Here is a 72,089-nt window from a genome sequence, read left to right on the forward strand (position 1 = left end):
CCCTAACCCTAACGCTAACCCTAACCCTCAATCTCACCCTAACACTCACCCTAACCCTTATCCTCACACTAACCCTAAACCTAACCCTAACCCTAACATTAACCCTAACTCTCACCCTAACCCTAACATTACCCTTCACACTACCCCTCAGCCTAACCCTAACCCTAACCCTCAACCTAACCCTAACCCTAACCCTCACCTTTACCCAACCCTTACCCTAACCCTAACCCTAACCAACATCCTCACACTCACCATCACCCTCACCCTCACCCTAACACCCACCCTCACCCTAAACATCACCCTAACCCTAACTCTCACCCTAATCCTAACCCTCACCCTCAACCTCACCCTAAGCCTAACCCTACACCTAAGCCTAATCCTAAACCTAAACCTCACCCTCAACCTCACCCTAAACCTAATCCTCACCCTAACCCCCACCCTAAATCTTACCCTCAGCCTAACCCTACCCCTAATCCTAACTGTAACCCTCACAGTCACCCTAAGCCTAACCCAAATCCTAACCCTCACACTAACCCTCACCCTAAATCTAAAGCTATCCCTAAACCGCACCCTCACTCAAAACCTCATCCTAACCCTTACCCTCACCATACCCCTAACCCTAAACCTAACTCTAATCCTCACCATAATCTTAACCCTAATCCTCAACGTAATCCTAAACCTTACCCTCACCCTAACCCTCATGGTCTCCTTAACCCTCACCCTAACCATGACCATCATGCCCACCCTAAAACTCACCCTCACCCTCACCCTAACCCTACCCTCAACCTCACCCTAACTCTAACCCTCACCCTAAAACTAACTCTAACCCTCATTCTCATACTAAAACTAAACCTCACCTTAACCCTCACCCTAAACCTAACGCTAAACCTAACCCTCACTCTCAATCTAAACCTCACCCTAACCCTTTTCCTCACACTAACCCTAACCCTAACCTTACCCTAACATTAACACTAACACTCACCCTAATCCTAAACCTACCCCTCACCCTACCCCTCAACCTAACCCTAAACCTAACCCTCAACCAAACCGTAACCTAACCCTCACCTTGACCCTAACCCTCGCCATCATCCTCACCCTCACCCTCAACCTAACCATCACTCTAACCGTTACCCTCACCCTAAAACTCACTCTAACTCTAACAGTAACACTAACACTAAACCCCACTCTAACCCTCACTCTATCAACCTAAACCTAACCCTCACTCAAACCCTCAACCTAACACTAATCCTCACCCTCACCCTCACCCTAACCCTCACCCTAAACCTTACCCTCACAAGAACCCTAACCATAACCCCAACCTTTAGACAAAGCCTCTTCCTAAACCTAACCCAAAGACTCAAATAACCCTAACCCTAACCCTAAACCTAACCCTCACTCTAAACCTAACCCTCACCCTAACCCTCAGCCTAACCCTAACCCTAACCCTAAACTTAACCCTAACCCTCACCATCACCCTAACTCTAACTCTAACACTAACCCTGACCCTCACCCTAACCGCAACCCTCACCCTAACCCTAAACCTCACCCTCACCCTAACCCTAACACTCACCTTAAACCTCACCCTTACTCTAATGCAAACCCTAACCCTCACACTCACCCTAAACCTCACCCTAACCCTTACCCTCTACATAACCCTAAACCTAACCCTAATCCTCACACTAAGCCTCACCCTAACACTCACCCTAAACGTAACTCTAAGACTCAACTTTAACCTAAACCTCACGGTCACCTTAACCCTCACCCTAAACCTAACCCTCACCTACACCCTAACCCTCACCCTAACCCTCACCCTCACCCTCACCCAAAATCTAAACATCACCCTAACCCTAAACCTCACCTTAATCCTAACCCTAATCCTCACCCTAACCATAACCCTCACATTAGACCTCACCATCACCCTAATCCTCACACTACCCCAGCCCTAAACCTTTCCTAACTGAAACCCTCACCCTCACCCTAACCTTTACGCTAACACTCACGCTCACCCTAGCACTCACCCTAAAACTAACCCTAACCATAACCCTCACAGTCAACTTCACCCCCACCCTCAGCCTAACCCTAACCCTAACCCAAATCCTATCCCTAACCCTAACCCTCATCCTCACCCTCACCCTAACCCTACCCCTAACCCTAATGCTAACACTAGCTCTCAACCTCATCCTAAACCTAACCATTACCCTCAGCCTCACACTCAACTAAAGCCTCAGCCGAACCCTAACCCTTACCCTAAACCAAAACCTAAACCTCACCCTCACCCTCACCCTAACTCTAAACCTAAATCTAACCAAAACCCTCACCCTAAACCTATCCCTATCCCTACCCACACCCTAACCCTAAGCCTAATCCTAATCCTAACCCTCATCCTCACCCTAACACTTATCCTCACCTTACCCTCACACTCACCCTAACCCTTACCCTCCCCCGAACCTTAACCCTAACCCTCAGCCTAACCCTCATCCTAACCCTAACCCTAACCCTAACCCTCACCCTAACCTTAACCCTAACCCTAACCCTAATCCTCACACTAACCCTAACCCTCAACTTAAACCTAACCGTACACGTCACCATAACCCTAACTTTAACCTAACCCTAACACTAACTCTCACCCTAACCCTAAACCTCAAACTCACCCTCAACCTCACCGTCACCCTAACATTCACTCTCACCCTAACCCTCACCGTAACTCTTACCCTCACCCTAACCCTAACCGTAACCGTAACTCTCACACTAAACCTAATCCTCACCCTAACACTCACCCTAACCCTAACCCTCACCCTAATCCAAAACTTAACCCTAGACCTCAGCCTCACCCTAGCCCTCACCCTAAACCTAAACCTAAAACTTACCATAACCCTAACCCTAAACCTAACTCTCACCCTCACCCTCACCCTCACCATCACCCTCACCCTAACCCTCACCCTCACACTCACCCTCACCCTAACCATAAACATAACCCTAACCCTCACACTAAACCTAACTCTAACCCTCACCCTCACCCTAACCCTAAGACTAACCTTAAACCTAAGCCTAGTCCTAAACCTAACCCTCACCCTCACCCTCAAACTAAACCTAAACCTCACCCTAACACTAACCCTAAACCTCACCCTCAACCTAACCCTTACACTCACTGTCAATCTAACCCTCAACATAAACCTAACACTCACACTAACCCTAACCCTAACCCTAAGCCTCACCCTAACCCAACCCTAACCCTCACCCTAACCCGAAACTTAACCCTAACCCTACACCTCAACATAAACTTCACCCTCACCCTAACCCTAACAGTAAGCATAACCCTAACCCTAACCCTAACCCTAAACCTAATGCTATCCCTAACCATCACCCTAACCCTAACACTCACTCTAACCCTTACCCTGACCCTAACCCTAACCCTAACCCTAAACCTAAACCTCACCCTATCCCTAATTCTAACCCTATCCCTCACCCTAACCCTTACCCTCACCCTCATCCCAACCCTAACCCTAACCCTCACCCTAAACCTAACCCTAACCCTAATGCTATCCTTAACCCTCACTCTCATCCTAAATCTCACTCTAACCGTTACCCTCAACATAAGCCTAACCCTATCCCTAAAAATAAACCGCAACCTAACCCTCACCTTAACACTAAACCTAACCCTAACCGTCACCCAAAAGCTCACCAAAACCCTCACCCTAACACTAAAACTCACTGTCACACTAACCCTCAACCTAAAACTTTCCCTCACCCTAATCCTAACTCTAACCCTAAGCCTAATCCTCACACTAACCCTATCCCTTACCCTAGCACTAACCCTAACCCTCAACCTAACCCTAACCGTAAACTTAATTCTCACCCTAACCCTTAACCTCACCCTCACCCTCACGGTCACCCTCAGCCTAATCCTAAGCCTAAACCTAATCGTAACCCTAAACCTCACACTCACCCTTACCCTAAGTCTAACCCTAACCCTAACCCTGACCCTCACCCTAACCCCAACCCTATCCCTAACCCTCAACCTAACACTAACCTTCACCCTATCCCTTACCCTAACCCTCACCCTAAATCTAATACTAACCCTAATGCTATCCCTAACTCTCACCCTCACCCTAACCCTCACTCTAACTCTTACCCTCACCCTAACCTTCACCCTAAACCTAAACCTAAACCTAACCCTCACGCTAACTCTCACCCTATCCCTCAAACTAACCCTCAACCTAACACTAACCCTCAATCTCACCCTAATCCTCACACTAACCCTTATACTTACAGTAACACTAACCCGAACCCTAACCCGCACATTAACGCTAACCTAAACCCTAAACCTAAACCTACCCTTCACCCTACCCCTCACCCTAATCCTAACACTAACCCTCACCCTAACCCTAACCCTGACATTCACCCTAACCCTCACCCTCACCCTCAGACTACCCCTAACCCTAATCCTAAACCTGACCCTCAACCTAACCCTAAACCTCACCCTCACCAACACCCGCACCCTCAGCCTAACCCTAACCCTAACCCTAATGCTAAACCTAACCCTCACACTCCTCTTCACCCTAACTCTAACCCTAACCCTAAGGCTGACTTTCACCCTAACACCAACCCTATCACGAAACCTCAACCTAAACCTAACCCTCACCCTAACCCTAACCCTAAACCTCATCCGAACCCTAACCCTAACCCTAATGCTAAACCTAAACACCACCCTTACCCTAACCCTCACTCTAACCCTTACCCTCACCCTAACCCTCATCCTAAACCTAACCCTAACACTAACACTAAACCACAACCTAACCCTAAACCTAAACCTAACACTCTCCTTATTGCCCACCCTAACCCTCAAACTAACCCTCACCTGTACCCTCACACTAACCTTCACAATAAACCTTACCCTAACCCTAACCCTAACTCTAACCCTCACCCTGAACCTAACCCTAACCTGAAACCTAACCCTAACCCTAACTCTCACCCTAACTCTAACGCTGTCCCTAAACCTCACCCTCACCCTAAACTTCATTGTAACCCTTACTCTCACCATAAGCCTAACCCTAACCCCAACCCTAATCCTACCGCAACCCTAACCCTCAGCCTCACTCTAACCCTCACCGTCACCTTAACTCCCACCCTAACCCTAACTGTCACCTACAACCTAAAACTCACCCTCACCCGAACCCTCACCCTCACCATGACCTTACCCTAAACCTCACCCTAAACCTAAACCTCACCCTAAACCTAACTCTAATACTCACTTTCATACTAATCCAAACCCTCAACTTAACCCTCACCCTAACTCTCACCCTAAACCTAACGCTAAAACTAATCCTCACCTAACCCTTATCCTCACACTAAACCTAACCCTAACACTCACATTAAACCTAACCCTCACCCTAACCCTAATCCTACCCCTCACCCTAGCCCTAACACTAACCCTAAACCTAACCCTCACCCTAACCATAACCCTAAATCTCACCTTCACCCTAACCCTCACCGTCACCCTACCCTCACCCTAACCCTAACTCTCACCTACACCCTCACTCTCACCATCACCCTCACCCTCACCCTAACACTCACCCTCACCCAAAACATCACCCTAACCCTAACCCTCACCCTAACCCTAACCCTAATCCTCACCCTAACCCTGAACCTCACCTTAAACCTCACCCTCACCCAAATACTCACCCTAACCCTAACCCTAAGCCTTTCCTAACCAAAACCCTCACCCTCACCCTAACCCTAACCCTATCACTTACCCTAACCCTAACCCTAATCCTAATGCTATCATTAAACTTCACCCAAATCCTATCCCACACTGATAACTTTACCCTAACAGTCACCATCACCCTACCCCTACCCCTCAGCCTAACCCTCACCTGAACCGTAACCCTAACCCTAATACAAACCCTAACCCTCACCCTCACCCTCACCATAAAACTAAACATAAACCTAAACCTAACCCTCACCCTAACCCTAACCCTAATCCTAAACCTAATCTTCACCCTCACCCTCACCATAACACCTACACTCATCCAAAACCTAAACCTAAACCTAGCCCTCACCCTAACACTTACCCTGACCCTCTTCCTAACCCTAATCCTCAATCTCACCCTAAACTGCACCCTAAGTCATACCCTCACACTAACTCTAATGTAACACCTACTCTAACTCTCACCTTAACCCCAAACCTATCCCTAACCCTCATCCTAACCCTAACCCTCACACTAACAATAACCCTAACTCTCACCCTCACCCTCACCCTAACCCTAAACCTCACCCTGACCCTCACCCAAAACCTAACGCTAACCCTAACCCTCAACCTCACCCTAAACCTCACCCTAACACTTACCCTCAATATATTCCTAACCCTAACCCTAACCGTAATCCTCACACTAATCCTAACGCTAACCCTCACCCTAACACTCACCCTAACCATAATCCTCATCCTCACCCTAACACTTACTGTCACCTCAACTCTCACCCTAACCCTAACGATCACCCACACCCTAACCCTCAACTTCACCCGAACCATCACCCGAACCCTCAAACTAACCCTAACCCTAACCCTAACACTCAACCAACCCTAACCCTCACCCTAATCCTAACTCTAACCCTCACCCTCACCCTAACCCTAACCCTAACCCTCACCATAACCCTCACACTAATCTTAACGCTAACTCAAACCCTCACTCTCACCCTGAACCTCACCCTAACCCTTATCCTCACACTAACCCTGCTCCTCACCCTATCCCTCAACTTAACCCTAACCCTAACCCTCACCTTAACCCTAACCCTAATCCTCACCCTCACCATAAACCTCACCCTAATGCTCACCGTCACCTTAACCCTCACCCTAACCCTAACCCTCACACTAACCCAAACCCTCACCCTCACAGGATCCTTCACCCTAAGCCTAACCCTAACCCTAACCCTCACCCTAAGCCTCACCTTAAACCTCACCCTCACAGTAATCCTCACCCTATCCCTAACCCTAATCCTTTCTTAACCAAAACCCTCACCCTCACCCTAACCCTCACCCTACCACTCACACTGACACTCACCCTCACTCTAAACCTAACCCTTAGCCTAACCCTCATTTGAACCCTCACCCACACTCTCAGCCTAACCCTAATGCTAACCCTAATCCTAACCCAAACCCTCACCCTCAACATAACCCTTACCCTAACACTCACCCTAACCCTAACCCTAACCCTAATGCTAACCCTAAACCTCACCCTCACCCTAACCCCAACCATAACACTAACCCTCAACCTAACCCTAAACCTAACCCTAATGCTAACCCTAACCCACACCCTCACACTAAACCTCACCCTAACACTTAACCTCAACCTCACCCTCACCCTCATCCTAACAGTAACCCTAACCCTAACCCTCACCCTAACTCTCACACTAACCCTAACCCTAAACCTACACCTCAGCCTAACCCTCACCCTAAACGTAACCCTAACCCTAACCCTCACCCTAACTCTTACACTAACCCTAAACCTAACCCTACACCTCAGCCTAACCCTCACCCTAAACGTAACCCTAAACATAATCCTCACCCTATCCCTAACCCTAACCCTAAACCTCACCCTAACCTTCACACTCACCCTCACAATAATGCTAACCCTAACCCTCAACCTTACCCTAACCCTCGCCCTATCCCTTACCCTGACCATAACCCTATATCTCAACCTCACACTAACCCTCATGCTAAACCTTAAGCTGACCCTAAACCTCACCCTAACTTTCACCCTAACCCTCACGCTAACCCTAAGCCTCACTCTCACCCTAACCCTCACCCTAACCCTTATACTCACACTAACCCTAATACTAACCCTAACCCTAACCCTCACACTAAGCCTAACCCTCACCCTAACCCTCACCCTACCACTCACCCTAACCCTCACCTTAAGGCTAACTCTAAAGCTCACCCTAACCCTAACGCTATCCCTATCCCCATCCATCACCCTAAACCTCACCCTAATCCAAACCCTATCCTTAATCCTGAAGCTAATGCTACCCCTAACCCGAACCCTCACCCTTACCCTAACACTTACAGACACCCTAACTCTCACTCTTACCATCATCCTCGCACGAACCCTCACCCTCAACCTAAACCTCACACTCACCCTAATCCTAACAATAATCCAAACCATCACACTAACCCTAACCCTCACCATCACCCTCCGCCTCACCCTAAGCCTAACCCTAGCACTAACCCTAATCCTATACCTGAACCTCACACTCACCCTCACCCTAACCCTAACAATAATCCTAACCCTCACCCTCACATTTGCCCTTACCCTAAGCCTAACCTTAACCATAACCATAAACCTCACCCTCACCCTAACCCTAACTCTAACCTAACCATCACCCTAACCCGCACAATAACACTCACGAGAATCCTAACCCACACTCAACCTAACCCTCACTCTAATACTTACTGTCACCCTAATCCTAACCCTAAAGCTCACACTAAACGTAACCCTCACCGCAATTCTAACCCTAAACCTAACGCTAATCCTAAACCTAACCCTCACACTCACCCTCACCCTAACCCTAACCCGAACTCTCACCTTGACCCTAACCCTCACCCTCAACCTAAACATCACACTAAGCCTAACCCTCACCCTGAACCTAACCCTAACCCTAACCTAAACCTAACCCTCATCCTAACCCTAACCTTAACCCTCACCTTCACCCTAGCTCTCATCCTAACCTTAATCCTAACAATAAAATAAACCTAACCCTAAAGCTCACGCTAACCCTAACGCTAACACTCACCCTCACCCTAACCCTAACCTTAACACTAACCCTCACCTGCACCCTCACCCTAAGCCTTATCCTAAGCATCAACCTCACCCTAACCCTCACCCTAACCCTTACCCTCATCCTAACCGTAACCTTAACCTTCACCCTCACCCTAACCCTAACCCTAACAATAACCCTAACCCTCACCGTAAACCTAACCCTCACCCAAACCCTAACCCTCACCCTCACCCTAACCCTGACCCTAACTGTAACCCTCACCTTCACCGTCACCCTCAACCAAACCTTCACCCTCATCCTCACCCTAACCCTCACCCTCACCGTAAACATGACCCTAAACCTAACCATCACCCTAACCCTAACCCTAACCCTAACCCTCACCCTAAACTTATCCTAACCCTAACAATAATTCTAACCCTCACCCTCAACCTTAACCTCACCCTAACCCTTATCCTCACACTAACCCTAACCCTAATCCTAACACTAACCCTCACACTAACCCTAACCCTCCCGCTAGCCCTAACAATACCCCTCACCCTAACCTTCACCCTAAACCTAACACTCACCCTAAACCCAACCCTAACCCTCACCCTTACACTAACCCTCACCGTCACCCTAACACTCAGCCAAATCCTAACCTTAACCCACACCCTAACCCTAACACTCACACTAACCCTGAAGCTCAACCTAATTCTCACCCTAAAAATAACGCTAACCCTTATCTAAAATAAACCCGCACCCTCACCTTCACCCTATCCCTCACCCTCCCCTTAAACCTAAGCCTCAACCTAACCCTCTCCCAATCCCTAACGCTAACCCTAACCCTCACCCTCACCCGAACCCTCAACCTAACCCTATCCCAACACCTCAAAATAACTCTCACTATAACCTTAACCCTGATCCTAACTCTCACTCTCACCCTAACCCTGAACCTAACTGTAACCCTCATCCTCACCGTCACCCTCAACCTAACCTTCACCCTCATCCTCACCCTAACCCTCACATTCACCGTAAACATCACCCTAAACCTACCCATCACCCTAACCCTAACCCTAACCCTAACCCTCACCCTAAACTTACCCTAACCCTAACAATAATTCTAACCCTCACCTTCAACCTTAACCTCACCCTAACCCTTATCCTCACACTAACCCTAACCCTAATCCTAACAATAACCCTCACACTAACCCTAACCCTTCCGCTAGCCCTAACAATACCCCTCACCCTAACCCTCACCCTCACCCTAACACTCACCCTAAACCCAACCCTAACCCTCACCCTTACACTAACCCTCACCGTTACCCTAACAGTCAACCAAATCCTAACCTTAAACCACACCCTAACCCTAACACTCACACTAACCTTAAACCTCAACCTAATCCTCACCCTAAAAATAACGCTAACCCTTATGTAAAATAAACCCTCACCCTCACCTTCACCCTATCCCTCACACTCACCTTAAACCTAAGCCTCAACCTAACCCTCTTCCTATCCCTAACGCTAACCCAAACCATCACACTCACCCTAACCCTCAACCTAACCCTATCCCTACACCTCACAATAACTCTCACCATAACCTTAACCCTAACCCTAACCCTCACCCTAACCCTAAACCTTAACGTAACCCTCAAGCACACCATAAACCTCACCTCACCCCAACCCTCACCCTAACCCTCAATCTAACCCTAACCCTCACCCTGACCCTCACCCTAAACCTAACCCTAATCCTAACCCTCACCCTAACCCTTACCCTAAACCTAACCCTCACCCTAAACCTAACACTCACCCTAACCAGAACACTCACACTAACACTAACCCTAACACTCACCCTCACCCTAACCCTCACCCTAAACTTAACCCTAACCCTAATCTTAACACTAACCCTCACCGTTACCCTAAACCTAACCCTAAGCCTAACACTCACCCTAACCCTCCTCCTAACCCTAACACTAACCCTATCCCTCATCGTCATCCTAAACCTCACCCTAACCCTTACCCTCACCATAACCCTAACCCTAAAACTTAACCTAATCCTCACCCTAACCCTAACCCTCGCCTACACCCTAACCCTCAACATCACACGAACCCTCATCTTCACCCTAACACTCACACTAACCATAACCATAAAGCTAATCCTAAAACTAACCCTCAACCTCACCCTCACACTAACCCAACCCTAAACCTAACCATCACCCTCAACCTCACCCTAACACTCACCCTTACCATAAACATAACGCTAAAACTAACCGTCACCCTAAACCTAACCCTAACCCTCACCCTACACCTCACCCTCACCCTAAACCTAACCCTAACCCTTATCCTCACACTAACCCTAATACTCACCCTATAAGTAACCCTAACCCTAATGCTCACCCTAACCCTCACCCTCACCCGAACTCTAATGCTAACCCTAACTCTCACCCTCACCCTAACCCTCACCGTATCCCTTACACTCACCCTACCCCTCACCCTCACCCTAACCCTCACCATTACCCTTACCCTCACACTAACCCAATCCCTAACCCTAACCCTAACCTTAACCATAACCCTAACCTGCAAAATAACCTAATCCTAACCCTAATGCTCACCCTAAACTTCACCCTCATGCTCACCCTAATCCTTACTCTAACCCTAATCTTAACACTAACCCTCACCCTCACCCTAACACTAACCCTAACAATAACCCAAACCCTAACACTCACCCTAACCCTCATCCTAACCCTAACGCTAACCCTAACCCTCATCTTCACCCTAAACTTCACCCTAAACCTTCCCCTCACCATAACCTTAACCCTAACCCTTACCCTAATCCTCACCCTAACCCTAACCCTCGGTACACCCAACCCTTACCATCATCCGAAACCCCATCCTCACCCTAACACTCACACTAACCATAACCATAACGCTAACCCTAAACCTAACACTCACCTTCACCCTCACCCTAACACTCACCCTTACTATAAACATCACCGTAACACTAACCCCCAAACTAAACCTAACCCTAACCCTCACCCTAAACATAACTCTCACCCTATGACTCACCCTATCCCTAACGCTTACTCTAAACCTCACCCTCACCCTAAAACCTAACCCTAACCCTTAGCCTCACACTAACCCTAAAGCTCACCCTATCCCTCAGCCTAACCCTAACGCTCACCCTAACCTTCACCCTCACCCTAACTCTAATGATAACCCTAACTCTCACCCTCACCTTAACCCTCACCCTAACACTTACACTCACCCTAATGCTAACCCTCACACTCAACCTCAACCTCACCCTAACCCTTACCCTCACCCTAACCCCCAAACTAAACCTAATCCTAACCCTGACATTCTACCTAAACCTCACACTCACCCTAACCCTAACCCTAACCCTCAGCTTAAACCTAACCCTCACCCTCACCCTAACCCTCACCCTTACCCTTACCCTCACACTAACCCTATCCTTAACACTAACCCTAAACCTATCACTCACCAGAACACTCACCCTCACCCTAACCCTCACACTTACACTAAACATCACTGTAACCCTAACACTCACCCTAACCCTAACCCTAACCCTCACCCTCACACTCACCCTAACCCTCACCCTCACAATCACCCTAATCCTAACCCTAACCCTAACCTTAACCCACACCCTCAACCTAATCCTCACCAAATCCCTAACCCTAACCCTTACCTAACCGAAAACCTCACCCTCAACCTCACCCTCACCCTAACCCTCAACCTCACCCTAGCCCTCACCTTAACATTAACCCTCACCATAACCCTCACCCTCACCCTAACCCTAACCTTAAACCATCCTAACCCTAACCCTAAACCTAATGCTAACCCTAAATCTCACACCCTAACCCTCACCATAACCGTTACCATCATGCTAACCCTAACCTTAACCCTAACACTCACAATAAATCTAACCTTCACCCTAACGCTAACGCTAACCCTCAGCCTAACCCTCAGCCTAAACCTAACCTTAACCATAATCCTAAACCTATCCTTAAACTTAACCCAAACACTCACCCTAACCCTCTCCCTAACCCTCAACCTAACCCTCACCCTCACCCTAACCCTCACCCTCACACTTACCCATACCCTAAACCTCAACCTAACCCTACCCCTACCCCTCTCCCTAACCCTCCCCCAACCCTAACAATAACCCTAATCCTAACCCACCCCTAAACCTAACCCTAACCCGAACCTTCACCCTCAACCGAACCCTCATCTTCACCCTAACCCGCACCCTCACCCAGAACATCACCCAAACCCAAGCACTCACCCTAACCCTCACACTAACCCTAAACATCATTCTCATCCTAACACTCACCCTAACCCATATCCTCACCCTAACACTAACCCTACACCTAACCATAACCTTCACACTAACCGTAACCCTTACCCTAACCCTAACATTAACCCTAACCCTCACACTGTCCTTCAACCTCAGCCCAACCCAATCCCTAACCCTGTTCCTAAACCTAACCCTCACCCTCACCCTCACCCTAAACCTAGCACTAACCCTAAACCTCACCCTCACCCTCACCCTAACCCTAACCCTCATCCTCACCCTAAACATCACCCTAACCCTCACCTTCACCCTAACCCTGACCCTAACCTAACCGAAACCCGCACCCTCACCCACACCCTAATTCTCATCTTCACCCTAGCCCTCACCCTAACCCTAACCCTAACCCTCACCCTCAAACTCCACTTGCCCCCTAAAGCTAACTCTAATCCGAACCCTATACCTCAACCCCACCCTCACCCTAAACCTAATGCTAACACTAAGGCTAACCCTCACACTCACCCTCACCCTAACCCTAATCCTAACAATAACCCTAACCGTAAGCCTAAAATTCACCCTAACCCTAATATTAACCCTAACCCTCAAGCTAACCCTCAGCATCATACTAACCCTCACACTAACCCTAACCCTCCACCTAACCCTAACCCTAACACTCACACTTACTTTCACCCTCACACTCAGCCTAACACTAACCCTAACCTTAATCCTAACCCTAACCCTCACCCTCACCCTAACCCTAACGGTAACCCTCACCCTCAACCTGACCCTCACCCGAACCCTCAATGAAACCCTCACGATCACCCTCCCCCTCACACTAACCCTCAACCTCACACTAAACATCAACCTAGCCCTAACGATCACCCTAAACCTTACCCTCACCCTCACCGAAACCTTAACCCTAACCCTCACCCTAACGCTAACCCTAACCCTTCCCCTCACCCTATCCCTCACCCTAACCCTTAGCCTCACACTAACCCAAACCCTAACCTAATCCTCACCCTAACCCCATCCCGACACCTCACCCTAAATCTTCCCCTAAAACTAACCCTAACCCTAACCCTCACCCTAACCCTAACCCTAAACCTAAACGTCACCCTCACCCTAAACCTCAACGTCACCCTAACCCTCACCCTAAACCTAACCCGCAAGCACACCCTAACCCTCACATTTACCCGAACCCTAACCCTTACTCGAACACTCACCCTCACCCTAACACTAACCCTCACAATAAACATAACCCTAACCCTATCTCTCACCCTAACACTAACACTAACACTCACCCTAACCCTAACCCTCAACCTAACCCTTAACCTAAACCTAACGCTCATCCTAAACCTAACCCTCACCCTAACACTTACCCTCACACTAAAACTAAACCTAACACTCACCCTCACCCTCACCCTCAACCTCAGCCTCTCCCTAATCCTAACCCTCAACCTCACCCTAACCCTAAACGTAATGCTAACCCTAAACCTCACCCTCACACTAACCCTCAACCTAACACTTACCCTCACCCTAACCCTAACGCTAACCCTCACACTAAACCTAACACTCACTCTAATCCTAGCCCTAAACCTCACACTATAACTTACCCTCACCCTAACCCTATCCAAACCCACAGTCTAACCCTCACCCTAAAAATAAACCTAACCCTAATCCTCACCCTATCTCTAACCTTAACCATAACCTTCAGCCTAACACACCCTCACCCTAGCCCTAATGCCAAACCTAACCCTCACCCTAACCCTAAACCTAACCTCAGCTTAACCCTCACCCTAATACTCACCCTAACCCTCACCCTAACCCTAACCCTCACGCTCACACTAACTCTCAACCTAAACTTTACCCTCAACCTAACCCAAACCCTAACCCTAAAACTAACACTCACTCTAACTCTAACAATAACCCTCAGCCTAAAACTTATCCTAAGCCTAATCCTAACCCTAACCCTAACCCACACCATAACCCTAACCCTAACCCTCAAATTAACCCTAACACTAATCCTCAGCCTAACCCTCATCCTAACCATAATACTAACCCTAACCCTCACCCTCACCCTAACCCTAACACTATCCCAAACCCTGAACCTAACCCTAACCCTCACACTCACCCTAACCCTCACCCTAACCCTTATCCTAAACCTAACCCTAACTCTCAATCGAACACTCACCCTCACCCTAACCCACACCCTAAAGCCAAAAATCACCCTAACACTAACTCTCACCCTAACCCTAACCTGAACCCTCACCCTAAACCTACCCTCACCGTAACCCTAACCCTCACACTAAAACTAACCCTAACCCTCACCCTCACACTCACCCTCAACCTATCCCTAACACTAACACTCATCCTAACACTAACCCTCACCCTCACACTCACCCTCATCCTAACCCTAACCCTAACCCACACCCTCAGCCTAATCCTCGCCCTAAACCTAACCCTAACCCTTACCTAACCGAAAATCTCACGCTCACCCTCACCCTAACCCTAACCCTCACCCTCACACTAGCCCTCACACTAACCCTAACCCTAACCCTCACCCTCACCCTCAACCTATCCCTAATCCTAACCCTAAGCCTCATCCTAACTCAAAACCTAAACCTAATGCTAACCCTAAAACTCACACTCAACCTAACCCTCACACTAGCCCTTACCGTCACCCTAAACCTAGCCCTAACCCTCAAAATAAACCTAACCTCAAGCTAACTCTAACGCTACCCCTCAGCCTAAACCTCACCCTCAACCTAACCTTAACCCTAATCCTCCCTCTATCCTAACCGTAACCCAAACCCTCACCCGAACCCACACCCTCACCCTAACTCTAACCCCAACACTAGCCCTAACCCTCAACCTCACCCTAATCCTAAACCTCAACCTCAAACTTACCCTCACCCTAACACTTACCCATACCCTAACCCTTACCCTAACCCTAACGCTAACCCTCACTTAACCTTAACCCTAAACCTAAACCTCACCCTCACCCTAACCCTCACCCTGACCTTTACCCTCAAACTAAACCTAACCTTAACCCTTACCCTAACCTTCAAACTAACCCAAAACCTAAACCTCATCCTAAACCTAATCCTAACCCTAACCCTCACCCTCACCCTGCCCTAACCCTAACTCTCACCCTAACCCTAACCCACACCCTCACCCTCCCCATCACCATCAGCCTAATCCTAATCCTAACCCTAATGCTAAACCTCACCCTCACCCTCACCCTAACTCTAATGCTAAACCTAACCCTAAAACTCACCCAACACCTCACCCTAACCCTAACCTATCCCTAAACCTCAACCTAACCCTAACCCTCACCCTATACCTCACCCTCAACCTAACCCTAAACCAAACCCTAACCCTCACCCTAAACCTCACCCTAACCCTAAAACTAACGCTAACCCTCATCCTCATACTAAACCTCACCCTAACTCTTACTCTCACCATAACCCCAACCCTAACTGTAATCCTCACCTTAACACTAACCCTCAACCATACCCTAACTCTCAACCTCACCCGAACCATCGCCCTCACCCTGACATTCTCCCAATCCCAAACATTAACTCTAATCCTAAACCTAACCCTCATGCTCAAACTCACCCTAAACCTAACCCTAACCTTAACCCTCACCCTCACCCTCACCCTAACCGTCACACTCAACCTAAAATTCACCCTAAACTTAACCCTAACCCTCTCCCTAACCCTAACCCTCAACCTAACCCTAACCCTCACTCTCACACTAAACCTAAACCTAACGATGACCCTCACACTAACTAATCCTAACGCACACACTATCCCTCACTGTCACCTTCACCCTCACCATCACCCGAACCCTCATCCTCTCCCTAACACTCAACCTCACCCTAAACATAACCCAAACCCTAACCCTCACCCTAATCCTAACCCAAACCCTAACCCTCACCCTAACCCTCACCCTAACCCTTACCCTCACCCTATCCCTAATCGTAACCCTAAACATAATCCTCACACTAACCAGAACCCTCACTCTAACCCAAATCCAAAACCTAACCCTAAACTTCACCGTCACCCTGACCCTCACCCTCTGCCTAACCCTAACCCTAACATTATTCCTAATTTTAAATCTCACCCTCAACCTCACCCTAAACCTAACCCTAAACCACAGCCTCACCCTGACCCTCACGCTAACACTCAACCTCACCCTCACACTAACCATCAACATCACCCTAAACATCACCCTAACCCTAAGCCTCAACCTAACCCTAACCCTAACCCTTACCGTAAAGATAACCCTCACCCTAACCCTCACCCTAACCACAACGCTAACCCAAAACCTCACCCTCACCCTAACCCTCACCCTAAACCTTATCCTCACACTAACCCTAAGCCTCACCCTAACCCTATCCCGGCACCTCACCCTAACTCTCCACCTAACCCTATACCTAACCCTAACCCTTACCCTAACCCTAACCCTCACCCTAAACGTAACCCTCATCCTAACACTATCCCTCACATTAAACTTAACCCTAACACTCACCCTAACCCTCAACCTCACACTCACCCTAATACTAACCCTAGGCCTAACCATAATCCTTACTCTAATCCTAATAGTAACCCTCACCCTCAAACTAACCCTAACACTAACCCTCACCCTCACCCTAAACCTAACACTCACATTCACCCTAACCCTCACCCTAACCCTTACACTCAACCTAACCCTATCCTTAACTCTAAACCTAAACCTAACTCTCACGGGAAAACTGAAATTCACCCTAACCCTCAACCTCACACCAAAAATCACCCTAAACCTAACCCTCACACTCACCTTAACCCTAACAATAACCCTTACCCTAACCCTAAACCTCACAGTAACCCTCACCCTCACCCTCACCCTAATCCTAACCCTAATTCTCATCCTAACACTAACTGTAACCTAATGCTAACCCTAAACCTCACCCTCACACTAACCGTCAACCTAACCCTTACCCTAACCCTAACCCTAACCCTCACCCTCAACCTAACCCTCATCAGAACCCTAATGCTAACACTCACCCTAACTTTAACTCTCACCCTGACCTTTACCCTCACCCTAAACCTTATCCTAACACTAAAACTTACCAAAACACTAACCCTAAACCTAACCCTAACCCTCAGCCGAACCCTCATCATAACCCTAATCCTAATCCTAACCCACAACATCACCATGCCCTATCCGTAACCCTAACCCTAAAAGTAAACCACACTCTCACCCTCCACATCACCCTCAGCCTTACCCTAATCCTAACCCTAATCCTAACACTGACCCTCACACTAAACCTTACTCTAATGCTAAACCTAACCCTAACACTCACACACACCCTCACCCTAAACTTAACCCTATCCCTATCCCTCACCCTAACCCTAAACCTCACCCTATAGCTAACCCTCAACCTAACCCTAAACCAAACCCTAACACTCACCCTAACACTCACCCTAACCCTAACACTAACCCTAACCCTCATCTTCACCCCAAAACTCACCCTAATCCTTACTCTCACCATAACCCTAACCTTAACCCTAACCTTCACCCACACCCTCTCAACCTCACCCTCACCCTCACACTCACCCTAACACGCTCCATAACCCTAACCCTAACCCTAATCCTAAACCTAACCCTCACCCTCAATCTCACCCTAAACCTAAACCTAACCCTAACCCTCACCCTCAGCCTCACCCTAACCCTCACACTCACCCTAAAACTCACCCTAAACCTAACCCTACCCCTCTCACTAACCCTAACCCTAACCCTCAACCTAACCCTAACCCTACCCCTAACCCTCTCCCTCACACTAAACCTAAACCTGATGCTAACCCTCACCCTAAACCTAAACCTCACCCGCACCCTAACCCTCACCCTCAACCGAACCCTAAAACTCACCCGTACCCTCATCCTCACCCTAACCCTCAATCTTACCCTAAACATCACCCAAACCCTATCCCTCACCCTAACCCTCACCTTAACCCTTACCCTCACCCTATCCCTAATCGTAACCCTAACCAAAACCCTCACACTAACCCTAACCCTCACTCTAACTCTAATCCTAACCCTAACCCTAACCTTCACCCTCACCGTCACCCTCACCCTCAGCCTAACCCTAACCCTAACACTATAACTAACTCTAACTCTCACCCTCACCCTCACACTAAACCTAATGCTAACCCACACCCTGACCCCTACCCTCACCCTAACCCTCACTCTCGCCCTCACACTAACCATCAACCTCACCCTAAACATCACCCTAACCCTAACCCTCACCCTAAGCTTAACCCTAACCCTCACCAGAACGCTAACCCTCATCCTAACCCTCACTCTAAAGCTTATACTCACACTAACCCTATACCTAAGCCTAACACTCATACTAACGATAACCCTAAACCAAACCCTATAATGACACCTCACCCTAATTCTCACCCTAACTCTAACCCTAACCCTAAATCCTATCTCTAAACTTAACCCATACCCTCAACCTAACCCGCACCGTCACCCTAACCTGCACCATAAACCTAACCTTCAACCACACCTAATCCCTCACCGTCACCCGAACCTAACCCTCATAAGAACACTCACCCTCACCCTAACCCTCAACCTCACAAGAAATATCACCCTAACCCTAACTATCACCCTAACCCTTATCCTAACCCTAAACCTAATACTAACCTTCAAACTAACACAAACCATAACGCTTTCCCTAAACCTAACCATCAAACTAACACTAACCCTCACCTTAACCCTTACCCTAACCCTAATCCTAACCCTCACAGTCACCCTCACCCTAACCATAACACTCATCCTAACCCTAAGGGTCAACGTAATGCTAAACCTAAACCTCACCATCACCCTAACCCTCACGCTAACCCTTACCCTCAACCTAACCCTAACCCTAACCCTCAAACTAAACCTAAAACTCACCCTAAACGTAACCCTAACCCTCAAACTAAACCTAAACCTCACCCTAACCCTAACATTACCCCTCAGACTAACCCTAACCCTAAACCTAACCCTAACCCTAATCCTCACTATATCCCTAACCTTAACCCTAACTCTCACCCAAAACCTCAACCTCACCCTAACCTTCATGCTATCCCTAACCCTCACCCTAACCCTTACCCTCACCCTAACCCTAAACCTCACCCTCACCCTAACACTCACCCTAACCTTTACCTACAACCTAACCCTCACCCTAAGCCTAAACCTAAACCTAAACCTCACCCTAACCCTAAACATAACTCTAACCCTAACCCTCACACTTACCCTCATCCTAACCCTAAACCTCAACCTAACTTTTACCCTCAACCTAACCCCAACCCTAACCCTAAACCTAACACTCACACTAACCCTAACTCTAATCCTAAGCGTAACCCTTATTCTAAACCTAAACCTAACCCTAACCTTCAAACTAACACAAACCCTAATCCTAATGCTAACCCTCACACTAACCGTAACCCTAACCCTCAGCCTAACCCTCACCCTAACCCTAACCCTAACCCTCAACCTAATGCTAACCCTACTCCTAACCCTCACCCTCCCACTAAAACTAACTCTAATACTAACCCTCACCCTAAACCTAATCCTCACCCATACCCTAGCCCTCTCCCTCACACTCACTGTCACCGTTACCCTAACCCTGACCCTCAACCTCACCCTCACCCTAACCCTCACACTAGCCCTAAGCCTCACCCTAACCCTAACACTCACCCTCGCCCTCACACTCAGCCTAACCCTTAACCAAACCCTAATCCTAAACCTAACCCTCAACCTCACCGTCGCCCTAACCCTAAAAATAACCCTCACCATCACCCTCACCCTCACCCTAAACCTAAACCTAGCCCTAAACCTACCCCTCACCCTAAACTTCACCCTAACGCTAACCCTCTCCCACACCCTGAACCTCACCCTAATCTGAACCCTAACCCTCACTCTAGCCCTCAACCTCACACTAAACGTCAGCCTCACCCTCACCCTAACCTTAACCCTAACCCTCAACCTAACTCTAAACCTTACCATCAGCTTAACCGACACCCTAAACCTAAACCTCACCCAAAATATAACCCTCTACCTCACCCAAACCCTAACCCTCACCTGAACCCTTACCCTCACCCTAACCCTCAGGCTCACACTAAACATCACCCTAACCCTAATCCTAACCCTCACTCTAAACCTAGCCCTAACACTAACACTAACCCTAACCCAAACCCTTACCTAACCGAAAACCTCACCCTCACACTCACACTCAACCTAACCCTCACCCTCACCGTAGCCCTCAGCCTAAACCTAAAACTCACCCTAACCCTAACCCTAACCCTCACCCTAACCCTAAACCTAACACTCACCCTCAACCTCACCCTAGCTATAACCCTAACCGTAAACCTAACCCTCAACCTAACCCTCACCCTCACGCTAACCCTAACCCTAACACAAACTCTCACATTCATCCTAACGCTAACCCTAACCCTCAAACTCACCTCACCCTCAACCTCATCCTAAACCTTACCCTAACCATAAACGCAACCCTAACCCTCACCCTCACCCTAACCCAAAACCTAACCCCAACATTCACCGTCACTCTCACTATCACACTCAGTCTCACCCTAAACCTCACACTCAACCTCACCCTCACCCTAACCCTCACTGTCACGGTAAACATCACCCTAAATCTAACCTTCAACAGAAACCTAACCCTTACACTAATCCTAACCCTAAACCTAACCCTAACCCTAACCCTAACCCTCACCCTCACTCTAACCCTAACACTAAACTTAACCCTCATTCTAACCTTAACACTTACCCTAACCCTAACCCTAACCCTCACACTAACCCGCACCCTAAACTTATCCTCACACTAACCCTAACCCTAACGCTCAACCTCAACCTCACCCTAACGCTAACCTTAAACCTAACCCTCACCCTAACCCTAACCCTTACACTAACCCTAACCATAATCCTCACACTAACTCTCACCCTAACCGTAACCATGCTAACCCTCACCTTCACCCTCACCTTCAACCTAAACCTAACCCTGAACCAAACCCTCAACCTAACCCTAAACCTTACCATTATCCTAACCCTACCCCTCACCCTAAACCTCACCCTCAACCTAACCCTAACCCTAACCCTAAACCTAACCCTAACCCTAATCTTCACCCTAACACTAACCCTATCCCTCATGCTATACCAAACCCTAACCCTCACCCGAAACCTAACCCTAACCGTAACCCTCACCCTAACCTTAAACCTAACCCTCACAATAACACTAAACCTTACCCTAAACCTAACCCTAACCCTAACCCTAACCCTTACCCTCACCCTCACCCTAACCATAATCCTAACCCTAACCCTCACCCTCAACCTCACCCTCACCGTCATTCTCACCCTCAAACTCACCTTCACCCTAACCCTCAAACTAAACCGAACCCTCACGCTAACGCCAACCCTAACCCCCACCCTCAGCCTAACCCTAAACCTAACCCTAATCCTAACCCTAATCCTCATCCTCACTCTTAACATAACCCTCAACCTCACCATCACCCTCACACTCACCCTAACCCTCACACTAAACCTCACCCTCACCCTAATATTCAACTTCACCCTAAACATAACCCTAAACCTAACCCTCGACCTAACCCTAACCTTTACCCTAACCCTAACCCTAACCCTCACCCTAACCTTTAACTTCAGACTAACCCTTACTCTAAACCTAACCCTAACCCTCACACTAACCCTAACCCTCAACCTAACCCTAACCCTACACCTTACCCTAACCCTCACCCTAACCCTAAACCTCACCCTTAACCTCACCCTAACCCTAACACTAAACCTAAACCTAACCCTCATCATCACCCTCACCATCAGCCTAACCCACATCCTAAACCTAAACATAACCCAAAACATAACCCTCTACCTCACCCGAAACCTCACCCTCACCTGAACCCTCACCCTCATGCTAACCCTCATTGTCATTCTAACCCTCACCCTAAACTAAACCCTAACTCACATTCTAACCCTCAACCTCACCGGAACCCTCACCCTCACCTGAACCCTCAACCTCACCCTAACCCTCAGCCTCACCCTAACCCTAACCCTCAACCTAAACCTCACCTTAACCCTAATCCTCACCGTAACCATAAACCTAACCCTTAACTAAGGGAAACACTCACCCTCTCCCTCACACTCACCCTAACCCTCACCATCACCATAGCCCCCACACTCAACCTAAACCTCACACTAACCCTCACCCTCACCCTAAACCTCACCCTAACCCTAACCCTAACGATAACTTTTACCCTTACCCTAACCCTAACCCTAAACCTAAATCTCAACCTAACCCTAACCCTTAATCTAACCCTCAAACTCACCCTAATCCTAACCTTAACCAAAACTCTCACCCTAACCCTTAACCTAACCATAATCCTAAGCCTCACCCTAACCCTCACCTTAACCCTAACACTAACACTAAAACTCACCCTAAACCTAATTCCAACTGTAAACCTCACCCTCACCCTAACCCTCACCCTAACCCTTATCCTCACACTAACCCTCACCCTAAACCTAACCTTCACCCTCACCATCAACCTAACCCTAACCCTAACCCTAATCCTAAAACTAACTCTAACACTTACCCTAACCCTAACCCTAAGACTCACACTAACCCTCACCCTAACCCTAAACCTAATCCTAAACATCACCCTCCCCCTCACCCTTAACCTTACCCTAAACCTAACCCTCACTCTTAACCTAACCCTAACCCTAACCCTCACACTAGTCGTCACCCTAACCCTAACTCTTATCCTAAACCTAACAGTAAACCTCACCCTAACCCTAACTGTAACACTCACCCTAAAGCTAACCCTTACCCTAACCTTAACACTAACCCGAAGCCTAACCCTCAACCTCACCCTCACCCTAAACTTAACCATAACTCTCAAACTCACCCTGACCCTAAGCCGAACCCTATCCCACACCCTCACTGTCACCCTCACCCTAAACCGGACCGTCAACCTCACCTTCACCATAACCCTCAAACTAACCCTAACCCCCACCCTCACCCTAACCCTAAAACTAACCCTAATCCTCACCCTAACCCTCACCCTCACCCTGAACCGAACCCTCACCATCACTCTCACACTCACACTCAAACTCAGCCTCACCCTAACCCTCAACCTCACCGTAAACATTAACCTAACCCTAACTCTCACCCTCACCCTAACCCTAACCCTAACCCTCACCCTAATCCTAACAATAAACCTTATCCTCACGTTCACCATAAAACTCACCCTAAGCTTTTATCCTCATACTAACCCTAACTCTAACCCTAACGCTAACCGTCACACTATCCCTAACCTTCTCCCTAACCCTAATCCTACCCCTCAACCTCACTGTCACCCTAAACCTAACCCTAACCCTTACCCTCACCCTAACCCTCACCCTAACCCTAACCCTAAACTTAAACCTAACCCTCACCCTAACCCTAACCCTAACCCTCACCCTCACCCCCACTCTAACCCTAACACTAAACTTAATCCTCACTCTAAACTTAACACTTACCCTAACCCTAACACTAACCCTCACACTAACCCGCACCCTAACCCTTATCCTCACACTAACCCTAACCCTAACGCTCAACCTCAACCTCACCCTAACCCTAACTTTAAACCTTAGCCTCACCCAAACCCTAACCCTTACACTAACTCTAACCATAACCCTCACACTAACTCTCACTCATAACCATAACCCTAACCCTAACCCACAACTTCACCCTCACCCTCAACCTAAACCTTACCCTGAACGAAACCCTCACCCTCACCCTAACCCTAACCCTAACCCTAACGTTCACCCTCAACCTCATCATCACCCTCAGCCTTACCATAACCCTAACCCAAATCGTAACCCTTAACCACACACTCACCCTCACAATCACCCTAAACCTCACCCTCACCATAGCCCTCACCCTGAACCTAAAGCTTACCCTAAACCTAACCCTAAACCTCACTCTTACCCTAACCCTAAACCTAACCCTTACCCTAACCCTAACAATAACCCTAACCCTAACTCTAATCCTAATTCTAACCCTCATCCTAACCCTAACCCTCTACCTAAAACTCACCCTAACCCAAATCCTAACCCTATTCCTCACCCTCACTGTCACCGTCACCCAAACCCTGACCCTCAACCTCACCCTCACCCTAACCCTCACACTAACCCTAGCCCTCACCCTAAACCTTACATTAACCCTCACCCTCCCCCTCACACTCAGCCTAACATTAACCAAACCCTTATCCTAACCCCAACCCTCACACTCACCCTAACCCTAATCCTAAAAATAACCCTCATCATCACCCTCACTCTCACTCTCACCCTAACCCTCACCCTCAACCTTACACACCCTCACACTCACCATCACCCTAAACTTCACCCTAACTCTAACACTCACCCTAACACTAAACCTAACCCTAACCCTCACCCTCACCCTAACCTTAACACTAAACCTCACTCTAAACCTAATCCTAAACCTAATCATCAACTTAACCCTAACACTAACCCTCACCCTAAACCTAACTCTTACCCTAAATCTAACCCTAACCCTAACCCTCATCCTAACCCTAACTCTAACCCTCACCCTAAAACTAACGCTTACCTTAACCCTAAACATAACCCTTACCCTTACCCTAACCCTAAACCTAACCCTAAACCTCAACCTCACCCTCACCATAAAAGTAACCCTAACTCTCACACTCACCCTAACACTAATCTTAACCCTAACCCACACCCTCACTGTCACCCTCACCCTAACCCTCACCGTCAACCTCACCTTCACCCTAACCCTCAAACTAACCCTAACCCTCACCCTAAACCTAAGCCTAACCCTCACCCTAACCCTAACCCTAACCCTCACCGTCACCCTCACCCTAAACCTAACCCTAATCCTCACCCTAACCCTCACCTCACCCTAAACCTAACCCTCACACTCACCCTCACCCTCACCCTAACCCTCACCCTCAACTGCACCCTCACCTTAAACCTCACCCTCACCGTTAACATCACCCTAAACCTCACCCTCAACCTAAACCTAACCCTAACCCTAACCCTCACCCTAACCCTAACGAAAACCTTACCCTCACGCTCACACTATAACTCACCATAAGTTTTATCCTCATACTAAACCTAACTCTAACCCTAACTCTAACCGTCACACTAACCCTAACCCTCTCCCTAAACCTAAACCTAACCCTCAACGTAAACCTAAACCTAACCCTCACCCTAACCATACCCCTAACCCTCACCCTCACCATAACCCTCACTGTCACCCTAACACTCACCATAAAGCTAACCCTAAACCACAACCTAACACTCACCCTCAACCTCACCTGAACAGTCACCCGAACCGTAAACCTCAGACTCACCCTAAACATCATCCTAACCCTAACCATCAATCTAACCCTACCCTAACCATCACCCTAACCCTAACACTCAAACTAACCCTCACCCTCAACCTAATCCTCACCCTAAACATAACCCTAACCCTTACCTAACTGAAACCCTCACCCTCACCCTCACACTAACCGTAACACTCACCATCACCGTAGCCCTCACCCTAAACCTAAATGTCACACTAACCCTCACCCTCACCTTCACCCTAACCCTAACCCTAAACCTAACCCTCACTCTAACCCTCACCGTAACCCTAACCTTAACCATAACCATAACCCTCACCTTAACTCTAACCCTTACCCTAATCCTAACCCTAATCCTAAATCTCACAGTATCCCTAAACCTAACCCAAACCTTCAACCTCAACCTAACCCTCACCTTAACCCTAACCCTAAAACTAATCCTCACCCTAAACCTAACACTAACCCTAACCCTCAACCACACCCTAACCCTCAACCTAAGCCTTATCCTCACACTAACCCTCACCCTAACCCTAACCCTCACCCTAATCATCACCCTAACCCTAACCCTAAACATCACCTGCACCATCAACCTAACCCTAACCCTAACCCAAAACATCACCCTAACCCTAACACTTACCCTAACCCCAACCCTAACACTCACACTAACCCTCACCCAAACCCTAACCCGAACCCTAACCATAACCCTAACCATAACCCTCACCCTAACTCTAAACCTTAACCTAACCCTAACACTAACCCTAAATCTCAACCTATCCCTAACCCTAACCCAAACCCTCAACCTCACCCTAGCCCTCACCTTAACCCTAACCCTAACACTAATCCTCACCCTAAACCTAACACTAACCCTAACACTCAAGCACACCCTAACCCTCACCCTAACCCTTATCCTCACACTAACCCTAACCCTAACCCTAACCCTAATCTTCACCCTCAATCACCGTCACACTCAGCCTAACCTTAACCCTAAACCTAATCCTAAACCTAACCCTCAACCTCACCCTAACCCTAACCCTAAACCTAAACCTATCCTTCACCCTCAGTCTCACCATCATCCTCAGCCTTACCATAACCCTAGCCCAAATCGTAACCCTTACCCTCACCCTCACCTTCACACTCACCCTAAACCTCACTCTCACCATCTCCCTCAACCTAAACCTAAACCTCACCCAAAACCTAACCCTAAACCTCACTCTTAACCTAACCCTAACCCTAACCCTAACCCTAACAATAAACCTAACCCTAAAACTAATCCTAACCCTCACCCTAACCCTAACCCTAACCTTAAACCTAAAACTCACTGTAACCCTAATCCTAACACTAACCCTCACCCTCATTGTCATCGTCACCATCACCCTAACCCTGATCCTCAACTTCACCCTCACCCTAACCCTCACACTAAACCTAACCCTCACCCTAAACCTAACCCTAACCCTCACATTCACCCTAACCCTAACAATAATGCTCACCATCACCCTCACCCTAACGCTCACCGTAACCCTAACCATCACCCTACCCCTCACCCTAAACTTCAAACTAACCCTAACCCACTCCCACAACCTAAACCTCACGCTAACCTGAACCCTAACCCTCACCCTAGCCCTCACCCTCACCCTAAACATCACCCTCACACTCACCCTAATCCTAACCATAACCCTAACGCTAAACCTAACTGTAACCCAAACCCTCACCCTCACTGTCAGCTTAACCCTCACCCTAAAACTAACCCTAACTCACAACCTAACCCGAACCCTAAACCTTACCCGAACCCTCACCTAACCCTCAGACTCACACTAAACATCACCCTAACTCTTACCCTCACTCTAAACCTAACCCTAACCCTAACACTAACCATAACCCAAACCATCACTTACCAAAAACCTAACCCTCACCCTCACACTCACCTTAACCCTCACCCTCACCATAGCCCTTACCCTAAACCTAAACCTCAACATAACCCTAACCCTAACCCTAAACCTAACCCTCACTCTAAACCTCACCCTAACAGTAACCCTAACTGTAATCCTAATCCTAACACTAACCCTCACCCTCACCCACACCCTCACCCTCATCCTATCTCTTACACTAACCGTAACCCTAACCCTAACCCTCAATTTCACTGTAACCCTAACCCGAACCCGAACATTCACCATCACCGTCACCTTCACCCTCACCCTCACCCTAACCCTCACCGTCACCCTAAGCATCACCGTAACCCTAACCCTCAACCTAACCCTAACCCTTACACTAACCCTAACCCTAACCCTCTCCCTAACCCTAACCCTAACCCTAATGCTAACCCTAACACTCAGCCTCACCCTAAAGCTCCCCCTATCCCTTATCCTCACTCTATACCTAACCCTCACCCTCACCCTCACCCTAACCCTAACCCTAATCTTAACCCTCACTCTAACCTTAACACTTACTCTAACCCTAAACCTAACTCTCACACTAACCCTCACCCTAACCCTTATCCTCACACTAATCCTAAGCCTCACACTTACTCTAACCCTAAACCTCACCCTCACCCTAACCCTAACCTGAAAGCTAACCCTCACCATAACCATATCCCTTACACTAACTCTAACCCTAACCCTCACACTAACCATCACCTTAAACCTAAACCTAACCCTAATCCTCACCTTCAACCTCACCCTCACCCTAACCGTAACTTGAACCTTAACCTCACCCTAACCCTAAACCTTACCCTAACCAAAACCCTACCCCGAAACTTAACCCTCACCCTCACCCTAACCCTAACCCCAACATTCACTGTCACCCTCACCCTCACCCTAACCCTCACATTCGCCCTAAACATCACCCTAAACCTAACCCTCAACCTAACCCTAACACTTACACTAACCCTAACCCTAAACCTAACCCTCATACTAACCCTAACCCTCAACCTAAACCTCACACTAACCCTAACCCTAATCCTTACCTAACTGAAAACCTCACCCTCACACTCACACTCACCATAACCCACACCCTCACCATGGCCCTCACCCTAAACCTAAACCTCAACCTAACCCTACCCCTAACCCTCACCCTCACCCTAACTCTAGCCCTAACACTAACCCTAACCCTCACCCTAACCCTAAACCTTACCCTAAACCTAAACCTAACTCTCACTGTCACCCTAACCCTCAACGTAAACCTAACCCTAAACCACACCCTAACCCTCACACTCACCCGAACCGTCACCCTCACCCTAACCCTCAGCCTCACACTAAACATCATCTTAAACCTAACCCTCAACCTAACCCTAACCCTAAAACTAACCCTCACCCTCAACCTAAACCTCACCCTAACCCTAACCCTAATACTTACCTAACTGAAAACCTCACCCTCACTCTCACACTCACCCTAACCCACACACTCACCGTAGCCCTCATCCTAAACATAAACCTCACCCTAACCCTAACACTAAACCTCAATCTCACCCTCACCCTAACCCTATCCCTAACCCTCACCCTAACCCTCACCCTCACCCTAACCATAACCGTAAACTTAACCCTCAGGTAAATCGTCAAACTAAACCTAAAGGTAACCCTAACCCTCACCCTCACACTAAACCTCAACCTAACCCTTACCCTCAACTTGACCCTAATCCTAATCCTAACCCTCACAATAATCCTAACCCTCACACTAAGCCTAACCCTACCTCTCGCCTAACCCTCACCCTCACCCTAAACCTAACCCTAACCCTAACCCCAACCCTCACCCTAACTCTAACCCTAACCCTCACCCAAACCCTCACCCTCAAACTAACACTCACAATCAACTTAATCCTCACCCTAACATTAACCCTAAATCTTTCCTAACCGAAACCCTCACTTTCACCCTCATTCTCACCCTAACCCTCACACTCACCCTAGACCTCACCTTAACCCTAACCCTATCCCCAACCTTAATCTTCACCCTCACCCTCACCATCACACTCAGCCTAACTGTAACCCTAATCCTAGTCCTAAACCTAAACCTCAACCGCACCCTCAACCTCAACCTAACCCTAACCCTAACCTTCACGCTCACCCTAACCGTGACCCTCAGCCTTGCCATAACCCTAAACAAATCGTAACACTTACCCTCACCCTCACACTCACACTCACCTTAAACCTCACCCTCACCATATCTCTCAACCTGAACCTAAACCTCACCCTAACCCTAAACCTAAACCTCACTCTTACCCTAACCCTAACCCTAACCCTAACACTAAAACTCACCCAAAACCTAATCCTAACCCTAACCCTCACACTCACTGTCACCGTCACCCTAACCCTGACCCTCAACCTCACCCTCACCCTAACCCTCACACTAACCCAGCCCTCACCCTACCCCAAACCTAACCCTCAACCTCACCCTCACACTCAGCCTAACACTTAACCAAACACTAATCCTAACCCTAACCCTCACACTAAACCTAACCCTAATCCTAACAATAACACTCACCATCATGCTCACCCACACACTCACCCTAAACCTCACCCTCAACCTCACCCTTACCCTAACCCTCACAGCCACCCTAAACTTCACCCTAACCCTAACCCTCACCCTAACCCTCATTCTAACCCTAACCCTAACCCTCACCCTAACCTTAACCCTCACCCTCACCCTCAGCCTCAAACTCAGCTTAACCCTAAACCTAACGCTAACCCTCACCCCCTCACTCACACTAACACTAACCATAACACTAATGTTAATCCTCACCCTCACCCTCAACCTTACCCTAACCCTCACCCTAACAATAACTGTAACCATAACCCTAAACCTAATCATACGGCTAACCCTAACACTAACCCTAATCCTAACCCTATAACTGACCTTAAACCTAAACCTAACCCTAACCCTCACCCTAAAACTAACCCTCACCCTAACCCTACCCCTAACCCTCACCCTTAACCTAACCGTCACCCTAACCCTAAAGCTAAACCTAACCCTCACCATCAACCTAACACTAACCCTAAACCTTATTCTCACACTAACCCTAAACCTAACCCTAACCCTAAACCTCACACTAACGCTAACCCTCAACCTAACACTAACCCTAGCCCTCACACTAACCCTGACCCTAACCCTAACCCTAATCCTAACCCTCACCCTAACCCTAACCCTAACACTAACCCTCTCCGTCACCTGAACCCTCACCCGAAACCTCACCTTAAACATCACCCTAACATTAACCCTCACCCTAAACCTAACCCTCACCCTAAGCCTAACACTCAACCTAACCCTCAAACTCAACCCAATCCTCAATGTAACCCAAACCATAACACTTTCCTACCCGAAATGCTCACCCTCATCCTCACCCTAACCGTCACCCTCACCCTAGCCCTCACCCTAAACTTAACCCTCACCCTAATTCTAACACTAACACTCACCTTCACCCTCACCATAAACCTAATCCTAAACCTAATCCTTACCATAACCTTCAAACTAACCTTAACCCAAACACTTACCCTAACCCTCACATTAACCCTAAACCTCACCCTAACCCTCACCCTAACCCTAAACCTAAAGCTCACCCTAACCATCACCATAACCCTCAACCTCACCCTCACCCTAATTCTAACCCAAACCCTAACAATAACTGTAACCCTAACCCTATAACTCACCCTAACCCTAACTCTAACTCTAACCCTAACCCTAATACTAATTCTAAACCTCACTCTCACCCTAAATCTAACCCTAACCCTAACTCTCAACCTAACCCTCACACTAACCATAATCCTCACCCTATCCCTAACCCTAACCCTAACACTCACCCTATCCCTCACTCTCAACCTAACCCTAATGCTAACACTAACCCTCATCCTCAACCTAAACCTAACCCTAACCCTAAACCTCACCTTAACCCTCACCCTCACCCTAACCCTAACCCGAACCCTAACCCTCACATTAACCCTAACCCTAATCCTAACCCTCACCCTCACCCTAACTCTCAACTAACCATTACCCTAACCCTAACACTAACCCTAACCCTCACACTCACACTCACCCAAAACCTCACCCTCACCGTAACTCTCACCCTAAACCTAAACCTCACCCTAACCCTAACCCTAAACCTCACTCTCACCCTAACCCTAACCCTAACCCTAACCCTAATCCTAACCCTAACACTCAACCTCACTGTCACCGTCACCCTAACCCTGACCCTCAACCTTACCCTCACCCTAACCCTCACACTAAACCTAACCCGCTCCCTAAACCTAAGCATAACCTTCACCCTCAGCCTCACACTCAGCCTAAAACTTAACCAAACCGTAATCCTAACCCTAACCCTCATACTCACCCTAACCCTAACCCTAACAACAACCCTTACAATCACCCTCACAGTCACCCTAACCCTCACCCTCAACCTCACCCTCACCCTAACCCTCACCGTCACCCTAAACTTCACCCTTACCCCAACCCTCCCCCTAAACCTAAACCTCACCCTAACCCTAACCCTCACCCTAAACCTCACCTTAACCCTCAACCTAAACCTAACAATAGCCCTCATCCTAAGCCTAAGCCTCACCCTAACCCTCATTCTAACCCTAACCCTAACCGTCACCCTAAACCTAAACCTCACCCTTACCGTCACTCTCAACCTCAGCCTAACCCTAAACCTAACCCTAACCTTAAACCTAACCCTCACCCCCTGACTCACACTAACACTAACCATAACCCTAATGTTAACCCTCACCCTCACCCTCAACCTAACCCTAACCCTCACCCTAACAATAACTGTAACCCTAAACCTAAACCTAATCATAATGCTAACCCTCACACTAAAACTAAACCTAACACTATAAATCACCCTAACCCTAAATCTAACCCTAAACCTCACCCTAAACATAACCCACACCCTAACCCTAAAGCTAACCCTAACCCCCACCCTCAACCTAACCCTAAACCTAAACCTTATTCTCACACTAACCCTAAACCTAACCCTAACCCTAAACCTCACACTAATCCTAACCCTCACCCTAACACTAACCCTAGCCCTCACACTAACCCTGAACCTAAACATCACCCTAACATTAACCCTCACCCTAACCCTAACCCTAACCCTCACCCAAACCCTAACCCTCACCCTCAACCCAATCAACACTGTAACCCAAACCGTAACATTTTCCTAGCCGAAATGCTCACCCTCACCCTCACCGTCACCCTAACCCTCAACCTCACCCTAGCCCTCACCCTAAACTTAATCCTCACCTTAACCCTAACACTAACCTTCACCTTCACTGTCACCCTAAACCTAACCCTAAACCTAATCCTTACCATAACACTCACCCTAACCCTAACCCAAACCCTTACCCTAACCCTCACCCTAACCCTCAATCTCACCCTAACCATCACCCTAGCTATAATCCTCACCCTAACCCTAAACCTCACCCTAACCCTCACCTTAACCCTAACCCTAAAGCTCACACTAACGCTCACTCTCACCCTCACCCTCATCCTTATCCTCACCCTAGCCCTAACCGTCACCCTAACCATAAACCCCATCCTAATCCTCACACTAACCCTAACCCTAAAGCTCACCTTAACCCTCACGATAACCCTCACCCTGACCCTCACCCTAAATCTAACCCAAACCCTAACCCTCACCCTCACCCTCACTCTAACTCTAAACCTAACTCTAATCCTAATTCTAACCCTTACCCTCACCCTAAATCTAACCCTAACCATAACCCTCACCCTAACCTTCACACTAACCCTAATCCTCTCCCTATCCCTAAACCTAACCCTAACCCTCACCCTAACCCTAACCATAACCTTAAACCTTACCCTAAACCTAACCCTCACCCTCACCCTCAACCTAATCCTAACCCTAATCCTAACCCTCACCCTAAACTTAACTCTGACCCTCACCCTCACACTCACACTCACTCTAAGCCTTACCAAACACCTAAGCCTAATCCTAAACCTAACCCTCACATTCACCCTCACTCTAAAACTAAACCTGTCCCTAATCTTAACCATAATCCTAACCCTAACACTAAACTTAACCCTCACCGTCACCGTCACCCTCACCATCACCTTAACACTCACCCTCAACCTCACCCTCCCCCTAAAACTCACCCTCACCCTAAGCAGTACTCTTACCCTAAACCTCACCCTAACCGTAACTATAACCCTCATCCCAAACCTAACACTCACCATAACCCTAACCATAACAATTACCCTCACCCTCACCCTAACCCTAACCCTAACCTTTAACCTCACAATAAACCTAACCCTAACCCTAACCCTCACCCTCACCCTAACCCTCACCCTCACCCTCAACCTAAGCCTAACCCTCACCTTCAACCTAACCCTAACCCTCATCCTCACTTTAACACTCACTGTCACCCTAAGCCTCACCTTAAGCCTAACCCTAACCCACAAACTAACCGTCACACTCACCCCAAACCTCCCCCGAAACCGAACCCTCAATCTAACCCCAACCCTCAGCCTCCACCTAAACATCACCGTAACCCCAGTCCTCACTCTAACCCTAACCCTAACCCTCACCCTATCCCTCAACCTAAACCTCACCCTCAACCTAATCCTCACCCTAACCCTAACCATAACCAATACCTAACCGAAACACTCACTCTCACCCTCACTCTCACCCTAACCCTCACCCTCACCCTAACCCTAACCCCACCCTCACCCTCTCCCTCACAGTAACCCTAACCCTAAACCTTACCCTCACCCTAACACTCACCCTAAACCTAACCCTAACCCTAATCCTCACCCTAAACTTAACGCTAACCCTAAACCTTACCATCACCCTAACCCTCACCCTAACCCTTACCCTCAACCTAACCCTAACCCTCAGTGTCACCCTATCCCTCACGGTCACCCTAACCCTCATCCTTACCCTAAACCTCACCCACACGCTCAACATCACCCGAACCTTAACACTCACCCTAACACTCACCTGTACTCTAAACCTTACTCTAACCCTAAGCCTCACCAAAAAATTAAAGCTAACCCTCACCCTAACACTAACCCTCACACAAACCCTCACCCTCAACCTAATCCGCACCCTAACACTTACCTAACAGAAAACATACCCTCACCCTCACCCTCACCCAAAACTTCACCCTCACCCTAGCACTCACACTAACCCTAACGCTAACGCTACCCCTACACCCCACCCACACTCTCTCCCTCCCCCTCAGACTAACCCTAACCCTGACCCTAACCCTAACGCTAAACCAAACTCTCACCCTAACCCTCACCCTAACCCTATCCCTAACCCCCACCCTCACCCTAAACCTCACCCTAACCCTTAAACTCAACAAAACCCTGACCCTAACCCTAACCGTAATATGCACCCTAACGATAACCCTCACCCAAACCCTAACACTCAAGGTCACCCGAATCCTCAACCGAACCATTACACTCACCCTAAACCTAATCCTAAATCCTAAAACTAATCCTAATTCTAAAACTATCCCTCACCCTAACCTTAACCCAAACCCTAACCCTAACCATCTCCCTCACACTAACATTCACACTCACCCTACATATCACCCTAAACCTAACCCTCACCCTAACCCTGACCCTAACCCAAACCTTACCCCTCACCCTAACCCTCACCCTAACACTAACCATAACCCTAACCCTCACCCTCACCCTAAAGCTCATCGTCACAATAACACTCAATCAAAACCTTACCCTCACACACACCCTAACCCATACCCTCACCCAAACCCTCACTCTCACCCTAAACATCACCCTAACCCTAACCCTCAACCTAACGCCTACCATAACACTCACCGTAACCCTAACCCTCAACCTAACATTCACCCACAACCTAATCCTCACACTAACCTTAACCCTAACACTTACCTAACCAAAACTCTCACCCTCACCCTCAATCTCACCCTCACACTAGCCCTCAAACTAACCATAATGCTCACCCTAACTCTAACTCTAACCTTCAACCTCACCATCACCCTAACCCTCACCCTCACCGTAACCCTCACCCTAAACCTTACCCTCACCCTAACCCTAAAAATAACCCTCACCCTAAATCTCCCCCTAAACCTAATCCTAAGCCTAACACTAACCCTCACCCTAACCCTAACCCTAACCCTCACCCTCACCCTCACCCTCAACCTAACCCTAAACCTAACCCTATCCCTCACCCTAACCCTAACCCTTACCCTAACCCTATACCCACCCCTCACACTAACCCTCACCCTCACCCTAACCCTAACCCTAACCCTCACCCTAAACCTAACCCTAAACATAAACCTCAACCTAACCCTAAACCTAAAACTCACCCTAACCATAATCCTTACCCTAACCCTAACCTAACCCTCACCCTAAAGCTAACCCTAACCCTATCCCTCACCCTCAACATCACCCTAACCCTAACCCTAACCATAACAATAATCCTAACCATAACCCTCACCCTCACAGTCACCCTCACCCTAACCCTAACCCTCAAACTCACCTTCACCCTAACCCTCAAAGAAACACTCACCCTCACCCTAACCGTAACCCAAACCCTCACCCTCACCCTCAACTTCAGCCTAACACTAAACCTAATCCTAATACTAACCCTAACGCTCAAATTCACCCTGAATCTAACCCTCACCGTCACCCTCACCCTCAACCTCACCCTCACCCTAACCCTCACCCTAACACAAACCTTAACCCTAACCCTAACCCTAACCTTCACCCTAAACCTCACCCTAACCTTTATCCTCATACTAACCCTAACACTTACCCAAACCCTAACCCTCACACTAACCGTATACCTAACCCTAAAACTCACCCTAACACAAATCCTAACCCTAATCCTCACCCTACCCCTAACCCTCACACTAACCCTAACCCTAACAATCACCCTAAACCTTAAACTCACCCTAACCATCACCCTAACACTAATGCTAACCCTAACCCTCACCCTCAACCTAACCCTCGACCTAACGCTTATCCTCACACCAACCCTCACCCTAACCCTAACCCTAACACTCACACTAACCCTAACCCTCACCCTAACTCAAACCCTACAGCTCACACTAACCCTCACCCTTAGCCTAACCCTAATCCTAAACTTCACCCTAACTCTTAGCCTAACCCTCACCCTCACCCAAACCCTCACCCTCACCCTAACACTAACCCTCACCCTCAAACTAACTCTAACCCTCACCCTCATACTCACCCTAACCCTCAAATTATCACTCACCCTAAACCTCACCCTAACCCTTATCCTCACACTAACACTAACCTTAAGCCCAACCCTAACATCAACCCTTACACTAACCCTAACCCTCACCTTAACCCTAAGCCTCCCCGTCACCCTAACCCTCACCCTAACCCTAACACTCACCTACACCCTAATCCTCACAATTGCCCTCACCGTAACTCTCACCCTCACCCTAAACATCAACCTAATCCTAACCCTCACCCTAATCCTAACCCTACTCCTCACCCTAACCCTAACCCTCACCTTAAACCTCACCCTCACCCTAATCTTCACCCTAATCATAACCCTAAGCCTTTCCTAACTGAAACCCTCACCCTCACCCTAACCGTCAACCTAACCCGCACCCTCACCCTAGAACTCACCCTAAAACTAACCCTTAACCTCACCCTCATGCTCATCCTCACCCCACCCTCAGCCTAACCCTAACCCTAACCCTAAACTCAACCTCACCCTCACCCTCACCCTCACCCTCATTCTAACCCTAACCCTAATGCTTAAACTAGCCCTCACCCTCACACTAACCATAACCATCAGCCTAACCCTAACCCTAACCCTAACATCAACCTCACCCTCACTCTCACCCTCACCCTCACCCTAACGCTAACCCTAACCCTAATGCTTAAACTTGCCCACCCTCACACTAACAGTAACCCTCAGCCTAACCCATACCCTAATCCTAACCCTACCCCTAACCCTTACCCTCACCCTAAACCTAACCCTCTCTCTCACACTAGCCCTCACCGCCACCATAAAACTCACCCTAACCCTTACCCTCACCCTAACCGTTAACCTAACCCTAACCCTAACCCTAACACTAACACTAACCCTCACCCTAACACTCACCCTGACCCTAAGCCTAACCCTAACCATCATCCTCACCCTAACACTCACCCTTACCTTTACCCTCACATGAACCCTAACTCTAACACTCAGCCTAACCCTCATATGAAACTTAACCCTAACCCTAACCCTCATCTTAACCTTAACCCTAACCCTAAACCTAACCCTCACCCTAACTCTAACACTCACCCTCACCCTCACCCTCACCCTCAGCCTAATCCTAACACTAACTCCAATCCAAACCCTAACCCTCACCCTCACCCTCACCCCAACTCTAAACCTAACCCTAAACAAAAACATCACCCTAACTCTAAACCTATCAATAACCTTCACCCTAACCCTAACCCTAATCCTAAACCTAAACCTCACCCTCACCCTAACCCTTACCCTAACCCTAACTCTAAGCCTAACCCTCAGCCTAACCCTCATCCTAACCCTAACACTAACCCGAACCCTCACACTAAGCTTAACCCTAACCCTAAGCCTATCCCTCACCCAAACCCTAACCTTCACCCTCACCATCAACCTCATCATCACACTATCCCTACCCCTCACCCTCACCCTCACCCTAACCCTAACCATAACTCTAAACCTTACCCTAAACCTAACCCTCACCCTCACCCTCACCATCACCCTCAACCTAAACCTAACCATAACCCTAACCCTCACCCTAAACTTAACTCTGACCCTCACCCTCACCCTCACCCTAAGCCTTACCAAACATTTAATCCTAATCCTAAACCTAACCCTCACCTTCACCCTCACCCTAAACCTAAAGCTGTCCCTAACCTTAACCATAACCCTAACCCTCACCCTCACCCTCACCCTCACCGTCACCCTAAATCTCAGCCGATACCTAACCCTCACCCACACCCTAAACCTAACCCTTAACATAAAACTCACCCTAAGCCTAATCCTAAACATAACGCTAACCATCACCCTCACCCTCACCCTCAGCCTAAACCTAAACCTATCCCTAATCCTAACCCTAACCCTCACCCTCAACCTAACCCTAACCCTAAACCTAATCCTCACCGTCACCATCACCCTCACCCTAACCCTCACCCTCACCCTAAGCAGTACTCGTACCCTAACCCTCACCCTAACCCTAACCATAACCCTCATCCTAACCCTAACCCTCACACTAACCCTCAACCTAACCCTAACCATAACACTTACCCTCACCCTCACCCTAACCCCCACCCTAACCTTTAACCTCACACTAACCCTAACTTTAAAGCTAACCCTAACCCTCACACTAACCCTAACCTCACCCTAACACTAATCCTACCCCTCACCCTAACCCCAAGCCTAAACATAACCCTAACCCAAACCCTCACCCTAACCCTAACCCTCACCTTAAACCTCACCCTCACCCTAATACTCATCCTAATCCTAACCGTAAGCCTTTCTTAAATGAAAACCTCACCTTCACCCTAACCGTCACACTAACCCTCACCCTCACCCTAGCCCTCACCCTAAAACTAACCTTAACCCTCACCCTCACGCTCATCCTCATCCCCACCCTCAGCCTAACCCTAACCCTAACCCTAACCATCACCCTCAACCTAACCCTAACCCTCACCCTCACCCTAACTCTAATCCTCACCCTCAACCTAACCCTAACCCTCACCATCACCCTAACCCTCACTGTCACCCTAACCCTCAACATAACCCTAAATCTAACCCACAAACTAACTGTCACCCTCACCCAAAACCTCACCCTCTCCCGAACCCTCAATCTCACCGCAACCCTCAGCCTCACCCTAAATCTCAACCTAACCCTAACTCTCACTCTAACCCTAACCCTAACCCTCTCCCTAACCCTAACCCTTAACCTAAACCACACCCTCACCCTAAACCTCACCCTAACCCTAACCCTAACCCTTACCTAACCGAAACCCTCACCCTCTCCCTCACTCTCTCCCTAACCCTCACCCTCACCCTATTGCTAACCCTCCCCCTCCCCCTCCCCGTCACAGTAACCCTAACCCTAACCCCAACCCTCACCCTAACCCTCACCCTAATCCTAACCCTAACCCTAACTCTCACCCTAACACTAACGCTAACCCTAACCCTTACCCTCATCCTAACCCTCACCCTAACCCATACCCTCAACCTAACCCTAAACTTAACCCTAACTCTCACAGTCACCCTAACCCTCACCGTCACCCTGACTCTCATCCTTACCCTTAAATTCACCCACACCTGATCGCTCAACATCACCTGAACCCTAACACTCACCCTAACCCTCACCCATACTCTAAACCTCACTCTAACCCTAAGCCTCACCAAAACCGTAACTATAACCCTCACCCTAACACTACCCCTCACACAAACCCTCACCCTCAACCTAATCCTCACTCTAACAATAACCCTAACCCTTACCTATCCGAAACTCTTACCCTCACCCTCACCCTCACCCAAAACTTAACCCTAACCCTAGCCCTCACACTAAACCTAACCCTAACCCTAACCCTAAACCTCACCCACACTCTCCCCCTCCCACTCAGCCTAACCCAACCCTGACCCTAACCCTAACGCTAACCCTCACCCTCACCACAACCCTAACCCTAACCCTAACAATAACCCTAACCCTAACCTTAAACCTAATCCTATTCCTAACCCTCACTCTTACCCTAAACCTAACGCTAAAACTCACCCTAAGACCAATCCTAACCCTAACCCTCACCCTAAACCTAACCCTCACCCTAACCCTAACCTTAACACTAAACCTCACCCTAAACCTAACGCTAACCCTAACCCTCACCCTCAACCCTCACCCTAACCCTTATCCTCACACTAACCCTAACCCTAACCCTAAACCTCACACTAACCGTAACCCTCACCCGAATCCTAACCCTACCCCTCACACTAACCCTGATCCTAACTCTAACCCTAATGCTAACCCTCACCATAAACCTAACCCTCCCCCGAACCCTCACCCTAACCCTCACCCTCACCCTAAACATCACCCTAAACCTAACCCTCACCCTAACCCTAACCCTAAACTTCACCCTAACCCTAACCCTCAATCTAAACCTCACCTTCACCCTAATCCTCACCTTAAACCTAACCCTAACTCTTACCTAACCGTAATCCTCACCCTCACCCTCACCCTCACCTAACCCTCACCCTCACCCTAGCCTGCCACACCTACTCCAGTGGAGTCTGCTTAACATGGGAAACCAGCTTTCAGACCTGAGAATGGGGCTTCAGAGACCCATCTCTGAGTATTCGGATTTCACCGAAGTCTACCTCGGAGAATAGGGCTTCTAAGATGCCTACTCCTGGAAAGGCTGGCCAACCCCTGGGAAAGATGTGTTTCTGCCTTTCTTTTCCTCACTGTATAAGAGTGACTATTAATCTTTTACTTTTTCTACTGCTCTTTGTACTTACTCATTGTCAACGTTCCCTTAGTCAAAGCTCTTTCTTAAGAGTGTTGGCGACTCCAATATATGATGAGTGTCTTAAAAATATGACTAACTCACCAGAGTTAAGTGCTACCCTGGAAGCCCTCTTATGGACGCTAGTAGACAAGTCATAAGCAAATATAAAAATATTGGGGGTTTCAGCAAGTCACTTCAGCAGAAGGAATTGTCTGTAAGAGATTTACAAGAAGCTGTAGGTGCGGCTAGAACAGAAAGAATGTATGGCAATTGCTGAGATAACTACTTGGGAGAAAGAACTTCCTGTTATTCTCTTTCATTTACTAAGAGACTTGCTAGATCTAGGCCTCCATGACCGTAATATTAAAGAAGGAACAGGAAAAATCTTATGGGACAATTAAGGTCTCTATAGATTTTGACAAACGTCGAAACCCATTATATTTCTTAGAGATAAGCCAGAGACCAGCTGGTGACCACCCAAGAATGAAGCCCTGCAGCAAGATTGTGTAAACTTTTGCCCTTTCAGGTGACCAGCTGGTGACCATCCAAGAATGAAGCCCTGTAACAAGATTGTGTAAACTTTTGCCCTTTCCTTAGAGAGACTTTTTGCTATAAAAGTTTGTTATCCTCTACATTAAATCGCACTCAGCATCCACTGGTCTTGTGTGTGAGTTGTCTGTTTGCCATCTCCCCCCCTATTCCAGGTTCCTCCCCTAAGTATACTCCGTCACCTGACAGAACCAGTCCACGGCACTAGCCCTCACCCAAACCTTAACCCTCACTCTAACCCTAACACTAACTCTTACCCTCACCCTAAACCTAAGCTTAACCCTAAACCTCATCCTATCCCTCAACCTAAAACTAACCCTAACCCTAACGCTCAGCCTAACCCTTAACCGAACCTTTAACCATACACTAACCCTAAGTCTAAACCTAACGCTAACCCTCACACTAACACTAACCCTCACCCTCACCCTAACCCTACCCCTCCCTAACCCTCACCCTAACCCTAAACCTAACCCTAACACTAACCCTCACCCTAACACTAACCCTAACCCTCAACCTCAACCTAACACTCAGAGTCACCTTAACCCTCACCCTAACCCTAACCCTCACCCACATTCTAACCCTCACCCTAAACCTAACGATAACCATAACCCTCACCCTCACCCTCAACCTAACCCTAAACCTAAACCTAACCCTCACCCTAACCCTATCCCTTACCCTAAACCTCACCCTAACCCTAACCCTAACACTCACCTCAACCTAACCCTAAACCTAACACTCACCCTAAGGCTAATCCTTCTCTAACTGTAACGCTAACCCTCACCCTAACGATAAACCAAACCCTAACCCTCACCCTCACCCTCACCATAACACTAACCCTAACCATAACCCTAATCCTAACCATAACCCTAACCCTCACCCTCACCCTCACTCTAATCCTCACCCTCAAACTCACCTTCACACTACCCCTCAAACTAACCCTAACCCTCACCCTCACCCTAACCCTAACCATCTCCCTCACCCTCAACTTCACCTAACCCTAAACCTAACCCTAATCCTAACCCTAACCCTCAAATTAACCCTAAACCTAACCCTCACCGTCATCCTCACCCTCACCCTCACCCTCAAACTCACCCTTGCCCTAAACCTCACCCTCACCCTAAACATTACCCTAAACCTAACCCTCACCCTAAACCTAACCTTAAGCCTAACCCTAACACTAACCCTCACCCTAACCTTTATCCTCATACTAACCCTAACTCTAACCCTAACCCTAACACTCACTCTCACCCTCACATTAACCCTAACCCTAACGCTAAATATCACCATCACACTCACCCTAACCCTAAACCTAACAATAAACTTAACCCTAACACAAACCCTAATACTGACAATAACACTCACCCTAACCCTAACCCTAAAAATCACCCTAACCTTAACCCTCACCGTAAACCTCACCCTAGCCCTAATGCTAAATGTAACCCTCAAACTCACTTTAAACCTCACCCCAACCCTTATCCTCACACTAACACTAACCCTATACATAAACATAACCCTAAACCTCACCCTCACCCTAAACCTCACCGTCACCCTAAAACATACCAGAACCCTAACTCACATCCACACCCTAACCCTCATCCACACCGAACCCGAAACCTCACCCGAATCCTCACCCTCACCCTAAACCTCACCCTCAAAGTAAACATCACCCTAAACCGAACCCTCACCTAACCACAACCATAACACTCACCCTAACCCTAACCCTCAACCTAACCCTCACGCTCACCCTAAGACTAACCCTAACTCTAACCCTAATCCTAAATCAAACCCTGACACTCAATCTCAACCTAACCCTAAACCTAAACCTCACCTTCACCCTAACTCTAAAACTTACCCTAACCCTTACCCTAACCCTAACCCTCACCCTAAACCTCACCCTAACCTTTAACCTCACACTAACCCTAACACTAACCCTAACCCTAACCCTCACGCTAACCCTAACTTTCATCCTAACTTTCACCTTAACCCTAAGCCTACCCCTCAACCTAACCTTCACCGTAACTCTAACCCCCATTCTAACACTCACCCTAACCCTAACCCTTAACCTCATCTTTACCCTAACCCTCACGGTTACCCTAACCCCACCCTAACCCTAACTCTAACCCATACCCTAACCCTCACCCTCACACGAAACCTCACCCTCGAACCCTCACACTCACCCTAATCTTCAGCCTCACCCTAAACATCACCCTAACCCTAACCCTCACACTAACCCTAACCCTAAACCTAAACCTAAATCTAACCCTCAGCCTAACCCTCATCCTGACACTAATCCTCACGCTAACCCTAAATCTCACCCTAACCCTAAACCTTACCCTAACCCTAACCCTAACTCTAACCTTCACCCTAACCCTAACCCTCACCCTAAAAATCGCCCTAACCCTGACGCTAACCCTAACCCTCACTTCACCCTAACCCTAACCCTAACCCTCACCCTAACTCTAAACCTAACCCTAACCCTAACCCTAACCCTCAACCTAAATGTCACCCTATCCCTAACACTAACCCTAGCCTTCACCCACACCCTAAACCTCATCCTAACACTTATGTTCACACTAAACCTAACCATAACCCTAAACATAACCCTAACACTAACCTTAACCCTCTCCCTAACCCCAAACCTACCCCTCATCCTAAACCTCACCTTCACCCTAAGTCAGAAGCAAACCCTCACCCGAAACCTAACCCTAACCCACACACTCACCCTAACACTAACCATCACCCTAAACCTCACTTGAAACCTAACCCTTACCCACACCCTAACCGTCACTCTCAACCGAATCCTAACCCTCGCCCTAACACTTACCCTCACCCTAAACATCACCCTAACCATACCCCTCACCCTAACTCTAACCCTAACCATAATACTCACATTAACCCTCACCCTCAACTTAAACCTCACCCTAACAATAACCCTAAACCTTACCTAACCCTTACCCTCACCCTCACCCTCACTCTCACCGTAACCCTCACCCTCAACCTAGCCCTCACCCTAACCCTAACCCTAAACCTAACCCTTACCCTCACCCTCACACTCGCCCTCAGCCTAACCCTAACCCTAAACCTAATCCTAACATTCACCCTCACCCTCACCCTAATCTAAACGCTAATCCTAACCCTAACCCTCACCCTCACCCTAACACTCACCCAAACATTTAACTGCACACTAACCATAACTCTAACCCTAACCCTAACCCTCACAGTAAACCTAAACCTCAATGTAACCCTAAACCTCAACCTAACCCTCACCCTCACCGTAAAATTAACCCTATCCCTCACCGTCACCCTAACCCTCACACTAACCCTAACCCTAACCCACACCCTAACTCTCACCCGAAGCCGAACCCTCATCCTCACCCGAACCCTCAGCCTCACCCTCACCTTAAACCTCACCCTAACCTTTATCCTCATACTAACCCTAAATCTAAAACAATACCTAACCCTCAAACTAACCCTAACCCTTTCCCTAACCCTAATCCTGCCCCTCACCCTAACCCTAACCCTAACAATAACACTAAACCTATCCCTCACCCTAACCCTAACCCTACCTGTCAGCCTAACCCTCACCCTAAACCTAAACCTACCCCTAATCCTCAGACTATCCCTAACCCTAACCCTCACCCTCACCCTAACCCTCAGCATAAGCATTACCCTCACCCTCACCCAAAACCTAAACCTAACATTAAACCTCACCATAAACTTAACCCTATCCCTCACCTTCACCCTAAACCTAACCCTACCCCTCAACCTAACCCTCACCCTAACCATAACCCTAAACCTCAAGCTAACTCTCATCCTAACCCTAAACGTAACCCTAACACTCACCCTAACCCTAACCCTAAACGTCACCCTAACCCTCACCCTAAACATAATACTAACCCTCACCCTCACCCTAACCCTCGCTGTCAACCTAATCCTCATCCTAACCGTAACACTCACACACACCCTAACCATAGCCTTACCCTAGCCTTTTCCCTCACGATAACCTTCACCCTAGCCCTCAACCTCACCCTCACCCTAAACATAAACCTAACCCTAACCCTCACCCTAACCCTCACCATAACCCTAACCCTAATTCTAACCCTCACCGTAATCCTACCCCTCACACTAACCATTACCCTCACCCTCACCCAAACCCTAAACCTAAATCTAACCCTCACCCTAAACCTAACCCTAACCTTCACCCTCACCCTAACCCTTACCCTAACCCTAAACATAAACCTCACCCTAACCCTAACACTAAACCTAACCCTAAACCACACACTATCACCCTAACCCTAAGCCTGTCCCTAATCCTAACTCTCACACTAACACTAACCCTCACCCTCACCCTAACCCAATCCCACACCCTAACCCTAAACCTAACCATAACCCTCACCCTGAGAGAAACCCTCAACCTCACCCTCACCCTAACCCTAACCCTACCCCTCAGCCTAACCCTAACCCTAACCCTAAACCTCACCCTACGCCTCAACATAAAACTAACCCTCAGGCTCACCCTAACCCTAACCCTGAAACTACCCTTCACCCTAAACCTCAACCTAACCCTAACCCTAACCGTAACCCTCACCCTCAACCTAACCCTCACACTAACCCTAACCCTAACATTAACCCAAACCCTCACCGTAACCCTAACCCTAACCATAACCCTCACCCTAACCATCCCCCTAACCCTAACCCTAATCCTTACCCTAACCCTCACCCTCACCCTCTCACTCACCATAAGTCTAACCCTAACCCTAACACTAATCCTAAATCTAACACTCAACCTCACCCTCACCCTTATCCTAAACCTAAACCTCACCCTAACCCTTACCCTATGCCTAATCCTAACCCTAACATTACTCCTAATCCAAATCAAAACCCTCACCCTCACCCTAACCCTAACCCTCACCCTAACCCTAAAACTAACCGTCACCGCCACTGTCAACCTAAACCTAACCCGAACCCTAACTCTCACACTAACCCCCACCGTAATCCTCACCTTAACCCTTACCCTCACCCTAACCCTATCCCTAACACTAACTGTAACCCTCACCATAACCCTAACCCTAACCCTCACACAACCCCTCACCCTAATCCTAACCCTCACACTAACCCTAAACCTCACCCTAACCCTAACCCTTACCCTCACCCTAACCCTAAAATTAACCCTAACTTTAATCCTCACACTAACACTAACCCTCAACTTTACCCTAACCCTACCCCTCAGCCTAACCCTCAACGTAAGCCTAACCCTCATCCTAACCCTAACCCTAACCCTTACACGAAGCCTCAACTTCATACTAAACCTCACCATAACCCTTAACCTCAACCTCACCCTAAACCGAACCCTAACCCTAACCCTCACAATAACCCTAACCCTCACCCTAAACCTAACCCTTACCCTCACCCTAACCCTAACCCTTAACCTCACCCTAACCCTAACGTTAACCCTAACCCTAAAACTCACACTAACCCTAATCCTCATCATATCACTAACCCTAACACTCACCATAACCCTAACCCTAAACCTCCCCCAATCCCTCACCTTAACCCTAACTCTAACCCTCACCCTCATCCTAACCCTCACCCTCACCCTAACCCTCACCCTCACCCTAAACCTAAACCTAACCCTCACCCTCCAAATAACCCTCACCCTAACCCTCACACTAACCCTAACCCTCAGCCAAGCCCTCACTCTAACCCTAACCCTAACCCTCAAAGTAACCCTCACCCTTAACCTAACTCTAACCCTAACCGTCACCTTAATCCCCAACCTAACCATCACCCTAAACCTAAACCTCCACCTCATTCTAACCCTCACCCTCACCAGTACCCTCACCCTCACCCTAACCATAAACCTAACGCTAACCCTCACTCTCACTCTAAAACTCACCCTAACCCTCACCCTCACTCTAAACCTAACTGTAACACTCAACCTCACCCTAACCCTCACCCTAACTATTTACCTCAAGCTCACCCTAACCCTAAGCATAACCCTACCGCTAACCCCCACCCTCACCCAAAAACTTATCCTAACCCTAAACCTAACAATCACCCTAACCCTCACCCTAACACTAACCCTCACACTATACTTAACCCAACACCACACCCTAACCCTCACCCTAACCCTAACGCTAACCCTAAACCTCACAGTCAACCTAACACTCACCCTAACCCATAACCTCACCCTAACCCTAACCCTAAACCTAACCCTCACCCTAACCTTCTCCCTAAACTTAACCCTAACTCTCAACCTAACCCTAACCGTAACCCTAACACTCACCCTCAGCCTAACACTCACCGTCACCCTAACACTCACCCTAACCCTAACCCACACCCACAAGCTAACCCTAACCCTTACCAGAACCCTCACCCTCATGCAAAACCTCATCCTCACCCTATACATCAACCTAACACTAATCCTCACCCTAACACTAGGCCTAACACTCACCTTAACCCTAAACCTCACACTAACCCTCACCCTCACCCTAATCCTCACCCTAAACCTTACCCTAATCCTAAACCTCACCCTAACTTTAAACCTAACCCTCACCCTAAGCCTCACCCTCATGCTAACCCTAACCCTCACCCAAACCCTCACCATAACTCTAAACCTAAGCCTAAGCCTAATGCTCACACTCATCCTAATACTCATCCTATATCTTAACCTCACCCTAACACTCACCCTAACCCTAAACCTAACCCTAACCCTCACCCTAACACTAACACTTACCCTAACACTAAACCTAAACCTCTCCCTCACCCTTACCCTCAACCTGTTTCCCTAACCCTAACGCTAACCCTAACACTCACCCTCACACTAAACCTCACCCTAAACCTTACCCTCACCCTAACCATAAACTTAACCCTAATGCTAACACTCACACTAACCCTAAACCTCACACTAACCCTAACCCTATTTCTCCCCTAACACTCACCCTAACCCTCACCCTCACCCTATCCCTCACCTTCACCATAACCATAACCCTAAACCTAACCCTATCCCTCACCCAAGCCCACAACCGAACCCTAACCCTCACCCCCACCCTCACCCTAATCCTTAACCTCACCCTAAGCTTAACCTAACCCTAATCCTAAACCTAACTCTCACCCTTACCCTCACCCTAACCCTAACCCTCACCCTCAACCTCACCCTCACCCTAACCCTAACCCAAAACCTCACCCTAACCCTAATCCTCGCCCTAGCTGTAACCCTAAACCTAAACCTCACCATAACACAAACCCTCGCCCTAGCTCTAAACCTAACCCTCAACCTCACCCTAACCCTAACCCTAAACTTCACCCTAACCCTCACCCTCAACCTAAACCTAACACTAAAAATAACCCTAACCCAAACCCTCACACTAAACCTAACCCTCACCCTAACCCAAACCCTAGTCCACACCCTACCACACAGCCTCACACTAACCCTAAACCGCACTCTAACCCTAACCCTAACCTTACGCTCACCCTAGCCCTCACCCTAACTCTAATCCTAAACGTAATGCTCAGCCTAACCCTAAAACTCACCCTCACCCTAACCCTCAACCTCACCCTAACCTTCACCCTAACCCTAAACCTAAACCTCACCCTCACCCTAACCCTAATGTTCACGCTCACCCTAACGCTCATATTAATCATTACTCTCAAAATTACCCTAACGCTCACCCTCACCCTAACACTCATCCTAAACCTTAACCTCAGCCTAACACTCACCCTAACCCTAACCCTATCCCTAAACCTCACCCTAACCCTAACCCTAACCCTAAACGTAAACCTCACCCTCACCCTTAACCTCAACCTAACAGTTACCCAAAATCTAACGCTAACCCTAACACTCACCCTCATCCTAAACCTTATCCTCACCCTAACCATAACCTTAACGCTAATCCTAACACTCACACTAACCCTAACACTCACCCTAACCCTAACCCTATCTCTCCCCTAATACTCACACTAACCCTCACCCTCAACCTTTCCTTAACCTTCACCATAACCATAACCCTAAACCTAACCCTCACCCTCAACCTAACCCTAACCCTCAACCTCACCCTCACCCTTACCCTAACCCTTAACCTCACCCTAATCCTAACCCTAACACTAACCCTAATCCTAAACCTTACCCTCACCCTCACCCTCACCCTAACCGTAACCCTGAACCTCACCCTAACCCTAACCCTCGCCCTAGCCCTATCCCTAAACCTCAACCTCACCCTAACCCTAACCCTAACCCTCACTCTAACCCTCACCAAAACCCTAATCCTCACCCTAACACTCACCCTCACCCTCACCCTAACCCTAACTAAAACACCTAACTTTCCTAACTAAAACACTCACCCTCAACCTCACCCTCACCCTCAACCTCACCCTAACCTAAACCTAACTCTATCCCTCACAATCACCCTCAAACTAAACCTAACACTAAAAATAACCCTAACCCTAATCTTCACACTAAACCTAACCCTCATCCTAACCCGAACCCTAACTGACACCCTAATCCACAACTTCACACTAACCCTAAACCTCACTCTAACCCTAAACCTAACCCTGACCCTATACCTCACTCTAACCCTAGCCCTCACCCTAACGCTAATCCTAACCCTAATGCTCACCCTAACTGTAACACTCACCCTCAACCTAACCTTCACCCTCACCATAACCTTCACCCTAACCCTAACCCTAAATCTCACGCTCACACCTACTCTCACCCTAAACCCTTACACTCACCCTCACCCTAACCATCTCACTAACCCTAACCTAAACCTTAAGCCTAACATTAACCCTCACCCTCACCCTCACCCTCAGCCTAACATTAACCCTAAATCTCACCCTAACCCTAACCCTCAGACTAAACATAACCCTCACCCTTACCCTAACCCTCACACTCACTCTAAACCTAATCCTAAACCTAACCCTAAAACTCACTCTAAACCTAACCCTCACCCTTATCCTAACCCTCACCCTCACACTAACCCTAACCCTAAACCTCACCCTAACCCTAACCCTAACCCTAATGCTAACCCTAATCCTTACCCTCACCATGAGCCTCAGCCTAACCCTTACGCTAAACCTAATCCTAACCTTCACCCTATCCCTCACTCTAAACCTAACCCTCACTCTAAACCTAACCCTACCCCTCAGCCTAAACCTCATACTAACCCTAACCCTAATCCTCGACCTATCCCTAACCCTTACCCTAACTCTCACCCTCAAACTAGCCCTCACCCTAACCCTAAACCTCACCCTTACCTTAACCCTCATCCTCACCATCACACTCATACTCACCCTAACCCTAACCTTAACACTCACCTTAACAGTAACACTTACACTAATAGTAACCCTCACCCTAACCCTAACCCTCACCCTCACCCTCAGCCTATCCCTAACCCTAATCCTAACCCTAATCCTCACCCTCACTCTCACCCAAACCCTAACCCTAACCCTCACCCTCACACTCACCATCACCCTCACCATAACCCTCACCCTAAACCACACCCTAACACTCACGATAACTCTAGGCCTCACTCTTAACCCAACCTTCACCCTAACCCTTACCCTCACCTAAACATAACCCTCACAAACACCCTCAACCTAACCTTAACCCTAAACCTCACCGTATCCCTAAACCTAACACTCACCCTTACCCTCTCCCTCACCCCAACCTAATCCTAACCAAAACTCTCACCCTAACCCTCACCCAAACCCTAATGCTCACCCTAACACTCACCCTCACCCTAATCCTCACCCTAACCCTAACCCTAACCCTCACCCTAACCCTAATCCTAACCCTAACACTAAGCCTCACTCTAAACCTAACCCTAACCCTAACCCTAATACTTGCCCTATCCGTAACCCTTATCCTAACCCTCACCCTCAACCTAGCCCTCAACCTTATCCGAACCCTCACCCTCACCGTAACCCTCAGCCTAAACCTAACCCTAACCCCTTCACCCAAACCCTTACACTAACCGTAACCATCACTCTAAACCTAAACCTCAACCTCACCCTCACCCTCACCCTAACCCTAACCCTAACCCTCACCCTCACACTCACCCTCACCCTCACCCTGACCCTCACCGTAACCCTCACCCTAACACTCACGCTATCTCTAGCCCTCACTCTTAACCCTAACCCTAACCATAACCCTTACCCTCACCTAAACCTAACCCTCACACTCACCCTAATCCTCACCCTAACTCTAATCTTAAACCTAACCCTCACATCACCCTCATCCTCACCCTAACCATCACCCTCACCCTCACGCTAACGCTAACCTTAACCCTCACACTCACATTCACCCTCACCCTCACCCTAACCCTCACCGTAAACATCACCCTAACACTAAAGGTAATTCTAGCCCTCACACTTAACCCTAACCCTCACCCTAACCCTTACCCTCACCTAACCCTAACCATCGCCCTAACCCTAAAGCTAACCCTAGCCCTCAGCCTAACCCTCACCCTAACCCTAACCCTAATCCTTGCCCTATCCCTAATCCTTATCCTAACCCTCACCCTCAACCTAGCCCTCACCGTAAACCTCACCCTCACCCTCACCTTAACCCTCAGCCTCACACTCACCCTAAACCAACCCTAACCCTTACCTTCACCCAAACTTTTACACTAACCGTAACCCTCACGCTAAACCTAACCCTCACCCTCACCCTAACCCTAAACCTAACCCTAACGCTCCTCCTCACACTCACCCTCACCCTCAACCTAACCCTCACCGTAAACCTCACCCTAACACTCACGCTATCTCTAGCCCTCACTCTTAACCCTAACCCTCACCATAACCCTTACCCCCACCTACCTCTAACCCTCACACTCACCCTAACCCTCACCCTAACACTAACCCTAACCCTAATTCTAAACTTAAACCTCACCTCAACCTCACCCTCACCCGAACCCTCCCCCTCACCCTCACCCTCACACTCACCCTCAGCCTCACCCTAACCCTCACCTTAAACCTCACCCTAACACTAAAGCTAATTCAAGCCCTCACTCTTAACCCTTACCCTCCCCCTGACCCTTACCCTCACCTAACCCTAACCCTCACCCTAACCCTAAAACTCAACCTCACTCTAACCTTAACCCTAAACCTCACCCTCACCCTAACCCTAACTTAATCCTAACCAGAACTCTCACCCTAACGTTCACCCAAAACTTAATCCTCACACTAACACTCACCCTCACCCTAATCCTAACTCTAAACTTAACCCTAACACTTTTCTAACTAAAACACTCACCCTCAACCTCACCGTAACCTAACCCTAAATCTAAAACTCACACTCACCCTCAACCTAAACCTAACCCTAAAAATAACCCTAACCCTAACCCTCACACTAAACCGAACACTCACCCTAACACTCACCCTAACACACACCCTTACACACAACCTCACATTAACCCTAACCTTCACTCTAAACCTAACCCTAACCCTTACCTTAACCCTCACCCTCACCCTAGCCCTCACTCTAACCCTAATCCTAACCCTAATGCTCACCCTAACCCTAACACTCACCCTCAGCCTAACCCTCACCCGAACCCGAACCTGAACCCTAACCCTAAACCTCTCGTTCACACTAACTCTCATCCGAACCCTTACACTCACGCTCACCCTAACCATGGCACTAACCTTAAACTACACCCTAACCCTAACCTTAACCCTCAACCTAACACTCACCCTCAGCCTAACACTAACCCTAAGCCTAATCCTAACATTCACCATTACCCTAGACCTCACCCTAACCCTAATACTAACCCTAACCCTCACCCTCACCCTCACACTCACGTAACCCTCACCCTAACCTTACCCTCACCATAACTCTAACCCTAACCCTAACACTCACACTAACCCTAACCCTCAAACTTAACCTAACCCTCACCCTCATCCTAACCCTTACCCTAACCCTCACCCAAAACCTAACCATAACCCTAAACCTAATGCTAACCCTAACCCTCACCCTAACCCTTACTCTCACCCTAACCCTAATCCTAACCCTAACCCTATCCCTCACTCTATACCTAACACTCACCCTAACCCTAAACCTATCCCTCAGCGTAAAACTCACCCTAACCCTCATATTAACCGTAACCTTCAGGCTAACCCTAACCCTCACAGTAACCTTTACGCTCAACCTCACTCTCACCCTAAACCTAATGCTCACCCTAAACATCACCCTACCCCTCACACTAAGCCTCATCCTAACCCTCACCCTAACTCTTACCCTCAATCTAACCCTAACCCTCACCCTCACCCTAATACTCACCCTAACACTTAACCTCACCCTTATCCTCACCCAAACCCTCAACCTAACCCTAACGCTCACCTTAACCCTCACCCTAAGCTTTACCCTAACCCTAAACCTAACCCTCACCCTCACCCTCACACTCACCCTAACTCTCACCGTCATCCTAAACCTCACCCTAACCCTAACCATAACCCTCACCCTCAACTAAACAGTCTCCCTAACCCTAACATATACCCTCAACCTAACCGTAGCCCTCACCCTAACCCTAAACCTAACTTTAAACCTCACCCTCACCCTAACCCTAAACTCACCCTCAACATAACCCTCACCCTACTCCTTACCCTCAAACTAACCCTAACCCTCACCCTCACCCTAACACTTTCTGTAACCCTTAACCTAACCCTAACGCTCACCCTAACACTAACCCTGACCATAACGCTTACCCTAACCCTCACCCTAACCCTAACCCTAACCGTAACCCTCATGCTAACCCTAACCCTAAACCTAACCCTCATCCTGACCATCACTTTCACCCTAACCCTAACCCTAAACCTCACACTAACCCTAACCAACACACCTCACCCTAACACTCACTGTCACCCTAACCCTCAGTCAAACCCTAACCTCACCCACACCATAACCCTTACCCCCACGTGAAACCTGACCCTCACCCTAACCCGCAACCTCACGCTAAACATTAGCAAAACCCTAACCCTAACCCTAACCTTACCTAATGGAAACACCCCCCCTCCCCTCCCCCTAACTCTAACCCTAACCCTAAGCCTAACCCTCACCCTCACCCTCACCCAAATCATAAACCTAATCCTAACCCTAACCCTATCCCTCACCCTAAGCCTATCCCTCACCATAAACCTTTCCCTCACCCTAACCCTAACCCTAACCCTTAACCTAACTCTCACGCTAAGGCTATCCCTCACTCTCACACTAACTTTCACCCTAACTCTTACCCTCACCCGAATCCTAACCCTAACCCAAACCCTAAACCTCACACTAAACCGAAACCTTACCTTCACCCTAAACCTCAACCAAACCCTAAACCTAAACCTAACCATCATCCTCACTCTAAAACTTAACCTAATCCTTAACCTCACCCTCACCCTAACCCTCACACTAAACCTAACCCTCACCCTCACCCTAACCCTAACCCTCACACTCACCCTCACCCTCACCCTCAGCCTAACTCTCAACCTAACCCTAATCCTTAACCTAACCCTCACCATAACCCTAACCCTAAACCTCACGCTAACCCTAACCCTCACCTTCACTCTCAGCCTAACCCTGATCCAGACCCTAATCCTAACCCTAAGCTTCACCCTCACCCTCACACTAAACCTAACCCAAACCCCCACCCTAACCCTCACCCTCACTGTCACGCTAACCCTAAAACAAACCCTAACCCTCACCCTAACTCTAACCCTCACCCTAACCCTAACCCTAAGCTTAACCCTCACCTTAACACTCACCCTCACCCTAATCCTCATCTTAACCCTAACCCTCACCCTCAGCCTCACTCTAACCCTAACCCTACTCGTAACCCTAACGCTAACCCTAAACCTCACGCGAACACTAACCCTCACACTAACCATTATATTCACCCTAACCTTAAACTTAACCCTAATGCTAACCCTCACCCTCACCCTCACCCTCACCCTAACGCTCACCCTAACCCTTAACCTCACCCTAATGTTAACCCTACCACTCAGACTAACCTTAACCCCAAACCAAACACTCACCCAGACACTCACCCTAACCCTAAACCTAACCCTAACCCTCACCCTAAACCAAACCCTGACCCTAAACCTAACCCTTACCCTCACCCTCCCCTAACCCTAACCCTAAACCTAACACTCACCCTCACATCACACTCACCCTAATCCTAACACTAACGCTTACCATTACCCTAACCCTAAAACTTACCCTCACCAGAAACGTCACCCTAATCCTTACCCTCACCCTAACCCTCACCCTAACCGTAAACCTCACAATAACCCTAACCCTAACCCTCAACCTAACCCTCAACCTAATCCTAACCCTAACACTCAACCTCACCTTAACCCTCACCCTCACCCTCAGCCTAACCCTAACCCAAACCCTAATCCTAACACTAAGCCTCACGCTCACCCTCACCCTAACCTAAACCAAACCCTAACCCTCACCCTCACTCTCACCGTAAACCTAAACCTATCCCTAACCCTCACCATAACCCTCACCGTAAACATTACCCTCACCCTAACACTAATCTTAACCCTCACACTAACCCAAACCCTCACCCTAAATCTAACCCTATCCCTCACCCTCAACCTCACCCTCACCCTAACCCTAACACTCCCCTTAACACTAACCATAGCTGTAATCCTCACCGTCACCCTAAACCTCACCTTAAACCTTACCCTCACCCTAACAGTAAACCTAACCCTCATCGTCAACCTAACGATAACCCTCACACTAACAATAACCTTACCACTCACCCTAACCCTCATTCTTACCCTAAACCTAAACCTCACCCTAACCCTAAACGTCACCCTAAACCTAACCTTCACCCTCATCCTCAGCCTAACCCAATACCTCAACCTAAATCTAAAGCTAACCCTCACCCTCAGCCTCACCCTCAACCTAAACCTAACCCTAACACTAAACCTAAACTTCACCTTAAATCTCACCCTCACACTAATCCTAAACCTAACCACACAAATAACCCTAACCCTAACCGTAAGTCTAACCGTCACACTAAACCTAACCCTCACACTAAACCTAACCCTACCCCTCACCCTAAACCTCTCGATCACCCTAACCCTAACTCTCACCCTAACCCTAACCCTAACCCTCAACCTCAACTTAGCCCTCAACCTATCCCTAATATTAACCCTAATCTTCACCCTAAACTTAACCTTCACCCTCACCCTAACCTTCACCCACACCCTCACACTCACCCAAACCCTAACAATAACCCTAACACTCACCATCACCCTAACCCTCACACTAACCCTAACCTTCAGCCTAACCCTAACCCTAACCCTCACCGTCCCCTCACCGTCACCCTAAGCCTAACCCTAACCCTAACCATACACCTCAGACTAACCCTTACCCTCAACTAATCCTAAACCTCACACTCACGCTTACCCTCACCTTAACCCTAATGCTAACCCTAACCCTAACGCTCAAACTACCCCTCACCCTAACAATAACCCTCAACCTAATCCTAACCCTAATCCTAAACCTAAACATTACGTAACCAAAACCCTCACCCTCACCCTCACCCTCAACCTAGCCCTCACCTTAACCTTAATCCAAACACTAACCGTCCCCCTCACCATAACCATAACCCTAACCCTCACCCTCACCTTAACTCTCACCCTAACCATTACCCTCACTCTCACCCTAACACACACACAAAACTTAACCCTCACCCTAAGCCTAACTCTAACCCTCACCATCACCATCACCCTCAGCCTAACCCTAACCCTAACGCTAACCCTCACTCTCACCCTATACCTCACCCTAACAATAATCCGCACCCTAACCCTAACCATCACCCTCACCCTCACCCTCACCCTAAACCTAACCTTCGCCCTCAAACTAACCCTAGTGCTCACCCTAACCCTATCCCTAATCCTAAACATCACACACACACTAACACTAATGCTTACCCTAACCCTACACCTAACACTAACCCTTACCCTCACACTAACCCAAACCCTCACCCTCACCTTAACACTCACCCTAACCCTCACCATAACCCTAAACCTCACCCTAAACCTAACCCTCACCCTCACTCTAACCCTAACCCTAACCCTAAATCTAACCCTAACCCTAAACCTAACCCTAACCCTCACCCTAACATCACCCTAACCCTAACCCTAACCCTCACCCTAACCCTTAACCTCAAACTAACCCTAACCCTAATACTAACTCTAACACTAAAACTAATCCTCACCCTAACCCTAACACTATCCCTCAGCCTAACCCTCATACTAACACTAAACTTAACCCTAAACCTCAACCTTACCTTAACCCTAACCCTAACCCTCACCCTAAACCTAAGCCTCACCCTCACACTTAACCTCACCCTCAGCATAACCCTAACAATAATCCTTACCCTAACCCTCACCCTCACACTCACCCTAACTCTAACCCTAACCCTAATCCTAACCCTCAATCTCAACTTCACCCTAAACCTAACCCTATCCCTAAACTTCACCCTAACCCAAAACCTAACCCTCACCATAATCCTCACCCTTCCCATAACCCTAAATCTCACCCTCACCCTAAACCTCACCCTAACCCTTACTCTCACCCTAACCTTCACCCTAAACCTAATACTCACCCACAACTTAACCCTCAACCTCACCCTCACCCTGACCCTCAACCTCACCCTAAACATCACACAAAACCTAACCCTCACCCTCACCCGCAGACTCACTCTCAGCCTAACCCTAACACTAAAACTAAACCTAATCGTATACCTACCCCTCACCCTCATCCTCACTCTCAACCTAACTCTAACCCTAAATATAACCCTAAACCTCACCCTAACCCTAACCCTCATCCTAACCCTATTCCTAATCCTCAACTTCACCCTCACCCTCACCCTCAGCCTAACCTTAACCCTAATCCTAATCCTAAACATAACCCTCACCCTCACCCTCACTCTAACCCTAAACCTAACCAAAAACATATCTCTCACCCTCACCATCACCCTCATCCTAACCCTAACCCTAACAATAACCCTAAACCTAACCCTAACCGTTACCCTAACCCTAACACTCACCCTAATCTTAACCCTAACCCTATGCCTAACCCTACCCTCACACTAACCGTAACCCTCACCTTAACCCTAAACCTATTCCTAAGCCTAAACCTCATCCTAACACTAACCCTAAACCTCGATCTCACCCTAACCCTAACCATAACCCTAACCCTCACCATAACCTTAACCCTCACTCCAACACAAACCCTAAACCTAATCCTCATGCTAACCCTCAACCTCAACCTAAGCCTAACCCTAACACTAACGCTAACACTCACCTTCGCTCTCACCCTAAACCAAACCCTAACCCTCACCCAAACCATAACCCTCATCCTCAACCTTACCCACACCCCCAGCCTAACCCAAACCCTAATCCTAACTCTAATCCTCAACCTCAACCTCACCCTAACTCTAACCCTAACCCTAATCCTAACACTCAACCTCACACTCACCCTAAACCTAAACCTATTCCTCAACCTCACCCTAAACCTAACCCTATCCCTAAACTTCACCCTCACCCTAAACCTCACCCTACCCCTAACCCTAAATCTCAACCTCATCCTATACTTCACCCTAACCCTAAACCTAACCCTAAGCCTCACCCTCACACTAAGCCTAATCCTAACCCTAAACCTCACCCTCACCCTAACATTCACACTAACCCTTAATCTCACCCTAACCCTACCCATCACATTAACCATCAACCTAACCCTCACCCTAACACTTACCCTCACCCTATCCCTGACCCTAACCCTAACCCTCACCCTAAAGCTAAACCTCACCCTACCCCTCAGCCTACCCCTCACCCTAATCCTAACCCTAACCCTCACTCTAACACTAAACCTAAGCCTGACCCTCACCCTAACCTTAACTCTCACCCTCAACCTCACCCTTACTTTCACCCTCAGCATAAGCCTAACGCTAACCCTAATCCTAACCTTAACCCACACTCTTACCGTCACCCTAACAATAAGCCTAACCCTAGTCCTAACCCCCAACCTCACCCTCACCCTAAAGCAACCCTATCCCTAAACCTCACGCTAACCCTAACCCTCACCCTAACCCTAAAGCTAACCTTCACCCTCATCCAAACCCAAACACTAACCTTAACACTCACCCTAAACCTCCTCCTAACACTAACACTAACACTAACCCTCACCCTAAACCTCACCCCAACCCTTACCCTCAACTTAAACCTAACCCTAAACCTAACCCTCACCATAACACTCACCCTAACACTAATCCTAAACCTAACCCTCATCCTAACGTTAACACTAACCCTAAACCTAACCTTCATCGTCACCCTAACCCTTACCTGAACCCTAAACATCACCCACGCCCTAATCCTCACCCTCACCATAAACATCACCCTAAACCTAACCCTGAACCTAACCCTAACCCTTACCCTCAACCTTACACTAAACCTAACCCTCACCCTCTCCAGCTCCCTCACCCTCACCCAGAGCCTAACCCTAACCCTAACCCTAATCTTAAAACTAACCCTCACCCTCATTTTCACCCTCAGCCTAAAGCTCACTGTAACCCTAACCCTAGCTCTAACCCTCACCGTCACCCTAACCCTAACCCTCACACTAACCCTAACCCTTACGGTAACACTAACGGTAACCCTCACCCTCAGCCTAAAACTCACCCTCACCCTCACCCGAACCCTAACCCTAACCCTCACCCTAACCCTAACCCTAAACCCAAACCTAACCCTAAGTCTCAACCTCAGCCTAACCCTAACAGAAACCCTAACACTCACCCTAAACCTCTCCCTAACCCTAAAGCTAATCCTTAACCTAATCCTAAACCTAATCCTAACCCTCACCCTCACCCTCATCAAAAGCTTAACCCTAAACCAAAACCTAATCCTAACCCTCAACCTCACCCTCACAAAAAGCCTAAATCTAACCATAACCCTAATCCTAACCCTAGCCCTCACCCTGAAACTCACACTAAATCTAACTCTAAACCTAACCTTAACCCTCACCCTAATCCTAACTCTAACACTAACCCTAAACCTAACCCTCACTCTAACCCTAACCCTCACGCTAATGCTAACCCTAAACCTAACCCTAACCCTAACCCTCACCCTAATCCTAACTCTAACACTAAGCCTAACCCTAACCCTCACTCTAACCCTAACCCTCACGCTAATGCTAACCCTAAACCTAACCCTCACGCTAAACCTCACCCTAACCCTTACTCTCACCCTAACCTTCAACCTAACCCTAATCCTCACCCACAACCTAAACCTCATCCTCACACTCACCCTGACCCTCAACCTCACCCTAAACATCACACAAAACCTAGCCCTCACCCTCACCCTCAACCTCACTCTCAGCCTAACCCTAATCCTAAACCCCCCTCCCCCTCACCCTCACCCTCACCCTAACTCTAACCCTAAAAATAACCCTAACCCTAACCCTAACCCTAACCTTCACCCTAACCCTAACCCTAACCCTCACCTCCACCCTCAACCTCACCCTCAGCCTAACCCTAATCCTAACCATGATCCTCACACTCACCCTCACTCTAACCCTAAAACTAACCATAATCCTAACTCTCACACTCACCACCACCCTCATCCTAACCCTACCCCTAACAATAACCCTAACCCTAACCCTAACCGTTACCCTAACCCTAACCCTCACCCTAAACTTAACCCTAACCCTATCCCTAACCCTAACTCTCACATTATCCCTAACCCTCACTTTAACCCTAACTCAGCTCCTCAGCCTAAAGATCATCCTAACCCTGACCCTAACCCTCACCCTCACCCTCACCCTAACCCTATCCATAACCCTCACACTAACCCTAATACTAACCCTAACCCTCACCTTCAAATTAACCCTAACCTTAACCCTCACCCTAACTGGCACCCTAACCCTAACGCTAATCCTAAAACTAATCCTAAACTAAAACCTAACCCTCACCCTAACTCTCACCCTAATCTTACCCCTAAACCTCAAACAACACCTTACCCTCACCCTAAACCTTACCCTCACCCTAACCCTAACCCTAACCCTAACTTTCACACTAACACTAACACTCACCCTGACCCTAACCATAAACCTCAACCTAACCCTTACATTAACGCTCACCCTAACCCTAACCCTAACGCTCACAGTCAAAATAACACTGATCCTAACCCTAAACCTAACTGTCACCCTAACTCTAGCCCCCACACTAACCCTAAAACTAACCCTAACTCTGACCCTCACCCTAACCCTAATCGTAATCCTAACCCTCACCCTCACCCTAAACATCACCCTAAACCTAACCCTCACCCTAAATCTCAACCTAACCCTCACAGGAACCCTAACCCTCACCCTAACCCTTACCATCAACCTAACCCTACCCCTATCCCTAACTCTCTCACTAACACTAATCCTCACACTAACCCTAACCCTACTCCTCAGCCTAACCCTAATACTAACACAAACCCTAACCCTAAACCTCAACCTAACCCTAACCCTCACCCTAACCATAACCCTCACCCTCACCGTTACCCACACCCTCAGCCAAACCCGAACCCTAAACCTCACCCTCACCCTAACCTTCACCCTACACATAACCCTAAATCTCACCCTCATCCTATACTTTACCCTTACCCTAAACCTAACCCTAACCCTCACACTCACACTAAGCCTAATCCTAACCCTAATCCAAACCCTCAACCTCACCCTCACCCTAACCCTCAACCTATCCCACAACCTCACACTAACCCTAACCCTAACCCTAAACCTCACCCTAACCCTCATCCTACACCTAACCCTGAATCTCACCCTCATCCTATACTTCATCCTAACCCTAAACCTAACCCTAACACTCAACCTCACACTAAGCCTAATCCTAACCCTAAACCTCACCCTCACCATAACCCTCACCATACCCCTAACACTAAATCTCACCCTCATCCTATATTTCGCCCTAACCGTAAACCTAACCCTAACCCTCACACTCACACTAAGCCTATTCCTAACCCTAAACCTCACCCTCACCCTAACCTTCAACATAACCCTTAATCTCATCTAACCCTAAATTGCACCCACACCCTCAGCTCAAACCTCTCACTCACCCTAACCCTTACTCTCACCCTATCCCTGACCCTAACCCTAACCCTCACCCTAATGCTATACCTCACCCTACACCTCAGCCTAACCCTCATCCTAATCCTAACCCTAACCCTAACCCTCACCCTAACACAAACCCTAACACTTACCTTCACCTAACCCTCTCTCACCCTCAACCTCAACCTTACACTAACCCTCAGCCTAACCCTAACCCTAATCCTAACCCTAACCCACACCCTCACCCTCACCCTAACTCTAACTCTAACACTAATCCTAACACTCAACCTCACCCTCACCCTAAACGAACACTATCCCTAAACCTCACCCTAACCAAAACTCTAATACTAACCCTAACCCTAACCATCACCCTCACCCTAACCCTAACACTAATACTAACATTCACCTTAACCCTCAACCTAACCCTAAGACTAACACTAATCCTCACCCTAAACATCACCCTAACCGTTATCCTCAACCTAAATCTAACCCTAAACCTAACCCTCATCCTCACACTAAGACTAATCCTAACCCTAAGCCTCACGCTAATGCGAACCCTATCCCTCACCCTCGCCCTAACCCTCACACTACCCTTTACTCTCACCCTAACCCTCACCCTAACCCTAATCCTCAGCCACAACCTAACCCTCACCCGAACCCGAACCCTCACACTCACCCTAACACTCACACTCACCCTGACCCTCAACCTCATTCTAAACTTCACACTAAACCTAACCCTCACCCTCACCCTCATCCTCAGCTTAACCCAAACCCAAAACATAAACCTACCCCTAAACCTAACCCTCAACCTCAGCCTCACCGTCACCCTAACTATAACCCTAACAATAACCCTAACCCTAACCCTCACCCTCACCCTAACCCTAAAGCTACACCTAATCCTAACACTAACCCTCACCCTAAACCTCACCCTAAACCTAACCCTAAACTTACGCCTCACTCTAACGCTAACCCTAACCCTAACCCACACCCTTACCCTAAACCTCACTGTCACCCTAACCCTAACACATACCCACACCCTAACCCTCAACCTAACCGTAAACTTACCCCTCAGCCCAACCCTCATCTTTATCCTAACCCCAACCCTCTCCACAACCCTAACCCTAACCCTCAATCTTAACCTCAACGTCAGACTAATACTAACTCTAACCCTAATCCTAACCCTAACTCTCACCCTCTCTCTAACTCTAAACCTAACCCTAATCCTAACCCTCACCCATACCCTCTCCCTAACCCTAACAAATCCCTAAACCTCACCCTAACCTTAACCCTCACCCTAAACCTAAGCCGCAGCCTCACCCTAACCCTAACACTAACCTTAACCCTCATCCTAACCCTAATGCTAAACCTAACCCTCACCTTAAACCTCACCCTAATGCTTACCCTCACCCTACCCTAACCCTAACCCTAATCCTAACACTAACCCTAACCCTAAGCCTAACCCTAAACCTAAACCTAACCCTCACCCTAAACCTCACCCTACCCTTACCCTAACCCTAAACCTTAACCTAACTCTAATCCTAACCCTAACCCTAACGCTCACCCGAACCCTCGCCCTCACGCTAACACTCATCCTCACCCTAAACACAAACCTAACAATAATGCTCATGTTAACCCTAACACTATCCCTAACCCTAACTCTCACCCTAATCCTAACCCTAACACTTAACCTGACCCTCACACAAACCCTATCCCTAAACCTAACCCTCACCCTAGCTTTAAGCCTCACCTAAACCTAACCCTAATCCTCACCCTCACCATCACCCTATCCCTAACCCTAAACTTAACACTCACCCTTACCTAAATCTTCACCCTCACCTTAACGCTAAAGCTCACTGTCCCCCTAACCCTCACCCTAAAGCAAACCCTCACCAACACCATAACGCTCACCGTCACCCGAAACCTCACTCTAAACCTAAACCTCACCCTCACCCTAAACATCACCCTAAACCTAACCCTCACCCTCACCCTCACCATAACCCTAACCCTAACCCTAACCCTCACCTAACCCTAACCCTAACCCTCACCCTCACACTAAACCTAAACCTTAACCTGATCCTAACACCCACCCTCACCCTAACCCTAACCCTAACCCTCACAATTAACCTAAAATTAACTGTGAACCTAACCCTCAACCTAACCATAACCCTCACTTCACCCTCACCCTAAACCTAACCCTAACAATTACACTAATCCTAAACCTAACCCTCACCCTCACGGTCACCCTAAATCTAACCCTAACCCTCGCCCTCACCCTAACCCTAACCCTAACCCTATCCCTCACACTAACCCTAAAGCTAACACTAAGCCTAACCCTGAACCTCACCTTCACACTCACCCTAAGCCTAATCAGAACCCTAAAACTAATCCTAAACCTAACCCTCACCCTCATCCTCAACCTAACCCTAATACTAAAACTAACCCTCACCCTCAACCTCAACCTCACCCTCAGCATAACCCTAACCCTAACACTAATCCTAACCCTAACCCTCACCCTCTCGCTCACCCTATAACTAACCCTAACCCCAACCCTAACACTCACCCTAACCCTCATCCTAAACCGAATGTTAAACCTAAAATTCACCCTAACCCTAACCCTCACCCTAACCTTTTCCGTCACCCTAACATTAACCTTAACCCTAACCCTAACAATCACACTAAACCTATCCCTCACCCTAACCCTAACCCTATCCCAACCCTCACCTTAACCCTAACGCTGACCCTATCCCTCACCCTCACGCTAAACCTCACCCTCAACCTTTACTTTATCCTAAACCTAACCCTAAACCTAAACCTCACATTAACCCTAACCTTAACTTTTACCCTAACTCTAAACCTAACCCTAACCTTAACCCTCACCCTAACCCTAACCCTAACCCTAAACCTCACCGTAACACTTACCCTAACCCTAACCTTCACCCTCACCCTAACACTCACCGTCACCCAACCCTCACCCTAAACTTAACCCTCACCCACACCCTAACCCTCACCTCACCTTAACCCGCAACATCACCCTAAACCTAACCCTCATCCTAACCCTAACCCTAACCCTCACCCTAACCCTAAACCTCACTCACCCTCACTCACACCCTAAACCTAACTTTATACCTATCACTAATCCTAAACCTAACCCGCACCCTCACACTAACCTTAACATGAACACTAACCCTCACCCACACCCTCACCCTAAACCTAAACCTAATGCTAACCGTCACCCTAACCCTAACCCTAAACCTGACCCAAACCCTCACCCTCACCCTAACGCTCACCATAAAACTAACCCTAACCCTAAACCTCACACTAACCTAACCCTCACCCACACCTTAACCCTCAACCTCAACTGAACCCTCACCATTACCCTGACACTAACCCTCACCCTAATACTAACCTTAACCCTTACCCTAACCCTAAACCTCACTCTCAACCTCACTCTCACCCTAAGCCTAACACTAACACTAACACTAATCCTAAGCCTAACCCTCACCCTCACACTAAGCCTAATCCTAACACTAACCCTCATCCTCACCGTCACACTAAACCTAATCCTAACCCTAACCCTCACCCTAACCCTAACCCTAACCCTCACCCTAATCCTCACTCTAACGCTATCCCCAACAATCACCCTCACCTTAACCCTCACCGTCACCCTAAAACTCACCCTAACCCTAAACCTAACCCTCACCCTAACCCTCACCCTCACTCTGAACATCACCCTAAACCTAACCCTCACCCTCACCCTCACCATAAGCCTAAAACTAACCCTAAAACGAATCCTAAACCTAAACCTCACCCTCACTCTAAACCTAACCCTAACCCTAAACCTAAACCTCACCCTCACCCTCAACCTAACACAAACCATAACGCTAACTCAATCCCTCACACTAAACCTAACCCCAACCCAATCCATAACCCTAAAACTCAGCCACACAGTCTCCCTTAGCCTAACCCTATCCTTCACCCTCACCCCCACCCTCAACCTCAACCTAAGCCTAAGCCTAACCCTAACCCTAACACTAACACTAACACTAACACAAATCCTAAACCTAACCGTCACCATCACCCTAACCCTAACCCTAAAACTAACCCTAACCCTCAACCTAACCTTAACCCTAACCCTCACCCTAACCCTAACCCAACCCCTCACCTTAACCATCAGGCTATCCCTAACCCTAAACCTAACTCTAACCCTCACCCTAACCCTAACAGTAACCCTAACCGTCACCCTCACCCTAACACTTACCGTCACCCTAACCTTCAACCTAATCCTAACCCTCACCCACACCCTAACCCAAACCCTGACCAGAACCCTCACCCTAATCCTTACCCTAACCCTAACCCTTACCTAAATGAAACCCTCACCCTCACCCTAATCCTAACGCTAACCCTACCCTTCAGTCTAAACCTAACCCTAACCCTAGACCTCACACTTGCCCTCACCCTTACCCTAAACCTCACCCTCAACCTAACCCTCAGCCTAAGCCTTACCCTAGCCCTAACCCTCACCCTAACCCTAAACCTAACCCTCACCCTAAAGCTCACCCTAAACCTCACTCCAACCCTAGCAATCACCCTCACCATAACCCTCATCCTAACCCAAACCCTAACCCTCACAATCATCCTAACGATCACCTTAACACTTACCCTCAACTTCACCCTAACCATAACCCTAAACCTAACCCTCACACTAACCCTAACACTCACCCGAACCCTACTTCTACCCCTTACCCTAACCCTCATCCTAAACCTCACCCTAACCCTAACCCTAACCCTAAACCTCACACTAACCCTAACCCTCACCCTATCCCTAAACCTACCCCTCACCCTAACCCTCATCCTAAACCTTACCCTAACCATAACACTCCCCCTAACCCTAACCCTAACCCTCACCCTAAACCTAACCCTCATCCTCACCCTCATCCCCAGCCTAAACCTAACCCTATCCCTAAGCCTAAGCCTAACCCTCACCCTCACCCTAACTCTAACCCTAACCCAACCATAACCCTCACCCACATCCTAACCCTAACCCTCACTATGTCACCCTAACCGTAGGCCTCAACTAACCCTAAACCTAACCCTCAACCTCACCCTCAACTTCACCCAAAGCCTAAACCTAACCCTAACACTAATCCTAAAGCTAACCCTCACCTTCACCCTAACCCTAATCCTAACCCTCACACTCACCCTCACCCTCACCCTCAGCCTAACCCTAAACTTAACCCTAATCCTAAACCTAACCCTCACCAACAGCTCACCCTAAGCCTAACCCTAACCCTAAACCTCAGAGTCACCCTCAGCCTAACCCTAACACTAACACTAACCCTAACCCTCACCCTCACCCTCAGCCTTACCCTCACCCTGACACTCACACTCACCCTAAACCTAACACTAACCCTTAGCCTTATCCTAGGCCTAACCCTCATCCCAACTTTCACCGTCACCCTCAACCTCACCCTTACCCTAACCCTAACCCTAACCCTAACCATCAACCTAACCCTCATCCTAACACTAATGCTATCGCTTGGCCTCATCCTAACCCTAACCCTCACCGTAACTCTTACCCTCACCCTAATATTTACCCTAACCATAACACTAACCCTCATACTAAATCTATCCTTCACCCTAACCCTAACCATTCACCTCAGCCTAACCCTCACCCTAACTCTCACCCTAATCCTATCCATCACCCTAACCCTCACCCTCACCCTCACCCTAACCCTCACCCTAACCCTCACCATAACCCTAACCCTAACCTTAACAATCACCCTCACCCTAAACCTCAACCTAACCTTAAACCGAACTCTAACTCTCACCCTAACCCTCACCGTAACTCTAAAACTAACCCTAACCCTCACCCTCACCCTAACCCTTACCCGAACCCTAATCCTAACCCTCATCCTAACCCTCACACTAAACCTAACGCTAACACTAACCCTAACCTTAATCCTCACCCTCACCCTAACATTTACCCTCAACCTAACTTTAACCCTAACCCTCAACCTTTCCCTCATCCTAACCCTAACCCTCACCCTCACCCTAACCCTCACCCTAAACCTTACCCTCACACTCACCCTCACCCTAAACCTAAACCTAACCCTCACCCTAACACTCACCCTAATCCTAACCCTATCCCTGGCCCTCACACTCACCCTAACCCTCATCCTAACCCTCACCGTAAACTTCACCCTAATCCTTACCCTCACCATAGACGTAACCTTAACCATAAACCTAACCCTCACAATAACCCTAAGCCTCACCCTAACCCTAACTCTACCCCTCACCCTTAGTCTCATCTTAAGCCTAACTCTAGCCCTAACACTCACCCTAATCCTAATCCTAACCCTAAACATAACCCTAAACCTAATCCTCATCCTCACCCTCACCCCCAGCCTAAACGTAACCGCAAACCTAATCCAAAACGTAACCATCACCCTCACCCTAACTATAACCCTAACCTAACCCTAACACTCACCCTCACCCTCACCTAACCCTAACCCTAACCCTAACCTTCACCCTAAAACTAACCTCACCCTAACGCTAACGCTAACCCTCAACCTCAACCTAACCCTAATCCTAACTCTCACCCTAACCCTCACTCTAACCCTAATGCTAACCCTAACCCTCACCCTCACCCTAAACCTTACCCTCACCCTTATCTTTATCCTAACCATAACGTTAAACCTAAACCTCACATTAACCCTAACCTTAATCCTAAAACTAACCCTAAACCTAACCCTCACCCTAACCCTCACCCTTTACCTAACCCTAACCCTAAACTTCACAGTAACCCTTACCGTAAACCTAACCCTTACCCTCACGCTAACCCTCACTGTCACCATAACCCTCACCTAAACCTAAGCCTCACACACACCCTAAACCTCACCCTCACCTGAGCCCTCACCATCACCCTAAACCTGACCCTCATCCTAAACTTAACCGTACCCTTCACCCTAATAATGAACCTCACACTCACCCTCTTTCTCAACCTAAGCCTAACCATAACCCTAACACTAACCCTAACCCTAACACTATCACCCTCGCTCTCACCCTAACCCTAACCATATCCCTAACCCTCACCCTAACCTTAACCCTCAACCCAACGCTAATCCTAACCCTAACACTCCCCCTCACCCTCACACTAACCCTATCCATAACCCTCACCCTAACCCTAATACTAACCCAAACCCTCACCCTCAACTTAACCCTAACCTTAACCCTCATCCTAACTGGCACCCTAACCCTAACGCTAATCCTAAAACTAATCCTAAACTAAAACCTAACCCTCACCCTAACCCTCACCCTAACCTTACCCCTAACCCTCACACAAAACCTTACCCTCACCCTAACCCTTACACTCAACTTAACCCTAACCCTAACCCTAACCTTCACACTAACACTAACACTCACCCTAACCCTAACCCTAAAACTCACCCTAACCCTCAACCTAACGCTCACCCTAACCCTAACCCTAACCCTCACCCTCAAATACCACTCAACCTAACCCTAACCCTAACTCTCACCCTAACCCTAGCCTCAACCCTAACCCTAAATCTAACCCTAACCCTCACCCTCTCCCTAACCCTAATCCTAACGCTAAACCTCACACTCACCCTAAACCTCACCCTAAACGTTACCCTCACCCTAAACCTAACCCTCACCATAAAACTCAACCTAACCCTCACAATAACCCTAACCCTCAGCCTAACCCTTAACATCAACCTAACCCTACCCCTACCCCTAACTCTCTCACTAACACTAATCCTCACACTAACCCTAACCCTACTCCTCAGCCCAACCCTCATACTAACACAAACCCTCACCCTAAACCTCACCCTAACCCTAACCCTCACCCTAACCATGACCCTCACCCTCACACTTACCCACACCCTCAGCCAAACCCGAACCCTAAACCTCACCCTCACCCTAACCCTCACCCTACCCCTAACCCTAAATCTCACCCTCATCCTATACTTCACCCTTACCCTAAACCAAAACCTAACCCTCACCCTCACACTAAGCCTAATCCTAAACCTAATCTTAAGCCTCAACCTCACCCTCACCCTAACCCTCACCATATCCCTCAACCTCACACTAACCCTAACCATAACCCTAAACCTCTCCCTCACCCTAACCCTCACCCTACCCCTAACCCTAAATCTCACCCTCATCCTATACTTCACCCTAACCCTAAACCTAACCCTAACCCTCACCCTCACACTAAGCCTAATCCTAACCCTAAACCTCACCCTCACCATAACCCTCACAATACCCCTAACCCTAAATCTCACCTTCATCCGATACTTCGCCCGAACCGTAAACCTAACCCTAACCCTCACCCTCACACTAAGACTAATCCTAACCCTAAACCTCACCCTAATCCTAACACTAAACCTAACTCTAACTCTCACCCTAACCCTAACCCTCATGCTAATGCTAACACTAACCCTCACCCTCACCCTAACCCACACACTACCTTTTACTCTCACCCTAACAATC

This window comes from Dipodomys merriami, unplaced genomic scaffold (genome assembly GCF_024711535.1).
Source record: "Dipodomys merriami isolate MVZ:Mamm:240054 unplaced genomic scaffold, mDipMer1.0.p SCAF_105, whole genome shotgun sequence".
Lineage (NCBI taxonomy): Eukaryota > Metazoa > Chordata > Mammalia > Rodentia > Heteromyidae > Dipodomys > Dipodomys merriami.